Source organism: Marmota flaviventris, chromosome 1 (assembly GCF_047511675.1).
Source record: "Marmota flaviventris isolate mMarFla1 chromosome 1, mMarFla1.hap1, whole genome shotgun sequence".
Classification (NCBI taxonomy): Eukaryota; Metazoa; Chordata; class Mammalia; order Rodentia; family Sciuridae; genus Marmota; species Marmota flaviventris.
This window is the reverse complement of record NC_092498.1, coordinates 128,632,924-128,705,012: the sequence shown is the minus strand read 5'-3', so window position 1 is coordinate 128,705,012 and position 72,089 is coordinate 128,632,924. Positions and strand designations below refer to the sequence as shown.

The 72,089-nt window shown below is 46.8% G+C and overlaps 1 pseudogene; it reads right to left on the bottom strand.

Moving 5' to 3' along the window:
* Positions 1-22,560: 22,560 nt before the first annotated feature.
* LOC114080235 (transmembrane protein 132B-like) lies at positions 22,561-60,636 on the bottom strand (annotated as a pseudogene).
* Between the last annotated feature and the right edge of the window lie 11,453 nt (positions 60,637-72,089).

Sequence of the window (72,089 nt, the reverse complement as noted above, 5' to 3'; positions counted from 1 at the left end):
CCAGGCCCTCCTTGCCTGCCTACAGTTGCCACCTGGCAGTTCCTTCAAATTATTAATCCATCACGTGGATCAAGGCCCTGGTGAGATCAGAGCTCATCCTCCGAGCCTTCCACCACGGAACACTCCTGCAGGATGCATGAGCTTTTCAGGGATGTGACCCAGGTTCTGTTTTTCGGACATCCTGGTGACTGATGTGCCTGTGAACAGGCTCTGCACAGACTGTTATCCTGCTACAAACTTCCTCCAGATCCATTCAGCCATCAGATGCTCCTGGGCAAATAAACATAGGCCTACTATTGGTCCATGCTCTAACAACAAAACAGGATAATCCACGTAAGTCAAAAAGTAAACAAATATAAACAAAAAAGAGCAATACCTCTCAAACCTTGTGATCTGGAATTTTCAACATCCATAATTTTGTAAAATCCAAAATGATATCCTCAATATATTGTTATGAAAAAGAACTCACTTAAATTAATGATTGAGATGATTATCGCGTAAAATTAGCTTCTTCTTTCTTAGCCCATAAAGATTCCTTTATCAAAAAATGTTGCTTTTTGCATGGGAGAATAACTTGCTATTCAAACATGAAAACTTGTTTATGCATATTCTCATTGTCCTTCACAGGTCATTTATGCATAATGAGATGAAATTTATGTTACTTAGCTGGATTTGTTAGTGGCGGTTTGGCAGTTAATTATAATGCAATTGTGTTAGGAGCCAATAGTGGCTGTAATTGGAGGTCAAGTTTAACTGTGGCTTGAAACTGAAATGACATGTCCCAGGGGGCAGTATACCCTGGGACAGGGGGTGTCTGAATGTCAGCTGCTACCTGCTCCTGGTGGCTGTTTTCCTGCAAGACTTGGATGGTGTCTTGAACACCTAGTTCCATGGAAAGCAAGACCACTCCACAGAGAGAGGTTGGCCTGAGCACCAGAGCAGACTGTGTCACTCAAAGTTGGGTTTAAAGAAGACTTCATCTGCTGTCAAGAAGATCAAAGCATGCAAATGAGGGGGAGTTTAGGAAGGCAACCCCAGGACCTTTGCAGTTCCATGTCTAAGCCTGGTGGCTGCTCCTTCGTGCTCCGTGGCATCCTGCTTCCACCACAGCCTTCCTGGGTATTTGCTGAATGAGGTCATCTCTTTCACATGCAACTATGAAGTGCAAGCTTCACAAGGGTCCAGCACATGCTGGGCTTATGAACTGACCCATCTGGTCAATTGAAATGAAGCCCAAACAGTCTAGAACTTGACACGTGCCAGCACAGAGTGTTATTCTCTGAAAACAGGAGAGCTCGTAGAGATTCCTCTCCTAGGAGCTTGCTCCAGAACACTTTTTACTTAAGAATCTTAGACATAGAAAGATATTTCTAAGGTTGTCTGCTTTTACATATCACCCAATTCAGCAGTACTTTCTATAATGTCTCTAGGGACATTCCACCCACTTTGGGGACTGCCTTGGGCCAGGTCCCGCTCTTCTGCTAGGCAGACAGCTCCTGTGAATCCCGAGGAGGGGGAGGTTCTACGTCCCTTGGAAGCTGGGAGGTGAGATCAGGAACTCCCTGCCTGTCTCCTGCCAGCTCAGACTCAGGAAGAGGTGCTGGCCTTGGAATCTGGGAGCAGGGCCCTGAGGGCAGCAGAGGGCTCCTGCGCAGACCCACCCACCTCCACTGGGCCCACGGGCCCCCAGCCACCCTTCTTCTACTCTTCTCCTGGCTTCTGGTGACTACCATTCACTTTCGGTAAAGCAGTGTCTGCTAAGGCTGCACAGCCCTGTTGCTGCAGCAGTCAGAGTCTGCCAACCCCTTCCACAGTTCAAGCTCCTTGCATCCCTGTGTCCTGCAGAGACAGGGAGCTCAGCGCTCTGGGAAGCCCAGCTCAGCCTGCGGGATTCTGGTTATGGAATCCTTTCTCAAGGGCTTCCACCTTCGGTTTAGAGTTTTGCCATTTGCAAATTTAAAGTAAATGTGTGCCTCACTCACCTGCCAACTCCCAGTACATAGAGGTGCCAGAAATCAGATAGTCAGGTATATAGGATAAGAGAGAGAGAAAAGAAACAGAGAAATGATGGGGGGGGGGGAGAAGTAAAGAGAAAGATGATAATCTAAATGGTTCAAGGCTGCCTTTGGTCCACACTGTGAGCAAAGGCACTTGATCAACACAGAGAGGATGAGTAATCCTGGTGCCCCTCTGTTGTGGCCCCCTGGAGTTGCTGAGAATCATGTCATCCTGAATACCACCCTCATGCAGTCATGTACCAGGGCCCTGAAGTGTCCATCCCTGGCACTGAGAAACTGATGTGACTCCATTTTTGAGAAATCAGCTTCTACTTCAAGGCCTGTCCAAAGGGAGGGGCCATGAACCTTGTCCTTGGAAAAACCCACAGAGCGCTCCTAGGCACATACCCATCCTGCTGAGTTGTTTGTCTGTAAATAACAGGAGAGATCTGCAGAGCCAGGTGTCTCTGACTCAGTTACACTAGGTGAGGACCCATAGCAACCCCCTAGCAACCACCTATCAGCATGAGACAGAGAAAATATCTGAAATGCCAGGTGACCCTCCCAGTAGTTTCAGTGATTGATAACATATGAGGAAACCATGTAGTTTAGCGCATACACCTCTCATGGCCTAAACCAATCAGTTCAAACGTATCCACCACTTGAACTAACCAATCACTGGTACCCAACTTGTTCCTGCTAATGAATGTACTAATCAATGTTAAGAGTTGTTGTTTGATTTTCCCCTGGTATGAAATGATTTGCTGTGAGATGTTGTGATGCATAGAGTATCCCTAAAAAACCTATAAATCCTCACTGAACTAAGGGTCAGGACTCACTTCTCTGGAAAGCTGCATCATAAATGGTTGTGATTCCAGGTTTGAGCTTGCAGTAAAGACTCTGTGTGATTGCATCGGATTCAGCTCCTGGAGGTCTATGGGGTCCTACAAATCTGGCATTACAGCACTCCGGGCTCAGCTGGAAAGACAGCCATCGCTTCCTGCTGTGGAAGGGAATGGGCTGCCATCGACCCCCAGGGGCCCCCATGTCCTGCAGTTTGGGTGTTTTGGGTGATGTCCAAGGGCGCTGTTGGCCCCTGCCATCAGTTCTTAACAGTGCTTTCCCTGCTGTAGCTGTATGAGCCCTTCCCTTGATGCCTTTGGGTCTTTGCTCAGGTGACAGCTTATCATCAGAGTCTGCTGAGGATGAGTTTGAAATAGCAACCCCACAGGCTGCTGGCTGATCACATGGCCCGTCCTGGGACACTGCCTTAACATCTGTCCCTCTTCCTCCCTCTGCAGGAGTGTGAGCATCCAGAGTCTTATCTCTTCTGTGGACCAGGACAGCCCCTGCCCCTGGAGTGCTGGTGGTCACAGAGCAGGTGTGCAAAGAACACCTGTGGAGCATGTCAATAGGTAGCTACTGCACAGACTCCGCCCAGTGTGGCCTGGGGACCCTCCTTCCTTTCTCTCTCCTGCTTCTAGAGAGGATCCAGTACAGCTGGTATTTATTCCTGAGAGTCCTGCTACTTTCCCACCCAACCTGCTGGAGAAAACCTTTGACACACACCAAAGAACCTGCAGCTTCTGTGAAGAGCAAGATCTGTACAGGTGGGGGTGGGGCAGCTTGACAAAGGGGTTGCTAAGCAACCAGAAACATCTGTTCCCCTAAGTCACAATGGTTACAGGGATGCCTGGTTGTCTTCAGAGGTAGGGCTGCCCCAGGAGAGTTAGCCCCACTCCATGGGTGGTCTTTAGAGGGTTCTGAGGATGGAAATAGATCCCCTGGGTCAAATTCCAGCTCCACCTCTTACTGTGATCAGAGCTTCCTGCTCAGTTCTGTCTCCTGTCTCCAAAATAGTAGGAAGAGGAGCTTCTACCACATGGAAGTCAACCTCAGGATTATACTCATCCCATCCATACCTGTTTAGAGACTGCCGTCTCCCAACACTGTTCTGCTTATCAGAGAAATGAAGGAGGAGAAGGGCCACTCTCTCCAGGAGAGGATGCCACAGGAGCAGTCCCACAGGTTGCCTTCCCCAGGACAACCAGCACCCCTTCACGTCGCCTCCTCAGGCTTCTAAGATACAGTTGGCTTAGCAGTGCTGGGACCTCTTTCCAAAGCAACTCTTGCCTGCTTTGTCCAGGAAATTTTGATTGGGTAATTTCCTTTTTTTTTTAAGTTAAAAGGCTTTATTGAAATAAATGTTATATATCATAAAATTTGCCCATTTCCAGTGCACAATTCAATGATTTTTAGTAACTGTACTGAGTAGTGCAACCCAGGTCCTAGATGAATCAGAACATTTCTGTACTTCACTAACTCCTGTGCCCATTGGGCTCCCACAGCCCGGACTCCGGCCCAGACAGATCGAAGACCTACTTTCTGGTGTACACTTTGCCTTTTCTGGACGTTTCATATCTGTCTGGTCACACTAGATGATTCTTCTGAGACTGGCTTCTTCCATGTGACATAATGCTTTGAGGTCACGCATGCTGTAGCATGAATCCATGGCTCTTTTAATTTCTGATGACATTCTGCTGCATGGTCAGCCAGGCTTGCTTATCCACTGCGTGGGGACAGGCAGCTTTACTGCCAGCTTGGCGTGCTGCAAGTGCCACTGCTGCCCACGCACACAGGGGAGCATCTGTGTGGACCAAGGCTGGCCTCTAGGGGGATCACGAGTTCCAGGCAGCCTCAGCAACTCTGCAAGGCACCAAGTGAGTCCCTGTCTCAACATAAAAAGTAAGAAGGGTTGGGGACATGGCACAGGGGTGAAGTGCCTCAGGGGAGGGAGCTGGGTGGATACAGAGCTGCAAGACAAGCCCAGGATCAGCTTTCTGGGAGGCAGTTTAACCTGCATTTCCCCCAGCAGCACCAGGGGGTCCTCTCCTCTCTGCAGCCTCCCCGCACCCTCTATCATCTCCCTGGTGAGGGTGTCACATGATACCTTGTTTGTTTGTTTTTTTTTTTTTGCTTTGTGTTAATGACTGACCATGTCTTGCATCCTTTGTGTGCATATTTTGCCATTCATATAATTTATTTAACAAGTTTTTGCCCAATTTTTACAGGTGTGTCTTACTGTTGTGATATGAGTCATTTATAAATCATAAATCCTTTTTTAGGATATATACTTGCAAATATTTTTTCCCAGTCTGTGGCTTGCTTTTGTTTCATTTTAAATGGTGTAGCTTACGGAACAACAGCTTTGAATTTGATGATGCCATTTGGCACTTCTGGCTATGTGTTTCTGTCCCCTGCCACCCCTGGCCCCTGCCCCTGGCGTCTTTGTGTTGGGCCTCTGTGATACTAAACTGTGACTGGTTATTTTCCTGGGATTAGGGCTTTCCTGGGGAGTGAGCTTCAGGGCGAGTCCAAGTCAACTGATGTCAGCGCCTCTACATGGGCTTTTCCAGGGAGCGGTCAGCAGGTCAAGCAGTGGCAGGCTCTGGGGATGGAGTGTTTTGAGCAGCTGCCCCCAAGGTCAGAATGCCACCAACCCTGCTTTTCCTTGGGCTCAGCAATTCTTTCCTGAACAAACCCTCTTCAGTCTCTGGGCAACCTTCAATTAACTTCCAGAGCTCCCGAAGAAGCTGATTTTGTCACGATTTCTCATGCTGGTTTGGCAGAACAGGTTCATGGACTCACTAGTCTGACAATACACTACATTCTTAAGGTTGAACCTGACTCGCTGCTGCCATTAACCTTCCTGAGGGACAAGGAACTTTCCATCCCCAAAAGGGTCTCTAGCACACTCCTAAGTGCACACTGGGTGCCCAGGAGTGTGCTAGAGACCCTTGTGGTCAGACACTAGCAAGTGGCAGGAGTCAGAGCCAGTCCTGGCAGTGTCTCGGTTCTTCTTACTGTTGAGGACAATTCCACCGAGTGGTGGCCTGGCTGGTGTACGCACCAGGGACAAGCACCTGTCCTTCCTCCCTTGACTCATGAATCAGCATGCCATGGGGCTGGGATGTGGCTCAGGGGTAGAGTGCTTGCCTAGCATGCCCAAGGCTCTGTGTTCCACCCCCAGCCTATAATTGAAAGGTCTCTCCTGCACAGCAATAGCTTATTCAGTTTCACATAGTGCAAGATTTTTAGTAAGGGATGCTCTCAGATTTTATTTATTTATTTATTTCTGGGGGAGAAAAAAAAAAAAAAAAAAAAACACCAAAACACTGCTTATTTCTCGACTGTTTGAAAAGTATTTTCGCTTCAACTTTTGAGTGTTTTCTTTTTCACAAATCATCTCGTGGCTTGCACAGCTTCTGATGGCCCTGCTGCCTTGCTCATTTCTGTCCCTTAGATGTAACATCTCCATTTCCTGCAGTTGCCTTCTGAATTTTCTCTCAGGGGGCTGACAGGATGTGTGTGGTGGGGTTTATCTGCAGACATGGTATTCTTTCAATTCCTTGCACCTGGGAGCTGTGACTTTTAAATATCAGACAATATCTTCAAACATTTCTTTCTCCTGTCTTGTGCCCCCTGACTAGGATTTCTTAGCACAGTTTGATATGGTCTCACAATTTTCAAATTCTTTTGTTTTCCTTCCAAAAATGTTTTATTTTTATTTTTTTTTAAATTTTTTATTGTTCGTTGTTCAAAACATTACATGTTTATTGATATATCATAATTCACACTTTGATTCAAGTGGGTTATGAACTCCCATTTTTACCCCATATACAGATTGCAGAATCACATCAGTTACACATCCATTGATTTACATATTGCCATACTAGTGTCTGTTGTGTTCTGCTGCCTTTCCTATCCTCTACTATCCCCCCTTCCCTCCCCTCCCCTCCCCTCTTCTCTCTCTACCCCCTCTACTGTCATTCATTTCTCCCCCTTGTATTATTTTCCCCTTTCCCCTCACTTCCTCTTGTATGTACTTTTGTATAACCCTGAGGGTCTCCTTCCATTTCCATGCAATTTCCCTTCTCTCTCCCTTTCCCTCCCACCTCTCATCCCTGTTTAATGTTAATCTTCTTCTGCTGCTCTTCATCCCTACTCTGTTCTTAGTTACTCTCCTTATATCAAAGAAGACATTTGGCATTTATTTTTTAGGGATTGGCTAGCTTCACTTAGCATAATCTGCTCTAATGCCATCCATTTCCCTGCAAATTCTATGATTTTGTCATTTTTTAATGCAGAGTAATACTCCATTGTGTATAAATGCCACATTTTTTTTTATCCATTCGTCTATTGAAGGGCATCTAGGTTGGTTCCACAGTCTTGCTATTGTGAATTGTGCTGCTATGAACATCTATGTAGCAGTGTCCCTGTAGCATGCTCTTTTTAGGTCTTTAGGGAAAAGACCGAGAAGGGGAATAGCTGGGTCAAATGGTGGCTCCATTCCCAGCTTTCCAAGAAATCTCCATACTGCTTTCCAAATTGGCTGCACCAATTTGCAGTCCCACCAGCAATGTACAAGTGTACCCTTTTCCCCACATCCTCGCCAGCACTTGTTGTTGTTTGACTTCCTAATGGCTGCCAATCTTACTGGAGTGAGATGGTATCTTAGGGTGGTTTTGATTTGCATTTCTCTGACTGCTAGAGATGGTGAGCATTTTTTCATGTACTTGTTGATTGACTGTATGTCCTCCTCTGAGAAGTGTCTGTTCAGGTCCTTGGCCCATTTGTTGATTGGGTTGTTTGTTATCTTATTGTTTAATTTTTTGAGTTCTTTGTATACTCTGGATATTAGGGCTCTATCTGAAGTGTGAGGAGTAAAGAATTGTTCCCAGGATGTAGGCTCCCTATTTACCTCTCTTATTGTTTCTTTTGCTGAGAAAAAACTTTTTAGTTTGAGTAAGTCCCATTTGTTGATTCTAGTTATTAACTTTTGTGCTATGGGTGTCCTATTGAGGAATTTGGAACCCGACCCCACAGTATGTAGATCATAGCCAACTTTTTCTTCTATCAGACGGCGTGTCTCTGATTTGATATCAAGCTCCTTGATCCATTTTGAATTAACTTTTGTGCATGGTGAGAGAAAGGGATTCAGTTTCATTTTGTTGCATATGGATTTCCAGTTTTCCTAGAACCATTTGTTGAAGATGCTATCCTTCCTCCATTGCATGCTTTTAGCCCCTTTATCAAATATAAGATAGTTGTAGTTTTGTGGATTGGTTTCTGTGTCCTCTATTCTGTACCATTGGTCCACCCGCCTGTTTTGGTACCAATACCATGCTGTTTTTGTTACTATTGCTCTGTAGTATAGTTTGAAGTCTGGTATCGCTATACCGCCTGATTCACACTTCCTGCTTAGCATTGTTTTTGCTATTCTGGGTCTTTTATTTTTCCATATGAATTTCATGATTGCTTTCTCTATTTCTACAAAAAATGCCGATGGGAATTTGATTGGCATTGCATTAAACCTATAGAGAACTTTTGGTAATATCGCCATTTTGATGATGTTAGTTCTGCCTATCCATGAATACGGTATATTTTTCCATCTTCTAAGATCTTCTTCTATTTCTCTCTTTAGGGTTCTGTAATTTTCATTGTGTAAGTCTTTCACCTCTTTTGTTAGGTTGATTCCCAAGTATTTTATTTTTTTTGAAGATATTGTGAATGGAGTGGTTGTCCTCATTTCCATTTCAGAGGATTTGTCACTGATATACAGGAATGCCTTTGATTTATGCGTGTTGATTTTATATCCTGCCACTTTGCTGAATTCATTTATTAGCTCTAATAGTTTCTTTGTAGACCCTTTTGGGTCTGCTAGGTATAGAATCATGTCATCTGCAAATAGTGATAATTTAAGTTCTTCTTTTCCTATTTTTATGCCTTTAATTTCTTTCGTCTGTCTAATTGCTCTGGCCAGTGCTTCGAGAACTATGTTGAACAGAAGTGGAGAGAGAGGACATCCCTGTCTTGTTCCAGATTTTAGAGGGAATGCCTTCAATTTTTCTCCATTCAGAATGATGCTAGCCTGAGGCTTAGCATAGATTGCTTGTAGAATATTGAGGTATGTTCCTGTTATCCCTAGTTTTTCTAGAGTTTTGAACATAAAGGGATGCTGTACTTTGTCGAATGCTTTTTCCGCATCTATCGAGATGATCATATGGTTCTTATTTTTAAGTCTATTGATGTGGTGAATAACATTTATTGATTTCCATATATTGAACCAGCCTTGCATCCCAGGGATGAATCCTACTTGATCATGGTGCACAATTTTTTTGATATGTTTTTGTATCCGATTCGCCAGAAGTTTATTGAGGATTTTTGCATCTAGGTTCATTAGAGATATTGGTCTGTAGTTTTCTTTCTTTGAAGTGTCTTTGTCTGGTTTAGGTATCAGGGTGATGTTGGCCTCGTAGAATGAATTTGGAAGTTCTCCCTCTTTTTCTATTTCCTGAAGTAGCTTGAAAAGTATTGGTATTAGTTCCTCCTTAAAGGTTTTGTAAAACTCTGCTGTATACCCATCCGGTCCTGGGCTTTTCTTAGTTGGTAGTCTTTTGATGGTTTCTTCTATTTCCTCAATTGATATTGGTCTGTTTAGGTTGTCTATATCCTCCTGACTCAATCTGGGCAGATCATATGACTTAAGAAATTTATCTATGCCTTCACTATCTTCTAATTTATTGGAGTATAAGGATTCAAAATAATTTTTGATTGTCTTCTGTATTTCTGAAGTGTCTGTTGTGATATTTCCTTTTTCATCCCGTATGCTAGTAATTTGAGTTCTCTCTCTTCTTCTCTTCGTTAGCATGGATAAGGGTCTGTCGATTTTGTTTATTTTTTCAAAGAACCAACTTTTAGTTTTGTAAATTTTTTTAATTTTTTCTTTTGTTTCGATTTCATTAATTTCAGCTCTGATTTTAATTATTTCTTGCCTTCTACTTCTTTTGCTGTTGTTTTACTCTTCTTTTTCTAGGATTTTGAGATGAAGTGTGAGATCATTTATTTGTTGGTTTTTTCTTTTTTTAAGGAATGAACTCCAAGCAATGAATTTTCCTCTTGGAACTGCTTTCAATGTGTCCCATAGATTCCGATATGTTGTGTCTGTGTTTTCATTTATCTCTAAGAATTTTTTAATTTCCTCCTTGATGTCTTCTGTAACCCATTGATCATTCAGTAACCTATTGTTCATTCTCCAAGTGATGTATGCTTTTTCCTTCCTTCTTTTATCATTGATTTTCAGTTTCATTCCATTATGATCAGATAAGATGCATGGTATTATCTCTACTCCTTTATATTGTCTAAGAGTTGCCCTGTGACATAATATATGATCTATTTTTGAGAAGGATCCATGTGCTGCTGAGAAAAAAGTGTAACTGCTTGATGTTGCGTGGTATATTCTATATATGTCAATTATGTCTAGGTTATTAATTGTGTTATTGAGTTCTATAGTTTCCTTATTCAACTTTTGTTTGGAAGATCTGTCCAGTGGCGAGAGAGGTGTGTTGAAGTCTCCCATGATTATGGTATGGTGGTCTATTAGACTCTTGAACTTGAGAAGAGTTTGTTTGATGAACATAGCGGCACCATTGTTTCGGGCATATATATTTATGATTGTTATGACTTGTTGGTGTATGGTTCCCTTAAACAGTATGTAGTGTCCCTCTTTATCCCTTTTGATTAATTTTGGCTTGAAATCTATTTTATTTGATATGAGTATGGATACTCCTGCTTGTTTCTGAAGTCCATATGAGTGATATGATTTTTCCCAACCTTTCACCTTCAGCCTATGTATGTCTTTTCCTATCAAATGCGTCTCCTGTAGGCAGCATATTGTTGGGTCTTGTTTTATGATCCATTCTACTAGCCTGTGTCTCTTAATTGGTGAGTTTAAGCCATTAATATTTAGGGTTATTATTGAGATATGGGTTGTTGTTCCAGCCATATTTGTTTATTTATGTTACTAAACATGGTTTGTTTTCCTCTTTGATTATTCCCCCCCCCCCTTTACTGTCCTACCTCCCACTGTTGGTTTTCATTGTTATTTTCCATTTCCTCTTCCTGTAATGTTTTGCCCGGGGTGTTTTGAAGAGATGGTTTTCTAGCTGCAAATTATTTTAACTTTTTTTTTATTGTGGAAGGTTTTAATTTCATCTTCCATCCTGAAGCTTAATTTCGCTGGATACACAATTCTTGGTTGGAACCCATTTTCTTTCAGTGTTTGAAATATGTTATTCCAGGATCTTCTAGCTTTCAGAGTCTGTGTTGAAAGATCAGCTGTTATCCTGATTGGCTTACCCCTAAATGTAATCTGCTTCCTTTCTCTTGTAGCTTTTAAAATTCTCTCCTTATTCTGTATGTTGGGCATCTTCATTATAATGTGTCTAGGTGTGGATCTCTTATGATTTTGCACATTCGGCGTCCTGTAAGCTTCTAGGATTTGGGATTCTGTCTCATTCTTCAAGTCTGGGAAGTTTTCTCATATTATTTCATGGAATAGATTGCTCATTCCTTTGGTTTGGACCTCTATACCTTCCTGTATCCCAATGACTCTTAAGTTTGGTCTCTTAATGTTATCCCATATTTCTTGGATGTTCTGCTCATGGTTTCTTAACAGTTTTGCTGAGCTGTCTATGTTCTTTTCAAGTTGAAATACTTTGTCTTCATTGTCTGATGTTCTATCTTCTAAGTGTTCTACTCTGCTGGTAGTATTCTCAATTGAGTTTTTAAGTTGATTTATTGCTTCCTGCATTTCTAGTATTTCTGATTGTTTGTTTTTTATAACCTCTATCTCCCTTTATAGTTGATCCTTTGCTTCCTAGATTTATTTGTGTAATTCATTGTCGAAGTGATCTTTCGTTGTCTGATTTTGCTGTCTAATGTCTTCCTTGATATTCCAGATCATCTGAAGCATGTATATCCTGAATTCTTTATCTGACATTCCATCTGCTGCAGCTGTTACCTCTTCTAAAGTTGAGTTGACCTGCATTGCTTGTGGTCCTTTCTTTCCTTTTCTTTTCATACTGCTTGCATTTCTTTCTGCTTGGTGAAACTGTTGTGTTTTTGAAATGTTTTTTTCCCCTATATATTTATATTGCTCTTGTATAGTTGAAAAGTCTCCCTTGCAGGTTCGGGCGGCGGTCTGCCTACCTTGCAGGCGTGGGCGGTGGCTCTGCTCTGTCCCTCCTCCAATTGTTGTGAGGTGTCTACCACGCCCGTGGACCCCTCGGCCTGTTCTGCCGGTCGGTCGCAGGTCTGCCTACCTTGCAGGCGCGGGCAGCGGCTCTGCCCTGCCCTTACTCTAATTGGGGTGTCGTGACTACCATGCTGGCAGGTCACTGGGCCTGTTCCGGGCGCGGGCGGCGGCTCTGCTCTGCTCCTACTCCAATTGGGGTGATGAGTGTACCACGCTGGCAGGCCACCGGGCCTGATTCTCCGGTCGTTTGCAGGTCTGCCTACCCTGCAGGCGCGGGCGGCGGCTCTTCTCTGCCCCCCCTCCAATTGGTGTGATTTGTCTACCACACCCACGTGCCTCTGGGCCTGTTCCGTGTGCGGGCGAAGGCTCTGCTCTGCTCCTACTCCAATTGGGGTGACGTGCTTACCACCCCGGCCGGCCGCTGGGCCTGTTCCACCGGTCAGTCTCAGGTCTGCCTACCTTGCGGGCACGGGCGGTGGCTCTGCTCTGCCCCTACTCCAAATGGGGTGACGTGTCTGTCGCACCGGCAGGCCACTGGGCCTGTCCCGCTGGTTGGTCGCAGGTCTGCCCACCTTTCGGGCACAGGTGGCAGCTCTGCTCTGCCCCTACTCCAATTGGGGTGTCATGACTACCACGCCGGCAGGTCGCTGGGCCTGTTCCTGGCGCGGGCGGCGGCTCTGCTCTGCCTCTACTCCAATTGGGGTGATGTGTGTACCACGCCGGCAGGCCGCTGGGCCTGATCCGCCGGTCTGTCGCAGGTCTGCCTACCTTGCAGGCGCGGTCAGCAGCTCTGCCCTGCCCCTCCTACCACACCCGCGGACCGCTGGGCCTGATCTGTAGGTTGGTCGCAGGTCTGCCCACCCTGCGGGCACGGGTGGTGGTTCCGCTCCGCCCCCACTCCAATTGGGGTCACGTGACCACCACACCGGCGGGGCCTGATCCAGGAGCGGGCGAAGGCTCTGCTCTGCCCCTACTCCAGTTGGGGTGACGTGTGTACCACACTGGCAGGCCTCTGGGCCTGACCCGCCAGTCTGTCGCAGGTCTGCTTTCCTTGCAGGCGCGGGCGGCTGCACTGCCCTGCCCCTCCTACTACGCCCGCGTACCACTGGGTCGCAGGTCTGCCCACCTGCGGGCGCGGGTGGCTGCTCCGCTCCGCCCCCTCTCCAATTGGGGTCTAGCGACCACCAAGCCGGCGAGCCGCTGGGCCTGCACCGGGTGCAGGCAGCGGCCCAGCTCCTCCCCTCTGGCTCAAAGACAAAGTGAGAGAGACTCGGGTGTCTGTGACTCACCCTCCCTACCAGGAGACCAACTGTTTCTGTCACCGCTGGTATTGATGAAGTTCTGTCCTCCGCCACTTTCTGATGACATCAGACCTCTGCCATGTTGGTATCCTATGCGAATGGCAGCATTTTGTTCCCTTTGCCGGGTGACCAAAGCAACGGGTGAGTCCTGACCGGCCCTCACAAGCCCCGTCTCAGTCCTGTTGCCACTGCCCATGAAGGCTCGGTTGGTATTTACCTCCACAGTACTCAGTAGGACCCGGACCATGAAGCAGTTTCCGCGGGCTCCTTAGCCCTGGGCCAGAGCAGTTCTGTGAGCTGGAATTCGGCCGCTCTGTGCTCGGTGTATGTTCTGATAGGAACAGGCTCCAAGAAGCAGTTTCCGTGGGTTATTTAGCACTGAGCCTGAGTAATCTGTCTGCAAGCCGCAGGCGAATGGCAGCCTGAAATTACTTGTTCTATGGCTGAATGAGCTGCTGTCAGTCGAAAACAGGGATGGTGATGTCAGCTCTCCAAGATGGTGGCCGCTGACCTCCTCTGTGGTCTGACCGGTGTGGAGAACCGAATTGGACCGCTTCCTTCCCCCGTCTCGAACCCAGAATTCAGCACTGAGTATGGTGCTTGCACGGCTGGCAGAAACTGCAGCGCTGTATCCCTGTGTCGCTATCTCCTCGTTTCCCAGCAGCACGCTGCAGACTCTAGCCGCGGGGCAATTTGCTGAATAAGCAGTGTTACCCTCCGTGCAACAAATCTCTCACGTTTGAGTCCCCGTAGCCAATCCTCGTGTGATGAAAATCCTTCCTCCAGGTTCCGGAGCACCCCACTATTGCTGGAAATTCCTAACAAGATAGTTTTTAGCCTTCCTGACTCGTCATTCTCCCACACAGTGACGCGGCACACGGGGGCAATGCACTCCCCTCGCCGCCATCTTCGATCTCCCCCACAATTTTCAAATTCTTCATGAAGTTTTTCACTTTTATCTTCTCATGTTTCGGTTTTGCTTTAGTAGTATAAATTTTGTTGCTTACTTTTGAGTTTGCTGATTTTTTCAGGCTGCTAGTGACTCTCTCAGAGGATGTTCTCCTGCCCCGATGCCATCTTTTTTCATTTCTAACATTATTGGACTGTTTTTACAGTTTTTCTTTGCTGATATATCCCTATCCATTTCAATGTTGCCAGTCTTCTCAAAAAAGATTCTTCAAGATATAAGCCAGGAAATCTAATTCCACTCCTTTTGTAAATTCAAGGATTTTTTTTATTTAAATGCAATTTTATTGAGATATCCCTGGCATAAAAACCTGTACTACCTTGTACTCTATGTGTGTACATGCCACGTGTAGCTGGTGTACAAAAAGCTGTTTTGATACAAGTCATGACATGTCTCAATACACCATCACCACAATGTTGATCATCTGCCTGCACGTGTGTGCAAGAAGAATAAATTAACATTCATCTCCCTAGCAAATTCCCAGTGTACAGTGTGGTCACATAGCTATGCATTAGGCCTCTGGACAGGCACCTTATACATCTGAAGCTGCGTCCTTTGTTAGCGGCCCCTCCCCACTGCCCACTGACCTCAGGCCTTGGAGATCTCTGTTCTCTCTGTTTTGCAAACTTGACTAGTTTAGATTCCACATACATGGGATCATGCAGTATTCACCTTTCTGTCTCCTCCTTGTTTTGCTTGCATGATATGGTCATCGTCCTCCTTTGGTGTTTTGTGTCTCTCATGATTCTGTATTGAATATCAGGCACTATATGGAATGTGGCAGAAGAGAAAATGGCAGTCGCTGTTGGCAGTCACCTAGGAAGAGCCCTCCTCTTCATCTTGTTGGCCATGAGCGGGGTTGGGTGGCTCTGGTGAGGAACTGGATGGGTTTTTGGTGGTTTTCCCAGAGACCTTCACAGCCCTCAGGTCTTGCAGCCACCCCATCATGGATCAGAAGACCTGGAGCGCCAGGAGCTTCTCTGTGCACCTCCATCATCTCAGCGTTCCTCAGCCCTCACCCCTGCCTGGATCTGTGCCCACCCTTCCACATGGCCGGTACTCGTCACTGTTGCCTGGAGCAAAGCAAGCTGGGCTGGTGTGGACATTTCACATGGTGCTGCTCAGGTCTCAGAAGCAGGCCATTCCTGTGCACTTCAGTCCCTGGGATGAATTGCTCAGCCTTGCTGCCTGCTCCTTCCCAGGCACCAACATGGAATTCTTTTCTCATAGGTGTCGGGTCTTGGTGCAACTCAAGGACCATTGGCTAGTCCTGCGCCACCAGCAATGACAATGTTCTCCTTTGCATCAGAGCAGTCTCTTGAGCCTGAGTGAATTCTCTGTCCCCCACTGGACAGCAGATGTATTTCACCTACAGTCCATATGGAATCAAGGGAGCAAATTTATTTAGTCAATAGCCCAAGCTGAGCCATTTTAAAAGGCAGGAGAACATTATGTGCTGTTTTCCCTGTGCTTCATACATTGCCATTGATGAGAAGAGCTGGAGATATGGGCAATTTTATTCCTGCCTGGTGATGGTGGTTGCTCACCTGCCAGTCTTTGTCTCCAAGGTGACCTCTTACATCACCTGTGACATGGGTCACCTGCTTCTTCTCATATGTACCAACTGGAGATCATGGCAAAGTGCCAGTGAGTGGGTGCCCACTCCCCCTGCTTGGGGCATCTGAGACCTCCTAAACTGCTGCAGTAGTTTAGTTTTATCTTTTAAGAATTAATTAACTTTTTGTCTAATTTTATGGCTGTCTCCTTTTCCTGCTGTACTTTATCAAAGGCTGTGTCTCCCACTCTCTTAAGTGGGGGCTTGTCATTCTGAAATTTAGCTCACAGTGTCCACTGTGAGCTTTCATTCTGGCTTTCAAAAGTCCTGTGGTTATGTCGATTAAACAATTTGTCATCTTGTTGTTAATATGAGACCAAGATTCTCAGGCAGCTTTCATCTTCTTAGGGGGAAGCCAAATTTCAGGACTTTTTAATGGATTAATAGAACCCAGTCAATCATGGCTGTCCTACAGTGCCATGATCAGCAACAGATGCTTCTCGTAGAGTTTAAGTTGGAATGAAAACTGCAAAAGGAATGCCAGCTACTTCATTCTGAACAGCACGGAGGAGCCAGCACCACAGAGCCGCCCACAAAGGGGTGCTTGGATGGTGCTTGGATTCATCATTGAGACTACTTCTTCTCAATCTGATGCTACCATAGACCTGCTCACACAGCACTTGTCACCTAGCCCTGCTCTGTACCAGGCAGAAACTGGGTGCTGCATCCTGCCAACACCTGGAAGACCTGGCCACCCTGCACAGGTCACCTCCTTCCAGGGGTCCTGAAGCACAGCATGGGCTGGCTGGGAGAGAGGTGTGCCCTTGGTTCACAAATGACAGCACTTACGTTGGCCTTGAACTGCTTGCTGGTTTCCATTTGCTAAAACTAGATGAATCCTGGGCTGGGAAAGGAGGGTCTGAAATGCTCAGGTGGTGTTGAAGGCACATATTGAGACCTGCCCTGAGATGTGTGTCTCCCCTGCCTTCCCCCACTGAGAGAACGAACAAGACAGAGCACCTGAAACCAATCTCCATAAAAGGCCTTGCAATTTGCAGAGGCAACAGGAAAAGCTCCTAGTTTTATCAGTTGGTGACCTATTGCTGGTTAGTGCTTCTCCTCCAGGACCTGGAAATCAGAGGGTGGCCTGGTCCTCTTAAGGACCATTTGGGAAAACTCACATTCAAATGTAGCACAGACTCACTTCTCCCCAAGTGTCTTTTCTCAGGTCAGGGAGCTTTCTCTCAGTGCACAGGGCCACTCCTCCGTCCCCGACAGCTGCCTTACTTTTGGAAGACAAGATGGTTTTCACAAAATAGAATGCCCCTTCCACTCCACCTGAGTCCATTTCTCCGTTAGGTTCCCAGCTTCAGCGAGTCCGGAGGAGGCCTCCTCCCACACCTGAGTGTTCTCCTCCTGTGTGCAGGGGCATGTGCTTGGTAAAGGGCCAAAGGTGGTCTACATCTCTGCAGAGGCTTAGGACCTCATGGCCTGCGAAGCTTCCTCTGATGTGAGGATCCTGTTCCAGCTGGAGAGTTGCCCCTCGAGTCCCCGGAGCTTCACTTACTGGGTTTTCTTCACTGGGTGCATCCGCTTCATTTCCTCTTTCTCTGTCAGGAGGAACCTTTCCCTCAACAGTCCAGATGGTTTCTAAAGCGACCTTGCCTGACAAGCACCTTGGTCCTCAATGTTCCCTTATTCTCTGTTATCCCCAGCTTTCCACTCTTCACATCATGCCCTCTCGGGGCGGCAGGTACATGGGTCACCTTAGGAGAGGTCCTCGCCCCAGTCAGAGTGGCGGTCATCAAGAATACAAACAACTGCAAGTGCTGGGAGGATGTGGGGAAAGGCCCACCCTTACATTGTTGGTGGGACTGCAAATGAGCGCAACCACTCTGCAAAGCTGTATGGAGATTCCTCCAAAGAGTAGCCACCATATGACCCAGCTGTCCCTCTCCTCAGGATTTTTCCAAAATAACTAAAATCAGCACACCATAGGGACGCAGCCACATCAGTGTTCACAGCAGCACAACTCACAAGAGCCAAGCAATGGAATCAACCTATATGCCCATCAACACATGAATGGACAAAGAACATGTGACAGATATTCATACAGTGTTCAAGGAGTTACTTTGTGCTGGTCCAGTTATAAGCACAAGGGCTGAAAATAACGGACCATACAAAAGTCTTTATTTACTTATTTCCCCATGATTCTGAATATGATGGTCGCATGACATGCTTGAGGTGTACTGCAGATGAGGTGTCATTAACATGATGAAATACGTAGATCACAGCAGTTGATCACAGCACAGGTAGCAGGTACCGACCAGGATGAGAAACACTTAGGCAGGCGTCCTGCCTGCTGTCTCCCTCCCAGTCCTGAGCTCCAGCACCACCCTGCTTGTCTGCCTCAGCTGGATTATTTTTCATCATAAAGCACTTCTGAGGGTACCCTATGCTGGCTGAATCAGGAGGTCGATTTGGGCTGTGAATGGCATTCTGCTATGTAGATCTACTCAGCTGAGCAACGGTCCCCCTCGTCATTGACATTAGAGTTGTGTCCAGTTGGTATTTTGTTATTGTATTTGAAGTTGCTACAAATGTCCTCATCAGGTTTCCTTGGCCTGTGTGTGACATAAACGTGTTACATGTGTATTTACATATGAATAGTTTCCCTTGGAGTCATACTAAGTTGAGGAATTGCTTAATTATAGAATATGTGTACAATTTTTTTAGAAATTTGCTTTGAAAACTGCCAATTAGTTGGCAATATAAGACAGTTTTAGCTGATCCACGTTTTCACTAACATTGGTGTTTTTCGGACTTTAAAATTTTGGTTATTCTAGAAACTAAGTAGAGTTAAGTCACTGTAGTTTTGACATGAATTTTCTTTTTTTCTTTTTTTGCAGTGCTGAGGTGGAGCCCAGGGCTTGTGCCCACAGGCGAGCTCCACCACTGAGTTACTCTCCAGCCCAAAGCCATTTTCTTCTGCCTGTTTAAAAAATTAGATTGTCTTTTATTCTGTAGCAATAGCAGAATTACCTATCTGTATATGATTTGTTAGGAGATGTACTGCAATTTTTCCTCCCAATTTATGTTTGCCCATTCATTTTGTAACTCTATCTTTTATCTGCAGAAATATTTTTAAATGTTTTATAAAGGGCAATTATTTTATTGTTTTATTTAAACAATTTTGATTGTTTTAATGATTAAGAAGTCTTTGTTAAATCCAAAATAGATTCTATTTTTCATTTCTAGGTTCTGTTTAAAGTTTTATTCTTTTAATTTTAACTCTTAGGTCTGTAATCTCTCTAAAACTCAAATAGTGAGTTATTTTAGTTCCAACCTTAATAATGAAAAACGGAATTTCACTATTTGCAAAGTGCTGTATTTAGGAGGAATATTTAGATACATTAAATGTTTAACAGAACCTAAAAAGACAATTCTGTATATTGAATTGTTTTGTTTTTTTTTTTTTAATCTGAAAAACTGACTTTGAGTAGCAATAATATTTTGAAGGCAGGGCACAGAACAGGAAGCCTGCCCGGTGTGGGAACCCATGTCATTACTGCTTTCTTCGAATGGGAAGATAATTTCCCTAGTGGACTTTAAAGCTTTTGGGTTCTTATTTCCCATCTGGAAAGTCCTAGTGTCCTGATCAACTTGAGTAAGCTTGTCCAACATAAACACTGAAACACAGGTCATATTTTATTCTAATTTTCTTTCTCTATGGAAAAAAAATACAAAAACAAAAAGCAGAGAGATTTCCATAACACATCTGACTTTTACAAATCCACAGAGATCATTCATGAGGGCTCAAAATTTGAATACCATATATATATATATATATATATATATATATATATATATATATATATATAGTCTATATATATAGTCTGTAGTCTATATATATATATATATATATAGTCTGTAGTGTTTGTCCAGCCAGGACACAGTGGGGAGAACTGGACAGTGGCCTCTAGAAATCACAGGCCTAGATGTTAGTTGTGCTCCATTAACATACCTGTGGACTTATCCAATAAGTGGGTTTGGGGCTACCTCACCTCCAGATCCTTTGAAAAACAGTGGCATAAACAAAATGCCCAATTAAAAGTAAAAGAATAATAAAGAGAAATGCAGCATAATTTCCTCGGGCCTCCTGAGCAGCCCTTCCTCAAGGAGTCAGCCAGTCTTGCAGACTCTCTGTCCTGCAAATGTTTCCTTCCCCAGACCATGGCAAGGATTCCCAGGCTCCAGGGCCTTGACTCTCAAGCACCATTCCAACAGCAAAGGACCCAGAGAACACTTGTGGTGAGGCCGACCCTCTCTCCACAAACCCTCCAGCCCTGTGCATGAGAGGGAAGCAGATGAAGACCCTCTCGGCTGCCAACTTGAGGAGACCTCAGAGCAGATGAGTTTGGAGTGTGGGTTCACCCACGTGGAAGTCTACGCAACAAGGGGGCAACCAAACACCTCTGTTCTGACCGGCTCAGCCATCAGCCAGTCATAGTCATGGCAGAGCCCCAGATGCCTCCTCTGTCTTTCCAAGTTAGTTCTTAGACTTGTCGTGGCTCAAAGTGAGACAAGATAGAAGAAACCCTAAGTCTAACCCTAAGAGGCCCCATCCCACCTATAGGCCCAGCCTATTTTCCTCCTGATGTGGATTCTTGAGAGGTCCATGAGCCTTGGAGCACTGTGAGTCCAGTCACTAATGCCTGCAGGTGCTGCTGGAACAGAGCCAAAGGGGAGATGTTGGAGGAGCCACCATGTGGGTACCTTCCAAACCTTATCACCTGGATGACATCCACTCAGATATCCCTAAGAGAACCACAGCACCGTGACAGCCCTGTGCTCCCTGAGGAAGAGATCTGAGCCCACAAGGTGATGCCACCCACACATTTGACATGGTCACTAAGCACAGTTTCCCTTAATAGAAGAGCCCAAGGTCCTGAAAGCACTTATTCTCAAGATAGCATCCACTTTCAGGCTGCCCAAGTGCACATTCCTTGTTTCCCAAATAAATCTCTGCTGTGCCTGTTTTTGACACATCCTGGATTTCTTTTCTGTGAGGTGTGTCAAGACCCTGCAAGGGCCTCTCTTCTGGGAGACCTCCTGAGACCCCTTGCTGGTGCTAAAAGATGTTCCCAAGGAAGCTACGGTGTCCAGTATCTGTTTGCAGCCATTTCAATTTATTTAATTGACAAGCTGTCTCATTCTTTTATTCGGAAGCTTGCTCTAACTCCACTTCATACCACTGTTTCAACTGCTGTTTATTTTTTCAAAAAGAATTGGAGACTCATTTTTTTTCTTCCTCCCCTTCTTTTTCTGACCTTTGATTTCCTGACAACTGTATCTTGAGGTTTAGAGTGGCCATTTATTTTCATGACTGTATTGAGTGTGCTCATTGGTTTCCTACCTCAGGACACATTCTGTGATGTTTTCTCTTGGCCAGAAGCACAGATGTGATGTTTTCCTGGTCACTGAATAGATGGATTTCCATCCTGATAAACAGAATCTCATCCATGCTTTCTCTATTTTTCTTGAGTAAAATGGCAGTTTAGTCTATATCTGTTTTTAAGGAATCTTCTTTTTGCGAAAGTCCACACCAGTTTCATATCTGAGTCTAGTGAGTGAAATGTTTTCCACAAAATGTTTATGTAACTAGGTGTTTTAAGTGGGCCTTTTCCCCTTAGGAATGGACTCTATAATTTCCCACATTGATTTTCAGCTACTATGTATTTAAAACAAATTTTTTTTTTTTTGTGGTTCACAGATATTCCCCAATTTTTGCAAAATTCCAAATTTTGTGAATCCTTTTCACTGAATATTATTTAAAAAAAAAAAAAAAAACCTCTGCCATGCAATGCTGATTTAAGATGTGTCAGTGAGAAAACAATGGCTACAGAAAATGAGGATTCAGTTACTTTGTATCCATAAACAGTAGGGTGAAGCAGAGAAGGGCCCTGGGAATTCAATCTGGATGTGGCAAGGCTGGTTCCAGGGAGCCCAACTCCTGTCTCAACTAAGCAAATGTCAGTTAAATGAGAGAAACCATGTATGTTTCAAAAAGCCTCCCAGAAGTCATAAACAAAACAATAAACAACTCTCCCCCCAAACAAAACAACAACAGGCATTGGTATAAATGTGCATAACAACAATGTGGAGCACATCACCAAAAAGGGTGGCCACATTCACCACCTTTCACAGAAGAGTTCTCATGCCCAGAGTAAGACTTGTCCATGCACCCCACTGATGTCAAACTATAGGAAAATTAACCATCAAACTCCTCCCAATTCTAAACATCTGTTTGTCCTGAGCTGACAGATAAAGTCTTTGGTGGAAAACTTGGTGCACTGGTAATGAGCGAGTACCAGGTGGTGCGCAACTGCTGACCCAGTGCTGCAGCAGTACTACAGGGGCTTGCCAGGTGCTCATCCTGGCTTACACACAAGCTTCACTAACTCTTCAGGCCACTTCCATGTGCTTAGAAGAGAACCCTGCCCCCTGCCCCTCCCCACCCCCACACATACCAGGCTTCAACAAATAAATCCTTATTAAATCACCCTCTGTTGCTGAACAAGCAGAAACTCCAGCTGTTTGAAAAACAGAAGGCACATCAGTGAATTCAAATATAACACAGTATTTCATGTCTGTGAGTCCCCCAACCCCATGTCCTGGCAGACCCACCTGATGCTGTCATCACTGTCAAACAGGATGGAGTTGGTGTACGGGCCCCCATCCTCGGGGAGGATGGTGGTGTAGGAAGTAAACTTGACCCTCTTCCACTTCAGGCCAGAAGAGTTTACAGGTTCCTTTTTCATCTCTTTCTCATAGACAGAGTCAGAAGGTCTGAGCAGCTGACTGTGGAAGGGCTTCTGGGAACCTCCTTTCAGCAGGGAGTTCTTCTCCTCGAACTGCAGCCCCCTGTCTATCATGGTCATGCACTCCTCCAAGGGGAGCATGATGTCCACTGGGTTCTCCAAAAGCTCCTCTCCGTTCCCAAGCCAGACCCAGTTGTGGGAGTGGGGGATGTTGCCCTGCTTGCTCACCACAAGCCTTTGTGTCGGAACTTCCAGGCAAACGCCACGCAGTTGATCAGGAAGACCAGGATGGCCAGTCAGAAAATGCAAAGCAGGGCGTACATGCTGATCTCCAACTCCGTCAAGCCCCTCGAGGCCACCGTTAGGTCACTAGGGTTACTGGATTCTGGAAACTTCCCCTGGGTGGGGAAGCTGGTGAAGGCATCTGCACCACCACTCTTGAGCAGATTCTTGTCCTTCCCCGCCCCAGGCAGTGGCAGGGCTGTGCTCCTGTTGGTCCTGTCCTCTGGGCCAGCAGGGCCGCCATGCTGGAGCCACTCCTGGACCGCTCCCTCCTGGCTCCCTTCCTGCTCTACGGAGTTGCTCAGGTGATCTTTGTATTCCCGGTTCATGCCCTCAATGCCATTGCTGCCTCCTCAGTGCTCCTCCTCTTGGTCTTCTGGCAAGGCTCACTGCTCATCATCTCCAACTTGATCAGGGGCCCTTGCCCTTCACCCTCTGCAACCACAACCAGCCACTGGGACTGCAGGTTTGGCTGGACAGACACCACCATTTTATCCAATGATGAGACAGTTATGGAAAAATCCTTGGGATCATAAATGTCTAAGTGTTACTTACTGAATTGAACAAAATTCCAAAAAAAAAAAAAAAAATCAAAATATTTGTTCTGATAACTCTTCTTCACATTTGCAAATGTTTATCACAGAAATGTTAATTCCAAAACATTCTTTAAGTGTATATAATTAGAAAAAATAAGCCCCAGTGCTCTGTAACCTTAATCCATACTTGAGATACACTGGACTGTCATTAATAATGATCTACATCCCAGTAATATGAAAACAAACAAAACAGTTTAAAAAGGGCAGGAAAATACACATTAGTTTATTTCATGTCCTACAACTGAATATTGCTGTGACCCTTCTTAAAGCTTTTTGAAAAATTAGGCCATGCATCCAAGTCATTTCCAAGGGCAACTAATCAGCCATCACCTAAGACATCATTTGAACTGTGATACATTAGAAATTCAATGCAGATAAAGCCACACAGTGCTGGCTGAAGGTACTTGGGGGAAAATGCATTATAATCCCATCCCACTAGAGAGACACAATGCCCCTGATATCTTCTTAAAGTGATTCACTAAAACTCTGAAAATGTGTGAAAGTTTTAGAATTGTCCATAATTACAGTAAGTAGACAGCAATTTGGTGCCTACTTACAGTAGCTGAAATGGAATTTCTAAGTGTCAAAAGCTGCCTGCTTTCATAAAAATGGAAAAATACAATTCTCTATCATGGTCTACGGTAGACAGTCAATTGCACAGATGAACTTGCTGCCGGGCAAATGGCACGGGGACCTATGATGGACATTTAAAGAGCATCTGAGAAGAAGTGCTCCCCATGCATTGGGAGCAGACTGGGGAAGAGGCAGAGAGACATGTTGGGGTGCCATCTTGGCTACACATGCCCTCTGCTGATCACCTTTGGGACATGAAGACTGAGAGGGACAAGCTCTCCATTAGCTAAGGTCTTAAAGGTCTCTGGGAATCTCATCTCTTTAGGAACTTGAAGAACCTCCCAGGGAACCATTCTCTTATGTCTGGTGGAGATAAGAGAGTGAGAAGGGAGAATCAGTCCATGCCTTGTTATGCTCAAATTCGGGACCCCCAAAAGACCACCAGAGACCAAGATCGATGTAAACAGCAAAGAGGTGTTTATTGCGAGCTAGCTCAGTCCTCCAAGCGCACACACAGCAACTGGTGACGCTGAGAGGCCCCGAGCCCAGGGTTTGCAGCAGTTTTATACATTCTTTGGAGAAGGCAGGGACCCCCACATACATCATAGCATCTCTTAGCAAATCATCACACACCGTGGAAAAATCAAATAACAACTCTAAAACATGATTAGCACATTCACTGGCGGGAACAAGTTGGGTAAGGGTGATTGGTCAGTACAAAAGGGGTATTCATTTGAACTGACTGGTTTAAGCCAAGAGGGGTGTTCGTGCTGAACTACATGGTTTCCCAACATGTTATCAACCATGTTAAACTACTGGGAGGGTCATCTGGCATCCCAGGTATTTCCCTGTCTCATGCTGATTGGTGGCTGCTAGGGGGTTGCTATGGATCCCCACCTAGCCTGACTGAGTCAGGGACACCTGTCCCAGCAGATCTCTCCTGTTATTTGTAGATAAACAACTTAGCAGGGTGGGAATGTGCCTAGGAGTGCTCTGTGGGTCTTTCCAAGGACAAAGGTGATGTCCCTTCCTTGGACAGGTTTTGCTATGAGGTAGAGGATGGTTTTTCAGCCTGTCACTTGCTGTGGACCAGCCACACTGGAAATTCACTGTCTTTTCTGTCTATATGGAGGACATTCTAAAGTGACACCAAGAACTCTTGTCTCTACTCATTAAGGTGCCACCAAGTAAAAAGCACCAAAGGTGAAATAGGTGTAAGAAAAATAAACCTCTAAATTGCAAGCATGTTTTATTTTTAATTGCAATTTTATCACAATCACTTAAAACACTGTAATTAATGTTTATACCAAAATATTTCCTAATTCACTTTCCAAAAAAAAAAAAAAAAACATTTGCTGAAATCATTTTTAAAGCTTTCAATAATTGCTTGATTTCACCTTCCAATTAAAGCATTCCTAAAAAGAACAACTTATAGCATTTTTTCTTTGACTCAAAGAATAAATTGATTTTAAAGAGTAGTAACTGTGTATGCTTTAAAAGAGATTTTGGTTGATTTAGCAATAAAGATTATTTCAAAAATTATGCAGATCTTGGTGCTGGATATTCAGAGTAAAAAATTATGACATTAAAAATTTAATCTGTGCTCAGAGAGCAATGCAAAGATAGGAAAGCTGTTGAGAAGATGGTTCCATCATCCCCTCTACCCCATTACCCTCCAAGTATGGCCTCCACATTCATGCACAGAGGTGGGCAGTCCCTATGACAGATCTGAGGGCCCCAGGAAAGCACAGCAAGAAAGAGGGTTTTATGGCCTAAAACTATCAATTCGTCTAATTTACCTTCTATTTGCAATTTAGTTCTAGAGGACATATTGCATTAAAGCTGAATGTATTAAATAGACATTAGAAAACAACTCAAGTAGACTAACGCTTTACAGTGAGAATTTATAATTTTATTGAGAATATCTGTTGCTCAATTTCCAAAATATCATTCCATCAGTATTAGCTAGAAAATCCTTACCACAGGTGCATGAGGAAAGATACAAGATCTGGTAATTTATAATTTTCAGCAAGAAATAACTTTTTTTTCATTTTTTAAAAATGTTCTTAACCACTGCCCATGTCCAATACAGTTAAATAATTCAATTCCAAGTTTAGAAAATAAAATCCTCATGGTTTCCCTGTCTTCAATTAGTAACACAGAAAGTGGAGGCTTATATTCATAGGAAAACAGCTTTATTCATTTTTCAGCTTAGCTTTTTCTACTAAAAGAGGTCACATTGATGATGTTCATTTATTTTTTCTCAGCATCATCTTGTGAGATAGAAAAATGAAGATCATTGTTTTCATCTCACAGACAATGACGTGCTTGGAGAGGTTAGGGTTCCTGCCTGTGCTACCCATACACCAAATGGCCTTGGAGAATCTTCCACTCCCCAATCTTTCAGTCCACACCTTCAGCCACCTGAGCCATCATGACATTCATGAAGGGCATTCATTTCCCTTGAGTCCAAGGAGCTTTGGGAATGTGAATGGGTGCCACAGTCCACATTCCGTGCACAGCTGAGTGCCTCTAATATCTTCTAATCTCTGTGGCTGCACATCGGATACTATGGCTCCTTCTCAAAATCAGGATCCTCCTAACTTGAGAGGCTCCAGTAAAATCCAGGACACAGAGTTGGTGTTTCCTCCTGCTGCAGATATTAGCCTCCACTCAAAGTCTCACTGGACACCTCTTGGTGACCATCAAGGCTCCCCGGAGAAGTGAGGCAAAGGCTGGCTGTGGACAGGAGGGCAAAAGAGACCTCCGTGTGGGCTTCCTGTTCCTCCAAGAAGGGGCAGCAGACACCAGATCCTCCTCATTCCAACTCCATCTTGGTTTTGGGAATCAAGATTGGAGGCAAAGCTCAGATCCAGCAGGGAGCGCTGGGACCACAGGCCCTGGCCTATCTCCTCCTGGGCAAGGAGCCTGCCTAGGGGGTCACATGGCTGCTTGGGGGTGGGCATGGAGCCAGCAAGCTGAGCACACTCCAGGCCCAACCCCTTCCTTACCTGGTACATCACAGAAGCCATGGGCCCAAACCTGCAAAAGAGTGACCAAGTCTAAAGTCATTTATGTCACTGTGAGAGTGAAGAGAGCTAATTTTTGCAAAACATCACTGAGAGCATTCCAAGTTGAGGAAAATATCAAGACCTTCCCTGTCCCCTGCCTGTAGTTACCTTTGGATGTCCTGGACAAAACATCTAGGGAATCCTGGCTTCTTGTGGGAGTGGCTGGCTCAGGGGAACTTGGTGATCTCTCTTATCTCCAGGTGCACATCCTCTGAGGGTCTGGCCCATCCTTGGGGGGATGAAGCCAGGCTAAGTCCTGAGGGCTGTTGGAGCAGCGTTTTCTGTATTCTATTTGCTGGTATTTAAAGAGGCCCACTGGAAGCAAGAGCTTTGGAGCCTCAGTGGTGGAGAGGGCGCTCTGCCGGGACTTCCCATTCGGGACCCTGAGAAGAAGGTCACACAGCTACCTGGCTTCAGGGGTTGGTGCTTCACCAACCTGGTGGTATATTCTCTTCCCCCTCTCTCCTCCCACTGTACTTTCATATTATTGCTGAAGTCAATGCTGCTGTGTATAAGGAGAGGGCCTTTATTGCCTAACTCAGCAGCTTCAATGTCACAGATATCCTAGAGCAGGCCCATGGGCACTCCCCACTTTGGCTCATGGCCCCCATTGGACGCTCTACTCAAACAGCCTGACTCTGTTCTCTCCCACTCCTATTATTATTATGGTTCTTTTTTACCTGAGGAGCTTCCTAACAGGGAAGATGGGCAGGGTAGCCATCAGCCCAGCCAGGCACTCTCAGATTCCAATACCAGAAGCTAAGGACTTTATTTATAGAGATAAGCTCCTTAGCCTCTCATTCAGTCTTTGTTCCCAAGACTGGGGAACAAAGGTGGCCACACACACACCTCCATTTGCACTTCTATTCTCTCTGGAAAACCAGAACCTCAGTCCCCAGGCCACCCAGTTCCACACTCTGGTTAAGCCCACACACTGAGGAATCTGCTGACTCAAACACTCCATTTCTTGAGCCCACAACCATTTCTAAAGTCAAGTGTGTGTGTTGGGGGTGGGGCACTGATCACTTAGCTCTTCATGGTGCTTAGAGAAGTTTTATCTTTATTTTCTCCTCTCCCCTCTTCAGAGTGTTTGCAATGGGGCTCTCATCAGTCTCTCTGAAATGTTAGTTGTGGAAATACCATTATAAAAAGTAAGCTGCTAGTGCTAAAATATTTTTAGGACAATGCTAGGGAGGAAGAGATTGCAGGTTCACTTCTAGAATGACCTCCAAAGCAATGAGCCAGCTACTGTCCAAGTGGGGGTGCCATCATAGTTTCACAGGTCATCAAGGAGGTCACGTGCCACACCAGCCTGCATTCCCCTGCAGCTTCGGAGACCATGCCTGCATGGGCTCCTTGCCCTCTCCTAGTGGCAGAGGACTTAGTCTGGGTATTGGAAAGGGTGCAGGTTCTGGGTGTGTGGTGTCAGGGACTAGAAGGAAATTCTCCTTCAAAGATTAGCCTGACAGCCCCCTGGGAGACATCCTGCCTGGGAGGCATCCTGCAGCCACCTATCTCCCTGGAACATCCTGCGGTTATCAGGATCATCAGACATCTTGCACCTGGCAGTTTTACCACCCACATCCAGCAATTGTTGATTAGAGAGCTTCCCCATCCCCAGCATATAAATACCCCTGTGTGAAAAATAAAAGTTGGCAGCTTGATCAGAATTTTTTTCTTGCTGTCACCTTTCATGTCTCTTGTCCCTTCATTCCTCCCCATCTAGGTTCCCTGCCCACGTTGATGTGTCCTGCCTGACGGGACAGCGTGGGGTGCCTGTTGCTCAGCAACATCTCACCACCACCTGTCTCCACATGGATCCTGAAGCTTGTCAGCTAACGCAACTTCTTCTGTCTCACATTCAGAACCTGGTCCTGGAACACAAAGGGGATCTCAGGCCCTGTACATCTAGACTTCCTTTGTACCTGGGCACTCGGGGATTCTCCCCAGCCCGACCGACCCAGCCCTTAGAGCCAATCCTTATCCCGAAGTTACGGATCCGGCTTGCTGACTTCCCTTACCTACATTGTTCCAACATGCCAGAGGCTGTTCACCTTGGGCTCACACCCCCCCCCACCCCCGCCTCACCGGGTCAGTGAAAAAAACGATAAGAGTAGTGGTATTTCACTGGCAGCCCACAAGGCCAGCGGACCCCGCCCCGCCCCCTCGCGGGGATGGAGGGGCGCCGGGGGCCTCCCACTTATTCTACACTTCTCATGTCTCTTCACCGTGCCAGACTAGAGTCAAGCTCAACAGGGTCTTCTTTCCCCGATGATTTCGCCAAGCCCGTTCCCTTGGCTGTGGTTTCGCTGGATAGTAGGTAGGGACAGTGGGAATATCCTTCATCCATTCATGCGCGTCACTAATTAGATGGCGAGGCATTTGGCTACCTTAAGAGAGTCATAGTTACTCCCGCCGTTTACCCGCGCTTCATTGAATTTCTTCACTTTGACATTCAGAGCACTGGGCAGAAATCACATCGCGTCAACACCCGCCGCGGGCCTTCGCTATGCTTTGTTTTAATTAAACAGTCGTATTCCCCTGGTCCGCAACAGTTCTAAGTCGGCTGCTAGGCGCTGCGCAGAATCGCGGCCCGGGGGCGACCCGGCGGGGAGACCAGCGCCGCCGCCGCCTACGGTGGGGGAGGGCGGGGGAAGGGCCGCCGCCAAACAAATGACGGGCCCGAGAGCCCCCCGCCCCACCGCCCGACCGCTGCGGGGCCGCGAGGGGCGGGGCACGCCAGCGCCCACCGGGCTCCCCGGGTGCGGCCACGACGCCCGCTGCAGCTGGGGCGATCCACGGGAAGGGCCCAGCTCGCGTCCAGAGTCGCGCAGCCGCCGGCCCCCCCGGTGTCCGCCCCCGGGGGCCTGCGGGCCCCGCGGGAGACCGCCCTCCCGCCACCGGGGGCCCCCGCCGCCCCCGCGCCTGCCCCTCCGACCCCCCCTCCCGACCCCACCTCCACCCCCCCCAAGGGGAGAGAGAGAGGAGAAACCGGAGAGGGAGGGGGAAGAGGGCGGGGGGGGGGAGCCGCGAGGGGGTCGGGGCGGGAGGAGCGGGCGGCGGGGGGGCGGGCCGGTCGTGGAGGTGCCCCGGGCGTGGCCGTGGCGGCGGCTGGTTTTAGGCTGCAGTGTGTTGGTGGTTACCAAGGCTCTGTGATGCGTGTGAAGTCGGGTATTGGGAGCCTCTAGTGCTCAGGACTGCTTTGGCTCTTCTGGGTTTTTTATTCTCGCATATGAATTGCAGGACTGTTTCTTCAGTTCTGTGAAGAATGCCATTGATATCTTGAAAGGATTGCTTTGAATCTGCAGATCACTTTTGGTAACATGGCCCTGTTAACAGTATTAATTCTGCCTTTCTGAGAGCAGGGAGCTCTTTTTGAACTTCCATCTCTCTCTTCTCAGCTCTGGGAAATGCCAGGCTCTGCTGGGATTCCCTACATGTGCTAGGCCCTGAAACATTCTCCAGGAAGTGCACGGGGACGTGGGTGGGTCAGAGAGCTCAATTAATGTGCTTTCCCTGGTCCAGTGATCAGCACAGGGCCCTGCCTACAGCAATGTCTAAAAACCATTGTTTTATGTACTTGGTCTATTTTTAAGTTGTTTCCGTTGGGATGTACATTTTGGTTCCTATTATTCCATCTTGGCCAGATATGGATCACATTTCATGAGCTCTTTTATTTCAAACATTTTATGCCTGACTTTTGGAGATTAAAAAATAGCACCAACACATGTTAGCTTAGGACAGGATCCAGGCAATGCTAATGAATCAAATGATGGCCCAGAAGGGATTAAGACCTCTTTGCCTGGTTAAAGCTGGACATATGGAGATAGGCAGCTTTCTCCACCTCTGGATTAACTGAACCATGGGCACACATGCTGGAACAAGCTTAGGTATTTGGGATTTGCATAGGAAATTAATCACAGGAATAAGGAGATCTGCAGGATTGCTTTCCAGACTTCTATGGAAGAGAAGGACCAAGTCAAAAACACCTGGTGGAAGCCTGGTAATGTTGGCTGCAGCCAAGACACTGAATTTCCAAATTTACAGTCTAGTGAATACTTCCAGAAAGACTCAGCAATTGAAAGCAGAGCCAGTCTCCAATGGCTCCTGGAGGCAGGCTTGGTGCCCAAGGACCCAGAGTATCAAGAAATAGGTCCATGGAATTTGTTCTCTTATTTGACTTTGAGTTCATTCCACCATGGGGAAGGTTATTTACAACTTCTGGGAATAAAATTCTTGTCCTGAACAATGTGGGAAGTAAAACCCACAACACTCACCAGTGTTATGGAGAATTATAATTGTTCCATACTCTTAATCTCCCATATGAGAAATCTAGATTTACACCAGTAATAGATCACCATAACCCTGATGATTGTATGCAGGTGGAATTTAACTAACAGTAGTGTAATGCAGGCCTAATGTTCAAGATCATTATATGCACAGAGTATTCTATGAAGTGCTGGTAGAAACAGATAAGCAGGAGCTAAAAACAAAAGCCTGTGTAGGGACAGAACAGGAAACATCAATCAGATAAGTAGACTTGGTGCTATTTAATTGAGAGTATTGGGATTCCATCTATTAGTCCAAAAACCGTTCCCTTGCCCAGGACATCTTTGTAAGATTAACCTCCATCAAAAACACAGTTCCTCCCCTTTAAGTCCCCAAGATCTCCATGTGACCATCAGCTTGCTGCCTGCGACTAGATTGGGAATTACTTTACTCCCTTATATATCCTCCTAGTCTTACAATTATTATTAAAATTGAAACAATCAAACTTGATCCAAACTGATACTTCTCAAAAGAATTTCACAAACAGTAATTTTCTAGTTGTAGCATTTTAAGTGTTTGGCAGTATTTCTTTCTTTACAACAATAATTTAGACTCTTATCACTCCTAATTAGAGATTGTCTAATTTCCTGATGGCCAGGTATGACTAATTCTCCATTTGTTCTTATTTGTGTTGTGTATATGTAAGTTGTACCACATGATGTTTTGATGCAAATGTACACAGTGACTATGCAGTCAAGCAAATTAACAGATCTGTCACCTCACCTGGTTGTCTTTCTTTCCTTCATATATCAAGAATACTAAAATATTATCTCTCAGCACGTTTCTAGCATGGAATACAATGTCATTAATTATAGTCCTCATGCTAATCTTTAGATTTCTGGATAGAATTTCTAGCCTTTTGTGACTATCAGGGACTTTGTGGTTTCAGTACTAATTTGTATATCCCTTTCTCTTCCTGGCGTCCTCCATGAAGGTCTTATGTTCTGGGAACATCCTTACACACAGGAGTCCACTAATGTGGCACCAGGGGCAGCTTCTTTCCTTACCAAGTCCATGTGGCCATGGCTGCTTCTTTCCTCTTCTGGCTGCTGCCTGTCAATCATCTGCACCCACGCCCAGCTTCCTTCTAAGGTAATGAATACCCAGGGATCTGGGCCAACAAATGGACTTCAGCTCTCACTCCTTGTGAATGACCACTTGGGCTGGGTTCTCCTGGAGATCTATTTATGTTAAGGACAGTAAGCAGGAAGACCATTCTGGGATTAGAATCAGAATTAGATTAGATGTGATTGGCTTCAACCCTGAGCTGAATGCATCCTCTAATCCTGGCTATGAACAACGTGCTCAGGTTTCCACAGCCTTTCCTTCTTGGTCTCTGCTTCACATTTGTTAGACTCTCCATGGAGTCCTGTCTCCCCTGGTGGTTCCTTGGCAGCCTCTGAATCAGAACATGTCAAGCTAGAAATCCATAGCCTTAGAATTTTAGCAATGTCTTTGCAAAGTCTTTGGATGGTAAGACCTGGTTTGCATCCCACTTGTTTTGATCACTTTGGTCAGAGACCTGAAGTGCTGACTGGCCAGACTGGACCCATCTCGACAAGGACAGTGGAAGGTTTGTTCCCAATGAGAAATGTGGCTAGATAGGGGGAAGACATGAGGCTAGACAGGCAAACCTCACTTTTCCAAGTCTAATTACTCTGAAAAAGCCATCAGACAGGGGAGAAGCTGCTGGCAAAGAGCAAGTGCCCATGTCTACAGAGCACTTATTATACCACTGTTGCTCAATCTTTTCTTTTAGATTTAATTTTATTATTATGATGATGATGATTTTTATTTGTTCTACTTAGTTGTACATGACAGCGGAATGCATTACAATTCATTGTACATAAATGGAGTGCAACATATCACTTCTATGGTTGCACATGGTATAGAAATGCACCATTTGTACAATCATACATGGACCTAGGGTAATTATGTCCATCTCACTCCACCATCTTTCCTATACCCTAACCCCTCCTTCACCCTCCCCTTTGCCCAATCCAGTGTTCCTCCATTCCTCCCATGCCTCCCCCCATCATAGATCAGCATCCATTTATCAGAGAAAATATTTGGCCTTTGGTTTTTGGGCTTGGCTTACTTTGCTTAGCATGATATGCTCCAACTCCATCCATTTACCTGAAAAATGCCATAATTTCATTTTCTTTTAATGCTGAGTAATATTCCATTGTGTATGTATACCACAGTTTCTTTGTCCATTCATCTATTGATGGGCATCTAGGTTGGTTCCACAGTTTAGCATCGTGAATTCAAGTTGCTATAAACATTGGTGTGGGTATGTCACTATAGTGTACTGATTTTAAGTATAGATGCTCAAGTGGGATTACTGGGTCAAATGGTGGTTTCATTCCAAGTTTTCTGAGGAATCTCCATACTGCTTTCCAAAGTGGTTGCACCAATTTCAGTGCCACCAGCAATGATGAGTGTACCCATTCCCCACATCCTTGCCAACATTTATTATTGCTTGTATTCTTGATAACTGCCCTTCTGACTAGGGGGTGAGATGAAATTTTAGAGTAGTCTTCATTTGCATTTCTCTAATTAATAGAGATGTTGAACACTTTTTCATATATTTGTTGATCACATGTATATCTACTTCTGAGAAGTGTCCGTTCAGTAGGGACAGGACAGCAAACATCAATCAGAGAAGCAGACTTGGTGCTATTTAATTGAGAGTATTGGAATTCCACATATTAGTCCAAAGACCATTCCCTTGCCCCTTGCCCGTTGATTGATTGGGTTGTTGCATGGTTCTCTGGGTCTATATATGTTAGCTCATTAATCCTCACACAGAGGGGACAGGTGACATCAGCACTCTCAGGTGACAGGCAAGGACACTGATGAACGCCAAGGGTGAACAACTCAACACAGATGATGTGTTTACCGAGCTGCTACTCAGCCACATGGCTCCAGAATCAACTCCTGCAGCCACCTCAGCCTCTGCATTCAGCACGGGGGCCCTGGGTCCAGGCATGGTCACTAACTCCGGGGCCTGCACAGTCACCCACTCAGCCACAAAGTCCTCTTAAGATGCCAATAGTGTTCATTCCACCAGCTTCACAGGACTGCTATAGAGGACAACAAACTCTGTACACTCAGTTGATCAGTGAGCGTTCAAGTCACCAGGCTATGGCCCAGCACTGGATGTCCAGGTGGATGAGCAAGCCAGTGGGTGCAATGTCATAGTAGGACATGAGGCCCTCATCAGGCTGCTTCTGAATGCCCAGCTGGGGAAAGACAAGCATTTTGCTGTGAGCTCCTTTGGAACAAGACACTGGGTTCCCATTTCATAAGAATAAGGCCTGTGCTCTATAAGTGGCACTTCATTAATACCTAGTGGTCAAGAATGTTGGCTCTGGAGCTAGCAAAACAGGCTGTGTGATGTTGGTAAGTTACTTAGCTTCTTGGTGGCTCTGTTCATTCAACTATAAACAGTGTGATAAGGAGTATTAGGTCCTTTAATATCTTGTTAGATGGTTTAATTCAGTCAGTATGGTTATAATAGTGCCTAGCACATAATAAATGCTCAATAAATACTAGTCTACTGAAATCATGAATTAGATGATAGCTGGGTTAGGAAGTAGCTATAGATACTCCATAATAGCTCCCAAAGCCCCATACACATTGCTCTGTACAGAGAAAGCTGCCTCCTATCTACCTACCTACCTAACTTAATGTGAAATCACCTCTATTCACTGAAGTCCTAAGACAAGTGTGCATCTGGTAAACCCCATCAACAGGGACTGTCAGATGCCGTGTACTCCTCAGCCGCCCAGTTCCATACGCGCTCACCTGCAGCGGCTCAGCCTCATCTTCCGCCTTCTCACACTGCAAAGGTGTTCTATTTGGACCTGCTTCCTGAACTTTGCATTCTCTCCTTCTGATTTTACAAATTAGGCTCAACAGCCCAAACTGTTGAGTCTTTTTTTCCAAATTGTGGATTCTTAAAAATGTCTTTCTCTGTCACCCCAAAGGATTACAATCCTGGGCCACACAAAAGATGCACTTTTCCCATTACTGCCATTGACATGGGCATTGTTGACACTTCCTCCCTGAGTAATGTGCAAATCTCCACTGCGTGCAGCCTCTCTTTATGTGTGACATGCAGGGACACTAAGCCTCTAGAACCCTCCCTGGGAGGGGAAAAGTTGCTGTACTTTTGAAGAGCTGACCTTCTGAAGGATGCTGATGAGCACCACAGAGTCCTAGAAGAGCCCAGGCTGGGGCCAGAGTGGTCAAAGAAAACAGGATCCCACCCAATGCTCAGGTCATCATGGTATACAGTGCCACCAATGTGGACATTAAAGGGTTGACAAGGCGGCTCATTAATTAGATCCTCTCTGTTGACATTGGCCCCTGGGTCTGCAATCTGCGGTCCTTCAGCAGAGTGTTCACATGCTCAGAACCTGATGGTCCGCAGACCCGGGGGTTTCCCTCTGAGCACCAGGCTGAGTGCTGACAAGAAAACCCCATTTTTATGCAGTGCACAGGGGAGGAGGCAAGAGCTGTTGACTTCTGAAGTGAGGCATCTGCCAGGCTCCACAGGAGACGCTGAAGCACACTTGGACCTCGGCTCTTCAGGTTCCTGTCTGTGGATGTGAACAACTAGTGGATCCAAAGTATTTTTTTTAGAAAAGCAAAAGCAAATAAATCAAACAAACCAATAAAAACCCATTTCCAAACTGAACATAGCTATTTTCCCTTCTTGTCCTCATCCCCTAACATATAGCATAACAAGGATCTATACAGCTTCTGCATCTTGTAGGTAGTGTAAGTGATGTAGAAATGATTTAAAGTATGTGGGAGGATGCTCATGGGTTATGTGCAAACACGACAATGTTTGATATAAGGACAGGAGAATTTGTAGATTTGGGTGTCTGTGGAGGTCCAGAAACCAATTCCCTATGGACACTGAGGGAGGACTATTATGGAAACAAGGTGTATAAAGATAAACAAATAGATAAATAAAGATGCCCTTCAATTTATAATGTGATTATGTCCACAAAATATGGACATAAAAATAACCTAAGTTGAGATGTGCTTGCTACACCTGACCTAGGGTTCTCCACGATGCTCCAAGGAGACTGGTGTGGACTCTCATGATTGTACAGAGCTCTACACAGCTGCCCAGCACTGAGATACTACTTTCAGCCTGGGAAAGATCAAAATTCACAACCTGAAGTACAGCTCCCACTGAATGCATATCCCTTTTATACCATCATAAAGTTGAAATATTGAGCCATCATAAGTTGGGGACAGCCTGTGTATCAACAATTATAAATAGACACATACCTACATATATATATATATATATATATATATATATATATATATATATATATATATATATATATATAATCTTTATATAGATAGATAGATTATGCAGAATTTACTCATGTAGTGACTATGGAGAATGTTTAACTGGAGACCTGGGAAGCTGGTGGTGTAAATTCCAGTGCAAGGTAAAGGCCTGAGAACGAGAATTGCCAACAGCATCAGCCCAAGTCCAAGGGCAAGAGGTGATGTCAGAGCCCAAGCAGTCAGAGAAAGTCAGTGTGAACTCCTTTCATCTTTCTGTTGTAGCCAACCAGGAAGGCCTGAGGGTGCTCACCGCATGGGGAGGTCCATCTGCCTTAATTCACGGTTCCAGAGCAGTCCCCAAGACCCTCCTCTTCAGCCACACTCAACCTGCCCTCAGATGCCACCCAGTCAGTCCACTCAGAGGAGGATGGACCTACGAGGCTACAGTTCTCCAAGACAGATCATTTTGTTACAGAGCAAGGGCCCAACGTGAAGCCACGGCTGCCGAGGCTGTCCTGACCCCAGTTCTGCTGAGCACACTGGGAAAGCTTAGCTGTGGCACTCAGAGCAGTGGGCCTGAGTATCAGGTGAGAGAGGAAAAGGGAAAATCTCAAGGGAGACAGTGTGTCCTTGGAGATGAAAGGGAAACCTCTTCTTCAGGTTTAATGAGGCCCAGGGAAGTTTCTGGAGAGTCCTGCTCAGGTCCACCTCTTGACTTCTGACTGACAACAGGACTGTCTCAGACTTTCAAGTCCTCACTGCACATGGCCATACCCCACAAGGGGGGATTTGACATGCTGAGGACTAGGCAACTCTGGGTCACTGTGACCCTCACTGACTGGTTCTAATTATCATATCTGCCTGAATTCTGGAATCTGTTGTATGTAAAGATCATAAAATATTCACCCCCTTGGGGCAACTTACATTCTTCTTAATGGCAGGAAGGAGCTTTTCAGGCCTCAATTTCTTTTTTTTTTCTTTCTTTCTTTTTTCTTTTTTTTTTTTTTTTAAGAGAGAGAGAGAGAGAGAATATTTTTAATATTTATTTTTTAGTTCTCTGTGGACACAACATCTTTGTATGTGGTGCTGAGGATCGAACCCGGGCCGCATGCATGCCAGGCGAGCATGCTACCACTTGAGCCACATCTCCAGCCCATCAGGCCTCAATTTCTTTTAGGAATTTTTTTTTTTTTTTTTTTTTTTTTTTTTTTTTTGGCACTGGGGACTGAACCTACTGTTCTGAGTAACAAGTCTAAAATTGTTCCACTGAGCCTCATCCCCAGCCCTTTTTATTTTTTATATTGAGACAGGGTCTCACTGAAGTTAATTAGGCCTCACTAAGTTGCTGATGCTGGTTTTGAACTTGTGATCCTCCTGCTTCAGCCTCCTGAGTCAATGGGATGAGAGACACGTGCCAAAGCAGGCCTGCTTTCTTCTGCAGATAATATGTTTTTGCTGAGGAATTTAGTGTATCCTATTGACTTAGGATGGGCAGGGCTGCAGGTAAATTGTTTTTTGAAAGGAAGTCCCAGCACAATAAGCTCAGTGTGTAGAACCTTCTCCTCAACCTCAGGATCCCACTGCTCACTTCTGTTACTCACCAGTGTCACTTCTGGCGTTAACACTGGAGCTTTAGGGGACACCTCAGGTGAGGTAAGTTCCCATGGCGCCAAGAACAACTAGTTAGCCATGGGTGGACGGGCCTCTGAGCCTCTGCAGAGGGCCTTGCGCACTCTGGTTGAGACCTTTTGGAACCTGGTTCGTTTTCGTGCCCTTCTATTTGTAGAAGGCCAGCAGTGATATGGCAACTGCATGGAGACTCCAGGAAGCTGGTGAGTTAGTTCACCTTTGTCCCATGACAAAGTTTAGTCACAACAACCAAGAAACGTGTCATGCTCAATTGGGGTTTCCAAGTAAAATTATTCTTCAGTATTGATTGTGAAAGATCATTTTTTTTGGTACCAAGAAAACCTATTTTTTTATGAGCCAGGCTGTACGGGCAATGACCAAACAGATTCCATCTTACCCATCTTCCCCCGAGACTCCACATCAGGTAAGAAATATTTCTCCCATGGGAAGGCCGGCCTCTGTGCCCATCCACAGTGGCTTAGCTCGGCATGTTTGGCAATAAAAGTGGCAATTCTTATTTAATGTAAAAGTGTTCTCTTTGGATCCCATTTTTCCTGGACAAGGTACCTTGTCTAGAGATTGATTGTCCAGACGTTAGTAACCATTCTATAACTTGTACTTAACTAGGACATTTTGGCCCAGTCCCTTTTCTGTTTGTGATTTTAGATCTCATGACGTTTGTTTATGGTTTTGAATCATAGCAACAGCCACACATGATTAATGTGGTTTGGACTAAAATAGGTGTACTGAAACCCCAGGAGGGGGTCGAAGAGTGCAGACTTGCAGCCTGACCCTTGGCCCACTAGCTGGTGGATCCAGACCACCAGCTGGTAGAAAAAGGTTCCGTCTCCTGCTTTAAGATCGACTTGGTGATTTATTGCAATCTCGCCTTAATACTATAGCTTAAGCAGCAGTCACCTTCCTAAATCATTAGCCCTAATGTTAGACTATGGGTAGAAATTAACTCCTCTTAGATCTCTTCTATGGAAGGAGAAACCTTCAAGGCCTTCCTACCTACCTTGAAGTCCTTGAGAAGGAAGCAGACTTAAACTTGACTGCTGCGCAGAACAGCTGAAATGTACGGAAACACAGAACTGGGTGTATTTTCTTCTAAAATGAATGACTAGATGAAGCCCAAGGGTCTTTTTTAAATGTTGAAGGAGGAGGGCTGTTTCTGAGGACTCCACTCTGCACTGGAAGAGCTCACTTCTGAGTTCTCTGCTACACAAAGAAAAGACCAACCAGTGTGTTAAAAAAATAGGCAGAAACACAAAGTATCACGATTCAAACAGTGTTGAGAACCTGAAAGAACTGTGGACTGCATGCTAATGAATTCACACACATGAACCGGGTTAGCCAGAATCAAGAAGCACCAGACGCTCTTAAGGCAAGAAGGAAATGTGTTAATATTCAAATTAATGTCAAGTGAGGACACGGATACCATTTCAATAAGCTATCTATTTTAACATATTAAGAAAGCTAAGGAGTCTGATTCTGATTGTTCCAGGGATTTTGTGATTACGGAATTAAGTTAAAGATTGTTGTTAAGTTAAAAAGTTAAAGAAAACTAACAAGAAAGCGGATGTGCACATCACCTATGGAAACGGCCCGGGGGTCTGGGGGCATGGCTGTGAACACAGGGTGGGCACTCTCGTTATCAGGAGGGCTGCACAGGAGGCTCCTGCTGCTCCAGATGACGGGCCAGGGCCCCCTTTCCAGGCAGCTTGGATCAGCAGCACCCTATCTGGGAGAGTCTCTTCTGTCAATCGTCCCCTCTGGGCAAGGTCACCTGGCCCTAGCTCTTCAGAGGGCTTGCTGAGCCAGCCTAGTTTTGGGAAGGGGCAGAGCCATGAGGTGATGTGCAGACCATGTCCTGGGCCACAGCCTGATCTGAGAGCAGAGCCAACTCCCCCAGTGGCCACGATCTTCAGAGAGCCAAGTAGCCTTTCCCTTGAGAGTTGACCCTGTTTGAAACACCCATGTCCTGAAAAGAACAGAAAGGTGCACGGCAGTAGCCTAGCAGCCTCAGGGTTGGTAGGGAGAGGGTCGCTGATACAGGGGCTACATGGGCTGTGCCCCACCTTGCATTTAAAGATCATCTGTGTGTGAAGTCCCTGAGCTCACAGCACACAGCCCCTGGATGGTGTCCCCCCCGTGACCTGGGATGGCCACAAGGGGCTGCTCTGTCTGGGTGATCCTGGGATGCTCCCGGTTCCCTGCTGCATGTACCCTCACCTCGTCCCCAGAGCCTTGCGATCCTCACATGCGCCCCACTCGCACAATCAGCCTGGGTTTTTTTTTTTTTTTTATTGCTTAACACTTTTCAAAATGGCTCCAGAACATTTGTTTTGGAAATGACCATCTGCTTGGCTAAGCTTACAATAGAGTAGAATGTAGCACTGTTTTGGGCTCAGACTTAAAAGCACAGACACACAAACAAACAAAAACAAAATAAAGGAAGGCCAATCACAGAATATAAACATCTCCACCTCAGGATTCCCAACCATCTTCCAGCAATCTCCTCTCCCCCCTCCAGACACAGTCCAAACCAGGGAACTGTAGAGAGTTAACCATCTCAGTTTGTCCTTGCCAAATGTCCCCCAAATTAGTCTCCTAGCATCCAGTCTTTCCCTACATGGCATTTGGAGAATTTGCAATTCTAAATAGAGTATATTTGTTATCATTTTAAATATTTAAAAACATGGGCCTGTGAGCTTCACCAGAACACACACTTGCATTTCTGGTCCCCAGTGACTCCTGGGCCCTGGAATCACACCTGACGCTTCAGCAGAAGGTCAGAAGGGAGGTGAAGCACATGGCCCTGGAGCCACACTTGCTGGCGGAGTTGAGGCTCAGCCTGTGTGATGGGGGCTTGATTGGGTGCATTAAACCAGGAACTGCAGCAGCCTTTTCTTCCTCCCATCAGCACAGCAGCATGGAGGAAGGCCAGTGAGGGCCTTGGTTCAGTGCCACAGGGCCAGGACAGCAGCTTGCCACCAGCCTGGGGGATGCTCTGTGATGAGGTGGCGGCAGCCACTGAGCCCAGTGCTTGTGCCTAGTCACAGGAGGAAGAATGGGGGGCAGAGGGGTGCAACATGTCCATCCCACTAGTTTCCTCTGCCTGGGATGGCACAGCTTCCCCTAGGCTGTTCTCTTCCCATGCCCCACTCTGTCTCTTGCACTTCTCTAGGTCTCATAATGACTCCCAGGTGCAGTGGAGTCTGAGAGGTGGAACCCCTGGGGAGGAGCTGGGCTTGCACAGCTCGGGCACTATCAGCCAGTGTCCATGTGGCCACTCACTGCAAGTCTAGCCATGGAAAGTGTGCTTTTTAGTTCCCTGTGTCTCAATTTCCTCATCTTGGAAATGGGGATCACAATAGCGCCCCTCCTACAGGGGTGCTCTGGATCCTGAGGGGCCACATGGTGCCCAGGGTGTTCAGCTCGGCTAGCGCATAGGGAACACACTCAATTTTAGCTACTGTCATTATCACAGGCACTCAGAAAGACTGCTCCAGACCCAGAGTAATGGAAAAGATTCCAAAGGGCTGGGTGCAGCTGTGCCTGCTAGTGCCTGTTTCTGTGGGGAAGAGCAAGGGTCAGAGCAGCTATTACACCCCGGGCACTGTGGCCCCTGTGTGACAGGGCACAAACACCCAACGGTCTGCTCTCCCAGCTCTGAAGAACAGGTAGATGTCTGACACATCTGCGTTGACCCAGGGGGCAAGCATGCCCCTCACACCACTTTCCAAATCAGTACACATTCCCCTCATCCTCCCATCCCAGCCCTAAGGAAAGAAAATGAAGGTGCTGACAGCACAGAGAATGATATTTTCTATAATACTTATGACGCTGTGTACCCAGAACAGATCTGAATGCTCCATGTTGTCACAGCTTTGCCACTCTGAAGACACCGTGGATCTGCCTCGAGGTCTTCTGGATATATTTAGATTCTTCTCATCATTCTTACAATGATCCTAAAGAAGTAAATACCATCACTGACTAATTCTGCAAACCACTTGTTTGTCATTGATTTTAAAGGTGCAATCAATAGCTCCTTGTCAACAGTGAATAGCAATTTTGAAATCAGTGTTTGAAAACAATGACAAGCTAGAAGGGAGAAGTATGGGTAGAGGAAGCCCACTTGCCTATGCATCTGCCCACTTCCCCGTGCACTCGATGTTGCTCACTGAATGCATTTCCTTCCAGGGTTCCCCCTGGGCACGCAGGGAGCAAACACAAAAGAAATAACAAAAATGGCTGAAACCCATCTATTTCTAGTCTCCTGAGGCAAGCAATGCGAATGCTGAGGTGGAGAGGAAGCCACGGAGGTGGAGAGGAAGCAGGGAGATGGGGCAGAGGAGAATGCCATCGCTGTGGTACCCACACCTCGGTGGGGCAGCGCACACTTTGTGCACAGGCAACTGAGGTGTAGCGATGGCCTCCTGACCTCGGCCCCAGCTGTGCTTTTGGCAGTGACTGCCAAGCTCCTGCCAGGCTGCCCTCTATGTCCTTAGCAGCAGGGTAGTGCTCCTCCATCAGGTGCTGTTCTTCCACTGTCACTTGTGTGTGCAAGCTAGGTGGGACAGCCCCTGCCATCGACACAGAAATGGTGCATGACCACAAGCTGCTGGATCCTAAATCAGGGGTTCTACTCTCTTGATCAAGTGGCAGGTTCCAGTGTGATCATGTGACCCAAGACACACCAGCTATGCTGAATCCCAGAAATTTGGCTGGAATTGTTTGAGAAAAGACATATAAAATTATCTCCCCACTGGGCTTTCTAAACTAAGGGCACAGGTTGAGAGATGCTAGGAACATTTCCAGGCAAAGAACTTCCTGGGAGTGCATTCCAAGTGAGAAAAGCAGGCTTAAGAGGAGGAGAGAGTCACTCCCTGTGAAGATCCAAGTTGTTGGATCACACTGTACCTGAACCTGCTGCCCTAGGCACGTTAGCTTCAGGAGGTGCTTTGTTTAAATCAGCCTGAAATGAGGTTTCTGTCATTTGCAACTTAAAGTACCTTGACTAGTAAGTTCTATGCAAAAGCACTGCACTGAGCTTTACTGAACAGAAAAATACAAATATTAGGTTTTGCCCCCTAGAAGTTTCCAGTCAATATAGAAAAGATGCATTAATTATCACAAACTCCAAGTTTCAAGTTCCTGTTTTTCAGGGCATCTGGTAAAATACTTAGAAGATACTTGCCTTACTAGCAGGGGATAATTATCCTTAGACGTAGAGCTGCCTTTGCCCAAAAAATGTATAAGACAAGATCCAAAATGGTCAACTTTTCCCCTTGTAACTTAACATTGCCCCAGAACAAATCATAAGACTATTTATAAGAATCCAAAAATATCTAACACAAGGTGAATCTACAATGTTCTACATTCAATTAAAAATTACCAGACATGTGAAAAAGAAAGGAATTACCACCCCCCTAAAGAGGAGAAAACTCAGTCACTAGCAATCAACTGAGAACCAAAACAGATGTAGGCAACAGGACACCATGACATCAAACTTCTAGGAATGAAAACTAGCATGTGGGATTAGCAGCCAATTAGACAAGATAAAAGAAAACATGAGTGAATGCAGACATGTCAGTAGAAACTATTCAAACTAGAACAGAAGGGAGCCGGGACTTACAGGTGTTGGCAAGGCAGAGGAGGAGGAGGAGGGAGCATGCAGGAGCCCCAGCCCACTTCACACACCTCAGTGCATGTGCAAGAGAGAGAGAAGGCAAAAACTTGGAAAAGTAAAACTTAGAGTTGTTTCTCTCCTGCTCTAGGTGCCCCACTCACCCAGGCCCTGCTGTCCTCCCAAGGGCCTGCAACATTAAGGAGTGATTCTGAGCACTTACCCCCAATCACTCCCCTGAAGGAAGCCATGAGAGCATTTCAGAGAACCTCTGCTTAATTTCGCCTGCAACCCCACCCCCCACCCCCGCTAAAGTGTTCCCTTGTCATCTGGAAGAATCTTCTTATCCAGTCCAGGCTGAATTAAAATTTAATGTAACAACGAGTGGCCGCAGAGCTAGCAAGCAAAGCACTGCTGTTTAATTACAACTCAACCCGGATCAACCAGCACAGCTGAGGTAAACACTCTGGAGGAAATCTGTAAGATGGTTGGAATCCAAGGCAGCAATGACAACTCTGGAATATGAATTAACCCTCCTGTATGGTTGTCATGAAGCTCTGGTGACCTCACTGACAATGAGATCCTTGGCGAGCAGTTCAGAATGGTTCTCGGTAGCAAGAAAAACTAGTGACTTAGGAATGAGGCAAAAGACCTGAGTAGACAGATCTCTAAGGAAGACATGGGAAGATGTTCAGTGTCCTGAATGATGAAGAAAATGCACAACAAAACCAGAAATGGATATTTTATATATATGCAAATATAAAGGGATGGGTGCCATCGCACATGCCTGTAATCCCAGCAGCTGGGGAGGCTGAGACAGGAGGATTGAGTTCAAAGCAAGCCTCAGCAATGATTTGGCACTTAGAAAGTCAGTGAGACCCTGTCTCTAAATATAATACAAAATAGAGCTGGGGATGTGGCTCAGTGGTCCAGTGCCCCTGTGTTCAATCCCTGGGTAAAAAAAATAATAAAATAAAATAAAGAAATAAATAATAAAAATATAAAGGGTTTTCTAGACTACGAGGGCACAGGTTGAGAGAAGCTAGGGGCATTTGCAGGTTTATATATGGCGTTGTAATTTTGTAAAGATGTGGGAAAAATGGAACCCTTGCACACTGTCGGTAGACTACAGGATAGTGAGCTGATGCAGGAGACAGCACAGGAACTCTCCTGAAAACTCAAGAGAGGCAGCAAATAAGCCAACAATGTCTCTTATGGGTCATTTCTTCCAAAGAACTGAGATGAGGATGCAAAGAGATGGCTACGTTTCCAGGTTCCTTGCTGTCCACTGTAGTCAAAAGATGGAGACAACCTGGTATCCGCTGCAGATGAATGATAAAGAAAATGTGGCACATGCATACCATACAGTACTAGCCAGTCTTAAAAAAAGGGAACAATTCTTCCATGCACTCAGTCGCACGACCAGCACTCTAGCTTCATACTAGAGGTTCTAAGCATAGAAGTTAAGTAGTGAGATCAAAATAAACACACATAAACTCAATTTACCTTTTTTTTCACCAGGACTGAGACGGCTCCCCCTCTGGCTCCTGCCTGGAGCCACTGGGTGGGGCAGCGAGGTTTACACAAGACTAGCAGGAGAGAGAGAGAGCACGACAGAGGATGGCCTTTTATTGGGGAACAAGTAATTCAGGGGAAAATTCCATCCAATGAAGGTCAAGGGGGACAGCATTCCAAGGTCAGGGTCAGTGATTGGTCTCAGGGTCAATGGTCAGTCACACCCCAACACATGGGCTCTCACACCTAGAAAGGATGGGGATTAGTTCTGACATAGTTTAGCTGGAACGCCTCACACCCAGTCAGGGAGGTGCCCAATCACATCCAAGAATGGCTTCCCACAATGCACAACAGGGGGATAAACCTCAAGGACATTGTACTATCAGTCTAGTCAGAGACATGCAGATCCTGCACAACTCCACTTAAGTGAGCTGAGTAAAGCAGAAGTCGTGGAAATAGAGGCTGGAATGCTGGCTACCAGGGCCCAAGGGGGAGGAGGGGGCTTCAGAATCAGGCGGTGGAAAGTTTCAGCCAAGCAAGGGAAGAAAGCTCTGGAACCTGTGATAAAATGTGGACATTATAGTCAATGGCACTTAAAATTAGTTAAGAAAGTAGATTTCACAATCAAACAAACAAAAAAACATAACAGATAAAAAGCGCAGCAGTCTGTCCACCCTATGGCTGTGCGGGCTGAAGCCCAGGCAGCCGGGGCGGAGCCGCTGGCCTCACAGGAGCTGCTGGCCTCAGCCCTGCTCCTGCTCCCTCCCCCTCCAGGCAGTGCTCATCAGGCCCCACTCCAGGCCATCTCTCCTATGCCCCCACAGGTGAGAGGCTTCCTCAGGGATGTGCCCACGCCAGGGGCCCACACAACAGCTCACGTGGCTGCGTCTGTGGCACTGAGAGCTCCCGTGTGCACAGGAGAGTGTGATTTAATTTTGCATTGCTAAAAGAGGCCTCAATCAGGAGGGTGTGTGAGGTAATTAGCAAGCTCCACACTATCAGGAGCTCCCCTCAGTTGACCTGGGTGGTCTTGCCAAGTGTGGGTGTGTTTAGGGGACAAGGAACGGGAAACCAGCAGGGAAAGAGACATTTGGAGGCCTCCCTGGGTCCTTTGAACTGGGCCTGCAATGATCCACCCCTAGCCCCAGGAACCAGAGCTCCCCTCAGCAGGACTTCTTTGGGGTAAAATTTCCATAGAAGTCTGAACATAATTAAAACAGGGTTAATTTATTTATGGATCAATATGACAGAAAAAAAGAGATGATGCTTTTCTGGTTTCCCCCTACCTACTTGTGTGGCTACTTGTGTCAGAGAAGGCTGGGGAGGCTCAGCAAGGCTCAGGAAGAGCCTCTGATGGTGTTGTCCTTTCTCTGGCTCCTGCCTCATGTTGCGTCTTGCAAAGGAGACACCAGGAGGTCTTAGGAAGGGTTCAAAAGATTCATCCACTGATAAACCCAGCCATTCAGCTTAAAAATGACCTAGGTGCTTTGTTCAGTTATTATAACAACTTAGCAAGTAATAACTCTGCATCCCAACACGCGTGGAGCATTTCAGGACTCACAAATGAAACTGATGGCTTCAAAGGTGTTTCCTTCACAATGTGAGACATTCAACTTTCTTGTTCTATCACCATCGTTCACACAGGTGGACTGTCCTCCTTGCTCATATAGCAAGGTGAGAAGGGCCAGCCCAGACTCTCAGCTTGGCAGGAAAACACAGAACAAATTCCATGGCCCCAGCTTTATTAAGAACAGCTTCAACCTCACCCACCCTTTAATAAAGATGTCACTAGTTTGGAGAAACAGTTTGCTTTCCTGTTTTATGATGAGTTCCTGCACTGCAGGGCGTTCCCATCCTCTCTGCCTCCTGATATCCAATGGCATTCACGCTCAGGTCACCTGTTTTTACTTTTTAAAGTTTTCATTGTCAAATAATAATTGTATATGTTCGTGGAACAGAATGAAACATGTGGGTGTGGGTTGACACTGTGGAGTGATAAACAGTGAAGCAATGCAGCCATCAGCCCACATGCTCATCAGTTTTGGGAAATCATTTAAAATTTACTCTTAGCAATTCCAAAACATGCAGTCCTCTGAGGCTGCACAGCAGTCTCAAAAATGTCTCTCCTCTGCCTAGTTGAAATGCTGTAGCTTTGTTCATGGCTCTCTTAAGTGGTCAACTTTGCTCTCTAAAGACCTGTCCCAGTGATGGGGCCCACCTGGCGTTTCCAGCACAGTGACCCTCTTTTCTTACAGGCTGCCAGTCAGCGCCCTGCTTGGATGCATGCCACCTGTGGGACTCAGGCAGGAAAAGAATCTCCAGTTGGGGTCCCCTTTCTGATGACACCTCTCAGCACCATATCCAGAGGATTACTAGATGGCATTCAATAACAGCAATATAACTCTGCTGAACTCTAGGAAGAAGGAAAACAAGAATATCTGTGGTTAAACGGCAGCAGGTCAGCAAATTCCGTTTGGCAATTTCTTGTCCATTAATTCCATTTAAAATACATATTACGGGGTTTTATTTTTTCCCTAATGTGAGAATTGAAGCTCACAGACATAAACTCTAGATTCTATTTGCAGGGGAGACTCAGAGGTAGCGGGGGCATCTGGGTGCAGCTCACCTGCTGTGAGGCAGGAAGGAAAGATGCCCAGCCCTGGGGCACTTCACCTGTAGGACCTGTTTCCTTTGCTGAGGAGACCAAGTGAGGACTCCAGAAAAGAGACCAAGGAGTCATCCCCACTCCTCAGACTGCACATCCTGGGCTCTATCAGGCACTCACAAGGTCCAATCTACACGTTCATTTGTCACCATAGAAGCTGGAACTAGATTTTGAAGGTCATAAACCCCAAAGACAGCAAGAAAGTAGGGTGTCATTATTTCAGCATAGGGAGACTGTTCACACCCAGATGAACATGGCCAGGCCACATAAGCCTGTCTGTCTGAGTCCTTCAGCCTGAAGACTTGCCTACCTCTGACCAGCGCCCCGGTTCAGTGTGGGACCAACCCAAAACAATCGGTCCCTGGGATTTTCCCAGCCTTGGATGGGTTCAAGACTGGCATGAGATACAAGTGACCCCATCAGGATGAGTGTCCCAACCCCTGCCACTCAAACATCCTCTCCTACTCACAGGCCTCCCAGGACCCCCACCTCCCTGTGTCTCTGATTCTACCATAGAGCCCACGGCTACATTTCACATGTGACAATGCCAAAAATCAGAGCTGCTGAGTCTCGTGCGTAAGGACAGAGAGCCAGGGAGTGTCAGGGCAGGAATCACCCAGAGCTTCCTCCCAGCTCTGCACCATCAATGACTCTAAGTGTCAAAGGAACTGAACACATCAGCCTCTCGTCCAATTTGCAGGAGATGCAGGGAAACCTTCAATAAGCACTGGCAGCAGTTCAGCTGCTGCCTAATTTACATGGGAGCTTCATTTAGAAACTCAGTTTCATTTTCAGGCAGGAACACTTCCCTGGATTTGCTGTGGCTTCAAACCAGCCACTTCCATGCACCAGCGGCTATGACTCATTTTGACATAAGTGTGCTGCTGCCCACCTCCCAGGTCCTGTAAGAATCTGCCTCCTTCTCCCAATACAGCACACCTCCCACCTATGGGAGCCATAACAACCCTGGGAGGCAGGCAGGGAAGGGGTACTGTCATTTACCAGATGAAGACACCAAGGTTCAAAGAGGTCCCCTGGCTTAGACAAAGTCGCACAGTGTATTAAGGGTAATCCCGGCAAGTCCTCAGCACCCGAGTCACCCACTGTCTCTTTTTCTCGGAGCACTCACCCTCTCCTGCAATAAAGGACCCTCCTACAAACACACGTGCCTCTCTGTCCTTCTTGCCAAACACCCTCTCACTTGCTAATCCTTGGATCTGCTCAGGATGAGCCCACATGTCCTCACCCATCACAGCTGCCATGGTGGGGCACAGCTGGGCAGGACTTCCTTGCACAGCATCTGAAATGTCAACTTCAGAGCCTCAAGGAGGTGCCCTGTCCTCCTGCCCCCATGGTCCAGCACCTGAGTTTCTAAACTGACACCTTGTCTGGGGGTGGGCACACGCAGGGCTCCAGAATTTTTGTGGTCCTGATTATCAGCAGAGACCTGCGTGTGCCCCTGGTCCCAGCCAGGGTGGACAGGAAGTGGAAACATCTCAGCTTTTTATAAGCAGCTGGAATGTGACCTCACCTGGTGATCCAGCCCCAGTGTGCCTGCTGAAGGCCTAGCCAGTGACAGCCACACTCACAGGCACACCTCCTGCACACTGCATTCCCTGCGGGGCCACACATTTTTCCACAAGAAACTGAAGGAATCCTTGAGCTCTCCACAGAGCCGTCGCCTGGAAGCTCCTTTTGCTGAGTGAACACAGGTTCATGGCCACAGCCCACAGGATGGGCCATGATCTGCCCCTGGCCACCTCACTGCCTGCACACTGCCCTCCTGCCTGGGCCTGAGCCATGTGGGCCTGCCCCCGACCCCACCCCAGGACTGTGAGCACCGCAGGATGTCTGCCCTGGCTGTGTGCACAGCCTGAACACTATCCAGATTGCAGGTTATGGTGTGGCTGGATTTTTCTCATTTGGGTCTGGATTTACTCAACTTTCAGAGGGGCTATGTCTGACCACCTACCTAACCTCAAGTGGCAAGCCATTATTCCCTCTTTTTCATCAGATTGTTTATCACTATGTGAAATATTTTGTTTATGTGGTGCCTTACTCACTTTCTACAGCCTTCTCTAGAGCAGGCACAAGAGGGTACAAACCTCTCTTGCTTAACTATTGTGTCCTCTTCTCTTACAGCAGTGCTTAGCTGAGACCAGCACTTGAAACCTGAAAGACAGTTGCTTGCATGGAGGGATGAATGGATGGGAAGATGGATGGGAGGATGGACGGATGGATGGGTAGATGGATGGGTGGATGGATGGGTGGGCAGATGGATGGGTGGGTGGATGGAAAGATGGGTAGATGGATGGGTGGATGGATGGATTGATGATGGGTGAATGGATGGATTGATGATGGGTGAATGGATGGATGGATAGGTAAATGGATGGATGGGTGGATGTGTGGGTGGTAGGTGGATGGATGGATGGGTGGATGGGTAGATAGATGAGTGGATGGGTGGGTGAATGGATGGATGGGTGGAAGGATGAGTGGCTGAACAGATAGGTGGATGAATGGATACAGAGATGAATAGGTTGATGAGTGAATGAATTTTCAAGTGGAAAAATCAGTGGATGAAGTAATTAATGGATTGCTTATTTTCTGCCGATAATACCTTGATCTTTAGGCCAGGTTTTTCTACCAACAAAGTCCTTTGGACATAATGATGCTTTTCTAACAACCCATTTTTTGTAAGGATAACTAAAGCTTTCTTCCTTCTTTCAATCTCCCTGAAAGGTGGAATGGATTTATATGCTACTAAATAAGTGAGTGGGTAAATAACTAAACGAATTTGAAAATTAAAAGAACAGCACAACCCTTCTGACAGTTTCCCAGGCACTGTGTTGAATGAACGGCTTCCATCTGTGTTGTGAATGTCACACCCTGGCTGTTGAGTGGTATTTGCATCTTCCTTTCCCCATGTCACAAACATCTGCCTCCCCAAGTCTCTCACAATTGGCCATGAGATCTCAGTGGCTTCTGTGGACCAGAATCCCCCACCTGCCAATCCCCATTCTCACCCAGGCCAGACGCAAAGGGCTTGATGATATCCCCCTGTAAAACCTTCCTCTTAAATCTTGTTTATCTTCCAAATGTCTGATCTGCCTCAGGCCAAACTGTCTAGTTCTGTCCACATCACAGACTTTATACAGAAAACATGGATTTTTAAGCTCCGGGTTCACCTATTACCTCTCTTGAGGGGAAGATGGTACAGAGCTGGCCACTGAGGTACAGATGCAGAGCACAGCCGAAGGAGAGATCAAAAGGCATGCCTCAGGTCACCTGAAAGATCCAAGAATTTCTGACAGCTTCTGATGCCAACTCCAGAGACAAGATGTTTTCCTGGGCAGGCACAGGAGGGTCAGGGGATGTGTGTCCATGTGTATGTATCTGTGAGAGAGAGAGTGTGCAGACACAAGTAGGCAGGTGCAGGAGGGTTGGGGGACGCATGTCCATGTGTACGTGTCTGTGAGAAACAGACTTCAGGCAGTACATGCAATCATCTGTCCCGGGAAGGAAAACTCCTCCCCAAACTGCTCGAAAAGAAGAGGAAGAAGAGGTCACTGGACACTGGTCACAGGCAGTCTTAATCATTTGATAACTGTCCAGTCCGTGAGTCAACCCTGGTCACCTCATGAGCCAGAGTCCCGGGCTGGCACAGGACTACAGGACACCTATACCAGTGTCTGTTGTCAATGACCTGTCTGGATTCTCAGTGACTGCCTGGTCCTGGTCTCTTTGATCCCCTCCAAGGACCTGCCCCATGGCATTCCTGTTAGAGATCATTAAGCTCAAGGAGGGAACCTGCCCTGTCCCCTGCCTTCTGAACCATAACACCACTCAAGCAAGGTGGATTCTGGGCTGGAGGCAGAGGCAATGGCACGACTCTGCCCTTATCTTCCTGGACACCGTTTCTCCATGGTACCTTCTCTAAAGGGCTTTAGTGATCTTTTGGGATTTTTTCTCTTTCTCTAAAGCTAAAAGAACACAGGTTCAGTAATGGATGGGCATGTCACCCTAACCTTTATCAGGGTGCCTCTCAAGAGCCTTATCACGACCTGGGGCAGTGGGGAGAGCGCAAACACAATGTCCTCTCGCCTTGGCCAAAATACTGTATCACTGGTTTCAGCCACAGATTCAAGTCTGAGAGGCTGGAAATTAGCTCAGATGCCTAACAAGCAGCTTGTGAAGCCAGAGGACTTTTCACCATGCACTCCCTCTGCCTCAGAGGCCTCCCATAGCGCTCAGCCCCCCCCCCCACCCAATATACATATGGAACTGTCTTTCACCTCCTATGGCCCATAGTGACCAGGTGTGTCCATGGTTATCTGGTCTCCCTGTCCCTGGGGAGTTCAGGGAATGCATGCTTCATGGTGACCAGGTGTGTCCCTGGTTATCTGCTCTCCCTGTCCCTGGGGAGTTCAGGGACTGCGTGTTTTGTTGCTTTGTTCTCCTTGTCTCCAGAGAGCCCTGCAGAGTTGCTGGCACCCAGCAGACCTTCAGCAGACGGGTGCTGTTACTGCATGAATTGCTACTCTGGGCCAATCCAGAGAAGGTTGCACCCCCAGTTCGGTGCCAGTGTGGACAGCGACAGCTCTTCTATGCACATGAGAAAAGGGACCCTTTCTAGAGATGCCTCTGTCTGACTGAAAGGTATCATAAACTGCTGATCCAGCTGAACAGGATATTGGACTGCCATCTGCTGTAACCGTGAACTACTGAGATCTAAAACTACAGGCTCCATGATGTGAACAGGCCATTCAGATGTGGTTCCTTGTGCTACACCCAAATCCCCAACTGTGCCCAGCAGCCCAGCAGGTCCAGACACATGCAGAGCTGCAGCTCACTTGGTGGGAGTGGGGCTGACACCTCAGGCTGGAGTCTGGACCCCATGGCCTTGAGCTGCCTTCCTACTGAGCCTGGTTTACTCCAGCAGAATCCTCCTCCTGCCAGGGCAGACTCTGGCCTCTGTGCAGTGCTAAGGTTATGGTCATTATTTTCCTTCTTTGTATCTGGGAAGAAATTTGTATAGACTATTTGTCACATGTTGCTTTAAATTAACTTGTTGTTAGCTTTTTGGCCTCTGTGATCACAACACCTAACAAGAACAATTTGCAGAAGGAAACATTTATTTTTGGCTCATGGCTACAGATGTCTCAGTCCATGGTTGGCTGACACCATGACTCTAGGTCTGAGGTGAGGCAGAACATCATGGCAGAAAGGTGTGGTGGAGAGAGCTGCTCAGTTCGTGGTGGCCAAGAAGGCAAGAGAGAGGCAGGCACGGGGACAAAACAAGGACACCCTAGTGACCTACTTCCTCCCCTCCCACCCAACATGCTCCCCTGTTACTACCCAGTGTACTAGTCCTTTCAAATGATTAATTCTTCAAGTGAATTTATCCACTGATTAGGTTACTGCTCTCACAATCAATACACCACTGGACAATCCTGTGTCATCTCACACAAGGCTTTCTGGGGACACCTCATATCCAAACCTGAACACTTGGGTGTTCATACATACCATAGAAGGACAAGAACTGTTATAGAGACTCTGGGGAAAAGAAGTCAGGTTGCTGGATGACAAGGAGAACAAGACATGGAGTGGCATTCAGGGAAAGGTGTGGAATTGGAGGCCGTAGACATGGACTTGCTTCCTGTCTCCATCATCTGCCTAGAGCTCCCGCCAAGCCACAGGGAAGCAAAGTGAAGATTACGCAACAAATAATGCTGTGAGCTGCCAGGGCCCTCGGGCATGTTCTGGGGTCCATGGGACACTCATCTGGGGACTCCAACACCACCGCTGAGTCCAAGGACACACGCAGACCCCAAATCATTCTCCAGATGCCCGTGGCCCAGGATTCTGCAACCCAAGCCAGAACACCCACCTTAGTGCTGTAGTTTAATGATGCTAAAAGCTAAAAGCCACCACCCTGAACTAGCAGTTTCCAGGGTCAGTTCTCCTGTGAGCCTCTAATACTTGATAGATTGTGAAGAAGGATCCCTTTTACTCATTAAAAATGGAGTCCACTAAAGACCTGGGTGATTTGTATATTTCAAGCAGTTTAAATAAGAGTTGGATGTGAGAGAATGGAAGCCATTTGGGGATGCCTAAGTATGAGGTACTGAAGTGCTCTGGGCAGTCTGAGCTCTGTCCCCAGCATCAACATGACACATGCATTCACCGCCACTCCCTCTTCCACCTGCGCTTCCTCTGTGGATGAAGGAGCCCTGCTCTGTTTGAAAGGGTTTGCTAAGCAGAGATCCAGTTCGGGGACCTGCTTCTGTGGTTAGAAGACTCTGGGCAGCCTCACTCTCGTGTCCTGGAGCCCGGAGGCAGGCGCAGGAGCACTCTCCTCCTCAGCAAGGGAGACTAGCCTCCAGGTTCCGGCAGCTGTTTCAACAGACTGCTGGCTGTCACAAGGAGTGCTTCTTCCTTAAGATACACAATGACAAACAATATGTCACAACAGCTGCCAAAAGTCTGTCTGAGACGAGACTTTCCATATGCAGCAGGAACAGCTTCTTCCCGGGGTCTTCCCAGGGCCACATGAATCCTGCGTGCTGGAAAGGGGAACCCGGGAGCAGGGTGTCTTGTTCCTAATGCACGGGGCATCCCAGCCTGCAGACACCATCCTGCCAACCAGGGTGCTGAGACCTGAGCCGGCACATGGGGCATCGCCTGGTGAGGGGTCTACATTGAAGCCCCTGCTGGAACTTCTGCTGCCTCCTGCTAGGACCAGCAGCCCCAGCTCACCAGCATGATTACTGAAGCCACACCCGGGTCTCCAGCCACTTCCCCACCACCTGCTCTGTTGCTGATTTATTTATTTTTAACAGGAATCAGAGCATCCTTCTCCTTTGCCTGGAAGTCTTCAGTGAAATGAGCCAGATGCAGAAAAGCAAAATACTACATGATCTCGCTTACATGTGGAGTCTATGAACAGCTGACTATGCAGAAATGGAGGAGCAAGGTGACTACCAAGGGAGGGGGAGGGGAGGAGGTGGCAAAGGCACAGCAGGTGTGTCTACACAGGATGGGTGCGTCTACAGGTCCAGGGCACTGCACAGTGACAGTAGTTAGCAGTTCTGTGGTGCAGAGTGGAGATTTTCAGGGACAGTTGACTTAAGGTGCCCCTCCCAAGAAAACAGTAAGATGGTAAGGATGTGTTGTATGCATATTTTAGTTTATTTGACGGTTGTGATATTTCGATATGTTTATCAAAACATTATCTGTTTCAAACGCATACAGTTATAAAAAACTTGAGTACCTTCTCACTGATCCTAAAGGAGCATCCTGAACCCTCTCAGCACCCTGAGGAACCTGCATGCTTGAGATCCCCCCTTCCTGACTAACTTACGTGACTCTGTCTTGAGCTGGGGTCAGCATCCTCAATCCTGGCAAGCACCCAGCCTTTCCTGCCTCTAGGGTCTCCATGCCTGTTCCCCCTGCTGTGAGCTCTTCCTCCTCACAGAAGATTGCCATCTCCTGGGCCTTCAATTTCCCATAAAGTTCAGGGAGGAAGGTTCATGCTACAGGGTGAAGCCATAGGAGGAGTGACATTAAGTCCTCTGGACCAATGAGAATGTTTATTAACACAGAAGGGAAGAGTGATGTCAGGCATGGTCACATGGACATCTGGGTTTATAGATATGCACGTGTGGCATACAGAGCTCACCTGGAAGTACACAGTGAGCTGGCTGCAAGCATGCTGAGGGACTAAGTCATGCCTCATCCTCACCTGTCCCCCTACAGGGACTTCCCAGAAAAGTGCTCATCTCCTCCAGCGATGCCATCAGATTCGGAAGATTCACAGACTTTTTCAGGCAGTTTTTCTTCTGTCCCTCATCTATTCTTCCCTCATTGAATGGAACATAAACCCTGGGAAAAAGTTCTCTGTAAACCCAAACCACAGAAAACCACCTCTACTGGACACCCCTGTCAATTCCCCAGAGAAGCCCCACTCCTAGGGTTTGGTAGGATTTGCTGGCTGCATTCTCTTGGTGAAGAAGTCTGACATCAGCAGGAATGGGGCTCCAGAGTGGCTACTTTCTTCAACAGTAAAACCAGCATTTATACATGCCAGCTGTGCCCACTCAGAACATGAAGTGAAGGGGCTGGGGACAGAGCTCAGAGGAGAGTGCTCCCCTGGCATACACAAGACCCTGGGTCCAATTCCCAGTATCAAAAAAAAAAAAAAAAAATCAGAAAGAAAAGAAAAATGAAATTATGAGAGTAATTCCATTTAGAATGGCATCAAGGCATAGGCATCAATTTAACAAAAGATATGCAAAATTTTATACTGAAAACTAGAAAACATTGTTGAAAGAAATTAATATATAAATAAATGGAAAGGCCCATGCTCGTGTATAGAAGACTTGATGTTGTGAGAGACAACAATCCTTGAAAAAATAATCTATATATTTAATGTAATCCTTAATAAAATTCTGCCTGGATTTGTTACAGAGATTGACAAGTCTATCAAGACTCCTCTAGAAACTTCTAAAACAATCACCATGTGACACCTCTCTCACAGTCAGCTTTATGCTGAACAGTATTAAAAGGTGACCAGATCATTTCCCAGGAAGAAATGACATAGGGTTTCTGTCTAGAGCGCCCTTTCCCTCTGAGAAGATGAGGTCTTGGCAGAAAGACCCTTGCTCACCACAGGAGATGTGTGCCCATGGGCAGGGCACCACACACTTCCCGTTACTGCCCACACAGCCTTCCTGTTGCTCTCAACTGCTCAGAGAACATACAAGTCATATCTCCACATAGGACTGGAGGGTGGATCAGAGCCCGCCCTGTAACAGTGACCAGGACACCACCACCATCACCACAATGCTCCCCAGACTCCAGGAGGTTTTCTTCTCACAGCTCTAGAGCCTGCAAGTCCAGACCAGGGTGCCAGCAGCCTCTGCCCCTGGTGTGTGGGCTGCCCCCTTGCTGTGTCTCAGCTGGCAGCCTCTGTGCACACACCTGGTGGCCCTCTGTGTCTCCCCACTTCCTCTGTAAAAGGATGCAAGCAGGACTGAGTTGCAACCCACTGTAATGACCTCACCTTAAATAACACAAACACCTATTTCCAAATACAGTGGCATTCTGAGATGTGGGAGTTAGGACATCAGCCCTTCAAAAAGTATGTCTACCTCCAGAAAGAAGTGGCCTCCTTGTGGCACGCCAGGAGAGTTCACCCTCAGTGTGCCGATGAGTGGAAGTAGCTCAGTCATCTATTCCACACGGAAGTCCACGCTGGGACATGGCAGTCCACGCTGGGACATGCTGAATGAGCCTCCCTCACTCTATCAGTGCTTCACGTGGGTGGCCTGAAGCATTTGCATTTGAACCAAGAACAAATGATGGATTAGCTAGCGAGCAGCAAACAAGCACAGTGTGTGGCTAGATCTGGTGGCCAAAATGCATAAGACCTCAAGTAGAGCAGTAGCAGTTCTATGGTGGTGACACAAGAGGGGCCATATCATCCTGCGCACTTAGGTGACTTAACATGGTGGTCATCAGAGATAGACAGCAGGAAACAGGACCAACGAGATGGTCCAACATCATGGAGATAGCTCATGGGGCCACTGCAGAGGGCTGGCAGCAGAGGTCTGGCAGCCTCAGACCTGCTTCCTGTAGAGAAGAGAGGAAACAGAGGTTGGAAAGCAGGGCCAAGCACGGAAACAGCCTTGTGTGCATTCAGAAGTATTTATTAAGTATCTCTGATGTGCCAAGTCCTGGAAATGTAACAGTGACCAGAACACCACAGCCACACCATCACAAGACCAAGCCAGGAAGCATGAATGCAGCATTTCAAGTACAGAAATAAATAAGTCTTTGTTGGCCAGAGAATGTCACCTGCCGTGAGATCTTAGGATGGCTGCAACTAGGGTGGTCAAGCCTCATCCTAGATGACCGCGGAGAGAACAGTGAGATCCTGCAATGCATACAGGAGGTGGGGAAGGGGATTAGAGACACCTAGGATGAGACATGGAGCCTTGGGAGCAAGAGGAGACCCTCAGGAAGCCAGAGGAGAGTTCTGCATCCACAAGAAGAATGTGGTGTTCACAGCCAAAGCCATCTCTGCAAGATGACAGATGTTTGAGTTGTCCTGTTACATCTTGAAAAAAAAAATATATGATTGTTGACATTCTCCTTAGGAAATGACCCATTTTGTGTCTATCTCTCTTACTCTGCAGCAGTCTGTCACCACCCTGTAATAAAGACGTATGCCAGTACAGCTGCTCCACATGGGACACTGTCCTGAGGACCCTTTCCCCCTCTTTGGCAGGTCTGAGGGCCAGCAGTGGTCCTAGAGAGAGCTGGCAGACAGGAAACAGGGACTGTCTCCCTGCAGAGCCACTCCACCTCCCTGCAGGCACGAGTTGGCTTTGTACATGACTGCTTCTCTGCTGGGAATTCGGAATGGCCCCCAAGGGACCCACACCAGAAAATTCTATGTGGTTGTAAAATCAGCGTGGCTGCATATATCTCCCTAGAATCAGACTGGGTTCTGTTCCATTAGGTTTCCTACTGCCTGGGCAGAGCACTAAATCTCTGCCTGTCTCTCTGAGCGCTGGCCCTGAAGAGAGCAAGATTTCACAGTCACCATCTAAATGAGCTCCCTCCACAGCCACAGATAAACATTTCTCAGAGGAAGGCGTGTGTCTGGTAAGACTGAAATGACCAGCAAATCCCAGGTCTTGAGTTTCCTGGCAAATACTCTTGCTTTTTTGCTTTTGTTCTTCTAAAAGCTTCTCATACTTTTCCTAAGCTCTGGAAAGATCCCAGCTCTTCTCCCCTGGCCCTGAGAATGTGAAGGCACAATGACTTCCCCTTAGGGTAGCAGTGTTTTAAGCTCAATCTTTAATTATGAGGTATTTTTGATTTCTCATTAGAGAAATTTCTGCCAGAAAGTAGAATTCTGTTGCTGTGCAGAAGACACTTCCCAGGGCCTTCATGAGCTCGCCGGTGCCAGCAGCTGAGACTGAACGCTCTTCCCGGGTCCAGCTCCAGGCCCAGGGCCTGGCACCCAGGCCATCAATCCATGATCACTGAACATAGGACTGGATGGAAATCCCTTGTAATTACAGAGCATCTTCCTTTTTAAAAACGTTGAGATTTCCCATCCAATACAGTAGACAAACTGCATGATCTCCATTTTGTCCCTAGGGTCACACCAAAATCGTATGAAGAAATGAATGTCTTATGCACCAGTGTCTCCAAGGTCACCAAACATTTATTAGAAGTATGTCAATTTCATTTTGGATGCTTCATCTTTTTTTTTTTTTTTTTAAACATTCTACACATTTTAATTTCCGAACAAGTAAATACCACTCACTGTAACCACTGAAGCAAAACCTTCTGGGGTCCTTTCTTATTCTTACTATGAAAGACAAAAAGGTCCTGGGGGCCAGAAAAGATGAGATGACCCCTGGGAGTTATAGTCAGGTGTGAATGGGCCTTCTTGCTCTGACCTCACAAGGAGCCATTGTGAAGGAATTTCACACAAAGGCCACGTAATAGGCGGTCTATGGCTAGGCTTGTGCCCCTCAGTACAGGGAGCTCTTGGTGGTGACCTGTCAGACCCAGATACTCCGTGCATTTGAGGGGTGGTGGCTGGTGGTTATAGTTTTTTGACCTTGGAGTTTCATTTTTTTTCTTTTCACCAGTATCTTTGGTTGGGGCTCCTCCTTAGGATGAGTAGGGAGTGCAGTCCGAGTCGTGTAGTGCTACAGGTGCCCAGCTCCTGTTAGATGACTGCCTCCACAGACCACAAGCAGGTCCCGAGGGGCACCAGGCAGAGTGTCTTGCTCAGATGAAGCTTGCCCACCATCTTCACACCAGGACAGAGGTGGCAATGAAAGTCCTGCCAAAGGTCCAGTGGAACATCCCTGTCCTGTCAGATCTGAGGGTGGCCATGGAACACGGAAACATGACCTAGCTCTTCCAGGTCATTGAGACCATCAGAAATATCAGCGTTGTCATGGTACTTGTGTGGGGGACAGCTGTGGCAACACATCCCTGAGGCTTGTTGCCTGAAGAAGGAGACAGCCCAGAGACTGTTCTGGTAGATCCTCAGAGCTGTGGGCCACTGCCAGAAGAAGGGTGTCATGCACTTAGGCCTGAAGTGGACAGCATCCTGGTGGACGGCAGAGGCAACTTCAAACTCACTGACTTCAGCCTGAGCACCAGGCCCACAGCTGGGCAGAAGCTGACCAAGTTGCGCTTGACGTCGTCCACTGGAAAGAGTGTGAGGCCCCTGGTGGACATCTGGAGCCCAGGGGTCATTCTGCATTCGATGTTCACAAGAGATGGCGACCACCTCTAAGCAGCTGAGGAAGCGGATCGTGCAGGGAATGTACGGCATTCCCTGCACATTTCCAAGGAGTGTGGAGCCTCATCCATCAAAAACAGATAGTACCCATGCACAGTAGAGTCAGGATAAAGCCACTCCCCAAACACCGGGACACTGCAACTTTGACAATCATGTTTAACATGAGTTATGACCCCTATAACACCTGGGTGTCCCTGGCAAATCAAAAATACAATGAAGCAATGAAGCAAAAATACAAACCCGATATCCAGCACTACACCACCCAGGGGGAGCTGCACACACCAGCCGAGGCCTGGGCGGGGATTTGGGCCTTCCCAGTCCCTGCAGATCCTTCCAGGTTCTCTGTCCACCCAAAGAGGAGTCCCAGAGACCTGCCCTTCTCACCTCCCCTGGCCCTGAGAGCAGCATTCACCTGAGAAGGCCACGCAGCCCTGGCAGAAGGGGGACGAAGTGCCAGCTGGCCTGCCATTCCTCTGCTTCCTGCACACAAAGACCCCTGCTCTCAGCACAGGCTCCCAGCATGACCCTGGGTCCCACAGGCCCAACCCCGGGGTGCTCTTCAGTTGGTGGGTCTCAGGACATAGCAGCAATTCCTCCCGAGGTACCTGCACAGGGCGCCTCATGACAATAGAGAGGGCTGGAGTGATGACCAGGAGGACCAACCTGTACTCAACAATCGTGTTGTGGCAGCCATGCCTCGGTGCACCAGCATTCAGAAAAACACGGCTTCAGAGAGAACAGGGCAGCCAGAGCCCACTGAAGCCAGAGGAGCTGAGCTCTGTGGAACCTAATGTCCTGGCATGGGCTCTCATCAGGCATGGAGTCCAACAGCCATGGGAGTGAGGTATGAGATGGCTGTGGCTTCTCCACACGGATTCCAGCCAGGAGCACATCTGCATCCACCTGGAGTCCCCTCTGCCCCACCTTGAGCCAACCAGACAAGGACCTACTCTCCTTGAAACCCTGGAGATGGCCACCCACTTGCCTTGAGGCCTTGTAGATGGAGGCTTGCTCCCTTCAACCTGGAGTAGATAGAGATTCTCCCCTTGATCCAGTGTAGATGTGATTCAGATCCTTGTCTTCATGTATAAAAATGAATCCTGTAATTTTATCAAGAACCTTATGCAGAAAGTACTGAGAGTAGATTATGTCCCCTACACTATGCATTTGTAAATCTCCTTATGAAGAAATGTTCTCATACGACTGAAACGAAGGTCTTCTAATTCTCACAGTTTTTTAAGATCTTATCTGAGGGAGCTTTTGTTCTCATCTTTCTATGTTGTTTGGACATTTTACAATGAGGATTATTTTCAGAAAGGTGTTAGATTCAGAAACAGAGTGGCTCCAGTGAAGATGCTGAGTGATGGGTGAGTGACAGCTGAACCTGCCACGTGAACCCTGGCATCAGAGCTGTGCTGAGTCTAATTGTGGGGTTCAGATACTCAGCAGCACTAACCTAGGTTGCTGAATCCCGGGGGGGAGCATTACAAGTGTGACTGCCCACTCTCCAGCCATTGTGCGAGGGGACAGTTGGAAAGCACAGGGTGTTGAATCTGGTCAGGCAAGGATGACTGCTCCTGGTCACCTTCAGAGTGCACCCATTGGGCGCACATTCCCCTTGACAGTCACTCCCTTCAGGAGGGTGACCCTTGGTGACAACTCTGGTGACAGCAGCTACAGAACCTGCACATCCAGGTCCTAAGAGAACACAAGAAGGACAGGACCATCCGGCCATCTTTCTCTGTGGACCAGAAAAGGCACTTCATGAAACCCACCTCCTTCAGTATGAAGAAGTCAGCAGGCTAGGATTGGAACCTGGAGCAGCGCAGCTCCAGACCCAGCAGCCACTGTCCCAGCTGATGGCAAAGACTGAGGTGTTTTCTCCAAGCCTCAGGGCTAGGACACAGACATCTGCTCTCACAGCTTCTGTTCAACATTTCACGAGAGGTCCCTGTCAGAGAAGGAGGCCAGAAGGAGAAGTAGAGAGGCCCAGCTTATAGACAAGTAAAACCTGTTGTATTTAAACACAGCAGGATTTTATACATAGGACACCTAAAAGAAGTCATTCAGAACTACTCGGCCTAATAAGTTGCGTTGGCAGGCCAGAAATAGATTGTAACTCTACACACTAATGATGAACAATCCAAAAAAGTGACTTAAACAAGTTCCATTGATCATAGCACCAAAAATAACATAATAATTAGAAATTAATTTTGAAAAGGACATGTGACACTTGCATACTCCAAACCAGAAAACACTTTTGAAAGAAATTGAACATTTAAATAAATGGGAAAAGCCGTACTTGTGGAGGAAGAATTAATTGTTGAGATGGCATTACTCCTTGGATTGATCTAGAGATTCAAATCAAATCTCAGTGTCATCAATGTCAAAATACCCAATGTCTTTTTGTTATAACTTGACAAGCTTATCCTAAAATTCATATGGTAACATATAGAACTCAGTGTATCCAAAACAACTTTGAAAATGTCAAATTTGGAGGACTCATACTTTCCAAGTTGAATGTGTTATGCAGCTGTAATAATCAAGACAGTCGGACGTCGGCGTAGAATCAGACATATAGATCCATGAGTAGAATCAAGAGTATTGAAACACACCCTTGCATTTATAGTCAATAGATGTTCAACAAGGGCGCCAGACAGGGTAATTGGGAGAAAATAGTCTGTTCAATCAAAGGTGCCAAGACAGCTGTGTGTTCCCATGCAAGATAATGAAGCTGGGCCTTCCTCACACCACTCAGAAACTGACTCTTAACTGGACACAGACCTAGACTAATGAGCTGAAACTATAAGACCTTTAGAAGAAAGCATAGGCTTAATTTTGTGAACTTTGCTTTAAGCAAAATTTTGTTGGATATAGCACCAAAACCACAAGTGGCCAAAGATAACCTGAACTGCATCAAGACAGAAACCTCGTGTGCCCCAGAGTACCCTGCAGACAGCGAGGAGACAGTCCAGGGGATGGAAGAAAACGCTTCCAGATCAGCTGTCTGATATGGGGCTTTTCATGTGAAGAACACGACTCAGTAATTAGGTCAAGTCATTCGATGCTTTAGAACTCTTGGTGGATTTGGATAGACATTTCTCCAAAGAAGATATGTCCATCATCAATGAGCACCTGGAAGTACCCCCAACAGGCCTGTCATTAGGGAGATGCAGAGGAGCGCCACTTCACGCCCTCGGAGATGGCCGTGCTCCAGAGGACAGAGTGTGTTGATGAAGAGCGGACTGGGTGGGCTCCTCATGGCTTGCTCTTGGGAATGTAAACTCCTTCAGCCATGTTGAAATGCAGTTTGAAATTTCCACAACACTGAATGTGGATGTACCATAGAGTCGGCCGATCCACTCCCACCTAAGCCTAGAGAAACAAGAATCCCGCCACACAAGCCCACCGTGATGCCCAGAGCAGCATCACTCACTCCAGTCAGAATGTGCAGACATCCATAGGCCAGCTGGTGAATCTCCATATGACCAAATGTTATTCAGCAAGAAAAGGAAGTGAATTCTGGTAGAAGTTACAAGGCAGATCACCAGACTGTGAAAGAGGCCAGTCAGGAGAGGTCACGTGTGCTGTGATCCACCCCATTGAAGGGCCCATATCAAGCCTGCAGTGACCTGGAGCAGATTTGTGGCTGGCACCAGGTGGGGAGAGGGAATGCAAGTGAGTGGGAATGGACAGCTGATGGGCTCTGGTTCGTCCTGGGGGTGATGTTGGTATTCTGAACTGAGGACCCAAGAGCACAGCACAGCTGTAAATCACCAAAGAAGCCATTGATTGATATGTGCAAGTCAGACGGATGATCGTAGCTCAGTACCCATGCTGAGGAAGAGAAGCAGACAGACACTGAAGCAATCCCATCTGGAAGCCACCTCAAGACCCTTCGGCTGTGCTGAGTTACCTGGCTCCAGGCCAGGAAGTGTGGAGGTGTTTGAGGAAAACAACAACCTTTACCACATCCACAATCTGAGGGATATTTCCCTTTGGTTTCTTTATTAATGATCCATTCCTGCTTGCATGTAAACTCCCAGAGAGCAGAGTTCAAGTTCATCCTTGGTGCTCAGAAAGAGCCTGACCATAACCAATGTTCAGTAAAGCTTTTTCTCCAATACACTAATACATGTGTCAGATAACAAAAAGATCAGTTGCAGAGTGTGATTGTGTGATTGTGTGAGGTGTGAACACAATAAGAGTGTGTGGAGAGACAATTGAGCATCATCATTTTTTCACAGACAGTCTCACCTGCATACGCTGGGAAGTCCTAACTTTGAGTACATACTTTTTTTTTTTTTTTTTTTTTTCCTATAAGAGGCTCACAGTTTTCAGACTATTGACCTGATCCCAGGTTCAAAAATGTTGGTTTCAGTCATCCTAGACCAAAGAGGGAAATCAAAATATCACCACCTTGGGACTAAATGGAGTTTTCAAAGAAACTGGCATTGAGTGCCCTGACCTCGCAGGTCCAGTGCCACTGCAGAAATTGGCTCTTTGGACGTCAGGTTTTTGAGGTCACACCTCCACCAGGCTGCCTGCTCTGTTCCACAGCTTGCTCTCGCCCCTGCTGAGGTCTGGGGGAGAAGCCCTTCTCATGATGGAAAAGGTCAGTCTCATTAAACCGCCATCTGAATGGCTTGGAGCCCATTATTAGTACAGACCTGGGACACAGACGGGCTCCACCACTAGAGCAGAAGTGAGATCCACCCCATTGAAGGGACCATATAAAGCCTGGTGAAAGGGAATTCCCAGAACTTCCATCTTTGGGATTCCATGTTCATTCCTTGAGGGGGCTACAGGAGGGTTAATCCTGAAAACAGGATCTGTTGCTGATCCTTTTGTTCATTTCCTCAAGGAATGAACACGGAAACTCTGTCCACACATGCTCCTGCCTGGACCTCCTGGGGACCCAGAGTAGCTCAGCTTCTGTGTCTCATGGGCTCCTCCCTTCCTAGGCCCCCTCACTGGGGACATAAACAGATCCTGCAGGATGAAGGGAGATGTCTAGTGGTCTTGCACCTTGGCTTTACATCTCCTCATGCCTGGGTCTTGCTCGTAGATTCTTTATCAAATCAAATTCCTCTTTATCAACCATGGCTAGCACACATATGTGATGGCAGGAGGAATTAGTGTATTTGGGGAAAGCTCTGTGCACATGATCCTGTCTAACTATGATTGACTTAAGGCCTTACTATTTTAGGATAATTAGCCCATTTAAAAAAAAAAAAAAAAAACTTCAGGAATTCTTTAGCCACTATGGAGGTGCAAGTAGTTGAAAGATTAAATCAACAGTTTTAATTCATTGGCACAAGGGAGTTCATGCTTCCAGGAGGGAAGTTCCTCATTTGTGGAGATTTATCCACTTTGGCATTTTGAGAGCCCACAGATCTCTTCCCATACACTTCCTCCCACATTGAAGGAAGCTGAAAATCACAAGATGTCTGATGTGATTTCTGACTAAGGGTGACAGGGGTATGGCTGTGCAGCTCATCTTAGCTTCTATGCTGAATGTTCCAGGGTCTTATTGGTGGGTGCCTAGTTCAGGCTTGTTGGAATTCCCCACAGAGCTGAGTGTGTCCTGCAGGTGCAGGGAATTCACTTCTGACTGCAGGGAGTGTTCCACAGACTGGCAATGGGGCCTTCACACTGCTCCTGTCATTTGGCTTTATTTTGCTCCACATTTCTTTGTTCTGGTGGGTGGTGGTATCCGAGGTGCCATGAGCTCTGGGGTGGCTGGATCCATGGTGGACAATTTGGTTTATGTGCCTCCGCAGAGCTGGTAGTCTCTGTCACTGGTGATAGCCTTTGGCACAGGTCATCCTCATGCTTTATACATGGCCCTTGGTCACAAACTGCCTTTACCCATCAGGGACCACTGCCCATCTCCCTGGTGCACACCAAGACTGAAGTCTTTTCTCCTTCTCTACTGCTAAGACTCTTCTTGTTTAACCAACCACTTCTTTTTTTATCAACAAATATGTTTCAGGTACTGATTGGCGCTGTGCGGGTGGATGCCGCAGTCCGGCTGCAGCAAACTAACCAGGGGGGTGACTAGCAACTTGTGTAGATTGATACAGCAGGAGTAGGAGCCGTTTATTGTAGGACAGGAGTGGTATTTATACATTCCACACAGCTTATCTAATTAACATAAACTAGATACAGCAGTCAACCAATCAGGAATCTCCACACTTAATGGCTCGCTTTCGTTACTTCTCAGACCACTCCCTCTGGCATTTTGCCAGGCACCATCCAGACTTGTTTACGAACTCTAACATTCCCCTGGCAAAATGCCAGGTGTTATTTTGACTTGTTTACAGACTCTAACAGGTGGGGGTGCGGTGGGGGGTCCAGCTCCTACCTCAGGAAGCTGAGGAGGCCTCCACAGACTCCTTGGCTCTCATGTTGCCCTGGACCTCTCAGAATAATGTGGTATGGGACCCAAGGACAGGTCCTGGACCCCTGTTCCGTATGACAGAGCTGACTGCTCCAGGAGAGGATCGCTGCCCCACACTGAAACTCGCTCAACCACAGAGGCTCCATCTCAGCCTGGGTTCTTGAGATCCTCCTGAGGCGTGGTGTTGCCATTCTGGCTTCTCCTGGAGAGAGGAACCTGGCAAAATAGGGCCCCCGCACTCTCTGCCATGCTGTGAAGAATGAGGAGGGAGAGCTGTGGACAAGTGCCCACAGGTAGAGGGGGTGAGGGGGTGAGAGGACCAGCAGAGGCCTGGGCTAGGGCAGGAGAAGTGGAGGTGGGGATGCGGGGTCCTGGCTGACTGCAGAGTCTGGGGGTGCAGGGTCCAGGCCACCTGCAGAGTCTGGGGGTGTGGGGTCCAGGCTGCCTGCAGACTCTGGGGGTGTGGGGTCCAGGCCACCTGTAGAGTCTGGGGGTGCGGGGTCAGGGCTGACTGTAGAGGCTGGGGATGTGGGGTCCTGGCCGACTGCAGAGTCTGTGGGTGCAGGGTGCAGGCTGCCTGCAGAGTCTGGGGATATGGGGTCTGGGATGACTGAAAAGTCTGGGGATGTGGGGTCCGGGCTGTCTGCAGTGCAGTCTGGGGGTGCGGGGTCTGGGCTTACTGCAGGAGTCTGAAATTCAGGCAGGAAATTCAGGGGTGGTCACTGCTGCTGAAGAGGACACTCCAGAGGTGGAGTGAGTTTCCAAGATGGGAGCTGGACTTTTGATCTGCATGCAAGCAAAGAGGTGTTGTATGCAGGTGACTATGCTCCAAGGGTCATAGTGAGCCCTTCATTTACTCATGGTGCATTTGCTGAATGGTACATACTGTGTGCTAGTGGATTCCAGGTGCTAGAGAGGTAGTACTTAACACAACTGACGTGTCCCTGTCCCTGTTAAATTTCCAGTTAGTAGGGGAAAACAGATGATAGAAACATAAATATGTTTTTTATTTAATTACAAATAAAGTAAAATGGGTAATACAACAGATGATGCCAAGTGCATATGGGAAGCTTAAATCAGGGGAGGGAGAGAGAGGTCACAATGGGAGGGGTTCTCAGTAAGGTGCTAGAGGTGACAACTGGGAGACATGGTGAAGGAAGGCTGGACATCAGGCATGGCTGCTATGGATGTCATGAATAAATGTGTTCTAGGTAGATGACAAGCAAGTGCCAGAGTCCTCGGGTAGAAGGGTGGATGAGTCAGAGTCAGTTCGCTGTAGCTGGCACAGAGTGAATTGTAAGAGAGACAGATTAGGGTGGGCAGGTAAGGGGCATGTCAGGCAAAGCCAGGCAGCGTAAGGTTGTTTGCAAGGACTCTGGATTTAACACAAATGAAGAGCAAATATGTCACAGGTGCAGAACAGAACAGAGGTGGTGACATGTTCGGCCAATGCAATGGAGGTTTGGTGGCGAGGAAGTGACAGGCTGTGTATTACTTCCATGTGAGACTGACAGGTGTCTTGGTAGGTTGCATCTGGGCCGTTAGGGAAATGGAAGACAAGAAAAATCAAGGTTTCTGCTTTTCAAATGGAAGGATGGAGCTGCCCTTGTCCAAGATGAGGGAGGGTATGGTGGGCACTGATGGTGGGCTGAGGCACAGGAGCATACCTGTGAAGAGACCACTGTAGAGAGGTGTGTGCTGTCCAAGGGGAGTTGATGCCTAAGTCATTAGGAGAAACCTCATGCAGGAGATATAAACCCTACAATCTCTATGCATGTAAACTATGAATCATTGTCTCAAATCAATGAATCTACACATACAGTCCTCAGCAGTGTCTGAGGCCTCTTTGTGTTCACTGGCTTGGGTAGATTTGAGCCTCTGGTGGTGAGCATAATGTGGGCCCTGTCTCTGCCACCTTGGTCATGGATGAGAACCCTGCTATGTGGCTGCTGGCCCACAGCCCCACTCAATGAGCTGCACCTGCAGTGCTGTTCTTCAGAGGTGACAATGTTATTGCTGAGATGTCACCTGGGCAATTTCCAGGAGAGTCTGATCCCAGTTGCCACTTCTCCATTGGAGACTAGTATGACCTACAGGGGCTCGGATGACAAGTGCCCTCTTGGCCACCAGTGAAATCTTTCCAGTCAGCATTAACAGGGCATGAATATATGGCCATGGCCTCAATAGACTACTCTCTCCTGGATGAGCCAGTTTATCCTTGAAGAGGTAGAAGTGACCCAGTGTGTCAGGCCAATGCAGCACAAAGGCAAGGTGATCTCACAGGACAATGGGGAATGTTTTGCACTTTGATAACCTGCTGGTAAGTGACTAAAAGTCCTGTGTATGATTCTGTGTTAGCATTTCCCACTGGACATGCACATATGCCAAGCAGCAGGCCAGGGACAAAGGAATGAATGTAGGGCCAGTTAATAAGTAGACGTGTGGCACACAGGTGCTGGCCACTGTGAGACCCAGAGTCATGCTGAGCAGATGGTGATGCTGCTGCCTCACTTCATGGCTCTATGACATGATTATGCCTTGGTCACTCTGTCTAGTAGGTGTATGGGAGGATTGTGTTCGTTGGTCTCCCAAACATCAGAGAGGGTCTTGTGACTGGGTCTGGCCAGTGGGTCCCTCATAGAAGCCAGCCATGTCACTCTAGACCTAAGCACTTTGACGCTAGTGGCTGAACCTGAAGGTATCTCCTTTCCCCTCAAGCCCCAAATTGAATAACCCGGTTTTGGAATGATGTGGTTAATATGGATTATATGTGTGAAATGCATGACGAAAGCATAGAACATCTCTAGTAACCAGTGCAGACACATAGTGACATCCAGGTCACAATGTCCTGGCTCCACTCCCAGCCAGACCCATGAACATGCACCTCTTGTACCCCAGGGAGTGCTTCCCAGGTGTGACTGCTGCCTGCTGCACCTGTTGACAGGCTCTGTCATAGCACAGCCCAAGTTCATCAGGGTGCTCTTGGCTACCCTAGAGAGGCCTGCAGAGAAACACCCGAGCCTGCCAGTCCATGCGGCTCCACATCCAAGGTGTGTAGCAGGAAGAGGCAGAGATGGGCGATTCCTGGAACTTGTGTTTGAGGAACAGTGTGAATCAGTGTGTGCTGTCATCTTCTGGAGATGGCTTTGAGAGGTCAGAGAAACAGGCAAAGAGAATGTTGGCAAGCAGTTAGAGCTCTGGTTTTGGCGAAAGACATTGATAAAATCAAATGAGCCTGAGGGAGATGGCTCAGGAGGATGATGGCAGGTTTGGCAGCTGGGAGGTGAAGGGGCCTGAAGCACTTGTTCGTTACCAGTGCTCCTGTGTTCCACTGCCAGGGGATGACGGGTCCTGGTGTTCAGGTGAATCCACAGTGGCTGGGGCTGGAAGGTGGGACCATGCACACACACAGCCGTGTGCAAGGCTTCGTGTTCAGGTAGGTGGTAGCACACTGCATGTAGAGTTTGTGATTTGGTTATGTTTCCTTGATTATAGATGTTCTGATTTAGCTGTGTGGAAAGGGGAGGGTGTGATACACTTTAACATAGCTATTTGTTATTTTCCACGATTTTTATTCATTCTGTGGCTGGTGGGCAGTTGTCACTTTCTATTTCTGAGGTTATGGACAATGCTGTTTGCCTCTCTTGTATGACACACATTCATGTTCATGAAGTGTGTGTAAGGTACACCTCTATTACATAAAACACTTCTATGTGTATATGGACCTGTGCATACAAGCATCATGCATACAGGCAAACCTTCATATATAATTTAAATTTCATTATGTGGCAGAATGGAATGACTACTTTATATGACATGAACCTTCAATTTTACTGGATGTTATAGAATTGATTTTCCAAGGTGCTTGCACTGACTTATGTTCCGTAAAAATGGATGGAAGTTCTGGTCTCCTTATATCTTTAAAGTGTTTGGTATAGCCAGATTTTAAATGGTGTGCCATGTGGTGGGTGTCCTGGGTGCTTCCTTGTTTTAATGTGCATGCAGGTGACTGGTGGTAGGGCAGCCACTGCTCTGTGCCTCTTGCCATGTGAATTGCTGTGCATCCACCTGTCTGCATTGTCCACTGGCCCTTCCTTTGGGTTGTTGCTGTGTTATGTTTTGCTTTGCTTATATTCATTCTGTACTACACATACGATGCCCTTGTGTTCTATGAGTGAAAGATAACTTCTGCTGTGTAATTTTAATTTTCTTTTTGATTGATGTCTTTTCAGTTTCATGAAGTATTGTGGTTCTAACATTATGCAATGTTAAAATTTAAAAAATATAACTGCCTCTATCTTTGAAGCAGTGAGTGCTGATCTTTGTCAAAGTACCTTACTTAGTGCCTACATTCACACTGTGACCAAGGCACTGCCATCATTTCCGTGTCACTGATGAGGACTGAGGTGGTGCAGAGCATGCATTCTAGGCCTGTCCATCCATCCAGGCACTCACCTATTCACTTACCAAACTTTCATTAGGGCCCTACTGTGTTTCAGGTGTTCTGCTAAGACAGCATTAACCCAATCAGTAAGAGAGAACCTGTGCTCAAGGTCAAGATCACTCTTATATAAGAAAATCACCTACATAGGGTTTTGATCTGTGACAGTCAAAGAGAGTAAGAAGAGTAATGGAATTTAAACCTGCAACATGCATAAATAAATTAATAATAAAGAAAAAAACAAAAATCTTTGACATTTTTATAGAAAACAAATAGAGACAGTAAAGGAAGCCCAAAGCTTCTACTTTGAAATGATCAATAATATTGATAAACCTCTAACCAGACTGAACAGTAGTAAGAGATACATTACCCAGATCAGGAATGACAAGGGAAGCATTGCTAACAGCCACAGGTAATGATGCAGTAGTTAGAGGATGTTATGAACAACTTGGTATAATATAATTATAATTGGTATAATATGTCAAAAATCAAACTAGTAGTATTGGTAAAAAAGATAGACACATAGACCGATGGTTTAAAAATGCACTTAAAAATAAGCCCAC